At 34.6% G+C, this 72,089-nt stretch overlaps 1 protein-coding gene across 3 annotated transcripts; it reads right to left on the reverse strand.

The window, feature by feature from the left end:
- Positions 1-3,575: 3,575 nt before the first annotated feature.
- Positions 3,576-42,330, reverse strand: LOC149539513 (Acyl-CoA N-acyltransferases (NAT) superfamily protein). 3 transcript variants are annotated; one of them, XM_089800744.1, is made up of 4 exons: positions 41,823-42,330; positions 41,402-41,460; positions 36,865-36,921; positions 3,576-3,609 (listed from the first exon to the last, which is right to left on the reverse strand). In XM_089800744.1, exons 1-4 carry the CDS (start codon positions 42,297-42,299, stop codon positions 3,591-3,593), a joined length of 612 nt encoding a protein of 203 aa, XP_089656870.1. In that variant the 5' UTR covers positions 42,300-42,330; the 3' UTR covers positions 3,576-3,590. The 3 variants fall into 3 exon arrangements, with proteins under 3 accessions (XP_089656870.1, XP_089656869.1, XP_089656868.1); XM_089800743.1 differs by lacking the exon at positions 3,576-3,609 and adding an exon at positions 6,047-6,424; XM_089800742.1 differs by lacking the exon at positions 3,576-3,609 and adding an exon at positions 30,712-30,971.
- Positions 42,331-72,089: the final 29,759 nt, after the last annotated feature.

The raw sequence follows: 72,089 nt of genomic DNA on the forward strand, positions 1-72,089 counted from the left end.
TTTTGTGACTATCATCATAACACACCAATATTGCAACAATCATCTCTTCATCAATTTTTAGCAAGTTTTTCAAAGAATCATTGTCGCTTTCGCATGTATTTTTCTAATTGGTCACCCTTAACACCATCATCCTAAAATTATGTTTTTGATTGTTCCACTAAACCATTATTATGTATAAATGAGTTGTTGTCATAGAATATACATGACTTGTCAAGGATGTCATCAATGTCATCGTATGCTTCAAGCTCCATGTTTGAATGAGTTGTGTGCAACGACAAGATAGCTGTCATCTTATCATTTTCAGGCAAATTCTCATCATTTGACGTCTCTAACACACTCTTTCCTCCAATTAAACCATCTTCCTCAAGATGTTTGTTTATAATCAACTCCAAGTCACTAATGTAGAGAGTTCCATAATCCATACTTGTGTTGTTTTTTAGGGGAAAAGTTGTCAGATTTCTGACTTCTTCTTTACTGGCCTGGATTCCTTTGTTTTCCCTAACTTCATTAAGATAGCTGTCATCTTATCATTTTCAGGCAAATTCTCACCATTTGAAGTCTCTAACACACTCTTTCCTCCAATTAAACCATCTTCCTCAAGATGTTTGTTTATAATCAAATCCAAGTCACCAATGTAGAGAGTTCCATAATCCATACTTGTGTTGTTTTTTAGGGGAAAAGTTGTGAGATTTCTAACTTCTTCTTTACTGGCCTGGATTCCTTTGTTTTCCCTAACTTCATTGTGATCCTCACAAATGTGATAAGGTGTCCAAGCTTGCTAACATGTAAAACAAATTTGCTCTCCTCTCATTTGGTTTTTACTCATTTTCAAAGGTCCTTCAACCTATATACCTGCTGATGTTAACTCATCTTTAGACATAAACCCCTTGAACATGTCAAATTAGTTCCTTCACCAGCTCGTAAGCTATAGGTGAGATTATGTTATCCCTTCTCCACATACCCAACAAATCAGATTTTAATTGCTTCCATATGTCATCGTTCTCATCAAGGATTAGTGACATGTTTGTTTTTACACAAACTCTCACATTGTTGGAATGATGTTTCCTAAAAAAATTTAAGGAAATTTGAAATAATTGTCGAATCATCTCCTCACAACCAAGGTCCAACGTAAGAATGAGAAGTCTGGTTTTTACATTAGTTCTAGAATATCTGTCTTCTTTCCCCAAGTAGCGTGTTTCTCATCACGTAACGCCCGTAGGCTGTCCACAATCAGCTGTAATGGCCTCCTTAATATGTTTTCATTGTAGGGTGACACTGGTGCTCTGATTTTGATAATTTCACTTAGACAAGAGGTGACTTTTAAACTTACTCCTACACGTGGATGCTCCATGAACCCATGCTGGACCAAAGCAATCATCAAAGGTTGTAAAGCCCAATTAAGAAGCCTGCAATCTGTTTGGCCCATTTTGGACAAATATGTTTCTAATTCTTCTAGGTTGAAGAGAACACCATCTAGGATTAGCATGGACTTCAATTGTAAATCAACCATATACAACCAATTGTCTATTCACATTTCTTTTTGCAAATCTCAAAGTTGATCACCATTAAATGTGTTATTGAATTTTTTTTAGAAGATAACACTTTTCAGATCTTCCATTTTGCCCTTTCCACACTGCAGTTCCACCCCTTCAATAATGCAATTCCCCTAATTTGATTAAATGGCAATAAGATATAAGACCAAATCTGAATGATTTGATTGGCATATACAACCACACTTAGCTTAAAACATAGTTGTGAATCCTTCAGCACTTTCCTGACTGTAAAGATTTAAGTCGCACTCCTTGTGTGCCACTAACTTCACCCTTAACTATTACGACCAGTCACTGTAGGACTGTGCCTACGATGGCATACAATTACTATCATTGCACAACAGTACATGAAAGAGTGATGCCCACTCCACAACAAGTCATCAATCTTAGTTCCTTAGGACTCGTAAGTTTAAATGTATAATGCAGTTCCCCAGATAATGCAATCCACACAATAAATTGGACTGGCCAATATACGTTTTCTGGTAAACAGACAAATAGTACGTTGAGCTCCCTCACGTACTCACAATTAATCAAGCAGCTTGATTCTCCTAGGAATTATAGCAGGCAAGACCCAGAGCCATTGACGTTTTCATACCTCTATGCTAAAGATTCAAACCTCCTAGTTGTAAATCAACAAGAAAATAATTGTTTGTATAACTTTGGATTTCCAACTGTCAGTACATATCATCTGCACTAGAGTGGGTTCCTTGTGATTTATAAATTCCCTAACTGTGTTCCTCACGTATAGTCAAAAGCTTTCTCAACATTTTCAAGTAATATGAGCTGTGTATTCTGCAAATCTTCTAACCTCAAACAAGAAATTAAAACGACACACACCTTCAGATATATTTATTCATACTAAATAACTCCTTCCAAGTGCTATCCAACTGTACCAACGTTTCTATCTGCAAACAACTCCTTACTGGCAGTTTGCAGAAATACCAACGTCCATAGGGCTCAGGAAAAATTGAAGTGTTGATATTTATATCCTCTGCCAAAGAATTTAGTTGAGGTCCAACGCCCAAATAAATAATTATCAACGGACTTGAGCCAAAGTTGCAATTTAAGGGGTAGGTCCCAGCTTACTTTCCCAAAGCGTTACACTTAAATAATATTCTCTTATTGTTAAGCGACAAATGGCAGACTTTACTTTCTGCGACTCATAGATTTCAAGAGCCAAATGGACAATCATGTCTTAAAAATTTGTGCTGACTTCTGTTTTCAACTAATACAATCTTGGCAAAAACCAAATAGAAATATAATATCTTGCTCTGAATTATTTTCTGATGATAACAATTGGTGCTTTTACCAAACTATCAGTTCTACCCTGAACCAATGCAATTCCTGTTGCTTGGCGTTACAGTCTTTGCCGGTTGGAGTCGCACAATAGTCCTTTAGCATAGCCTGGAAGAATTCTCAGACAACTATTTGGTGTCCCTCTGAATGTGACAAAATTCCAAGTTTGCACAGTGCAGTGACTCTGTTTCCTCTCATAAAACAAGACCTGACTACAACTGCATCATCTGAAATACCATTCACAAGCTACATATATGTGTTGACATTGATGATACTTCCTTGTTTATTTATCCGATGCAGAGGAATTGTTATCATAGACCTTTGCTGATAATGCTAAATATTTTGTCTTACCATTATATTTTCAAATTGTTTCCCATTCCATATGATTTCTCATATAACTCTTTGCAGGTCAGGTCATTGATTCGATATTACTTTCTCCCTTTTACACATCGGGAATTTGAAGAGTTGCTAAATGCATCTGCACCATGAAGGGACACCATGGCTACTAAGACTTCAAGTTTGATATTGCTCAGGAAAATTCATGCATCACCCTTTGTTTGAACCCAGATTTTGCCGACCATGGACAGAAAGAAACAGCACAGCAATGCCCAAAACCTTCATTGCTATCAACAAATGAGACCTGACCAATCATAGAGACTATCGTGACTTGCTTAAGCAGTGTCGTCTGGACTTCCCACAATCTTTCACGGCCTGCACCTTCAATTTGGCCTTCAAATACAGTCTTCATACCACCAGAAATGCTCTGCAGAAATTTGAAAAGACTTAGCAAGAATATTTCCAATCCACGTTCAGCTCCATACAAGTTTGCGACAATCTCTCAAGCAATTGGAACACCTAGAGAAGCTTTAAGGCAAAATTCATAACAAGAGATGCTCCCATCTTCAACAATGCTTCTTTGAATAAACTGTTCCCAAGCTTAGGATGCTTACACTATACATACAAAAAAACTCCACTCTATAAATGCAAAGATTAGACATTGATAGACCTTGTAACATCTGACGGAGTATTTTCTTAATAAAATGGTCTCCAACAAGAAGTTACAACATTGGGAATTATCTCACAAATCCAGTCAATCTGATTAGAACAATATTTTCAAACAATAACATATAAATCGATACTCTGATAAAACATATATTATTGTATGTTTTCTCTAGCTGAAGGCTTAATTGCATTCTTATAGCAACGATACGGTATTGGAGGCCCAAATATAATATGCCTGAAGAATATTGGATTGAAACTTAGTTATCTCTACAAAAGATATTTAAGCTGAATAAAGTATTTCTAGTCCTCAACCCAGATAAAAACCTTCAATGTTAATCTTTCAGCCAAGTGCGATACACTGCAAATTTGTCTCCAAAAAAAACTGAAAAAAAAAATCTAATAATCCTTTCTGTAGAAATGATTCTAATGAATTCTCTTATTATACCACACAGGATGGCAGGTTCAATGCTCTGATACAACTATAATATCCCAGTAGGATAGTATATCCAATTTTTCTCACAAACGATTTTCAGAATGCAAATAGATAACACATGTAATAAACTTTAAAATTTAAACGACAAATGCTCATGGAGAAAAGTTCTGAAACTTCTGTTGTATTATGATTTTCAGCAATACAAAACAATAACCAGCAAATCCACAGACAAATTCCTCAGAAAGATGTTATTAGCAATGCAAATAATGAACATTGAATCCACTCTTAAAAACAGAAATACAGTCAGATTGGAAGTAAACAGTAAAAACTAAAAAGCACCCGTAGTCTCAAATGTGAATTCTAATTTGAATCCACCATGGATGATGAATTGGGGCTATGTCCAATCCACCTAGAAAATGGCCTGAAGGTTGGTGTCCTCGGGTCTGAAACAAGGGCAGCTTCCGAAAATTCTCCAAAGAGAAACCAACAAATCAATCTCAAATCCAAGCTTGCTGAAAATGGACTCCTCATCCTTCTTTTATGCTCAAAATGGTGACCCTTCAATTTCCTTCTCCTATCCCTTTGTCTTTTGCTTCTTGTCACCTTTAACCCACTTTATAATAATAACCTGACCCATTTAATTAATGGGCATTAAGCTCCCTTAAGCCAAAATTAATATTTTATGGAATTTGTCTTTAGAATTCCTAATGCCCCAAAACGGGGACATTACATTGGAAGCTTATCCAAGCAAAAACTCCCTATGGGATCTTATCTTAAATTCTTCTATCCTTCATCCTGCCCTTTTTGTGGTACGATCGAAACTTGCAAACATAGTTTCTAGTTCTGCCCTCGTGCTAGATTATTAAGGAAATCCCTTGCAACCATGCCCTATTTCGTTTCCCTTGGACACGTAAATCTTCTCTTCTAAGGTCCTCAAAGCTCACAATATGCTATCCCCCTCATGATGGTTTATTATAATATAAAAAAATTCAAAGATCTGTTACCAGGTTGTCTTGTCCCACTCTTCTTGCCACCTGAGATTGAAGTTCTTACTATCTGATTCTACTTGCCAATGATGTTTTTTTCCACCAGGTGAAATGCTTAAAGTCTCAACTTCAAGCCATGATCTTACCCAATGGGCAGCACAGCAACTTGACGACAATTTTGTTTGCTTGTAAAGAGGTAATGTGCATTACACTGCAAGGGAGGTGATTTTCAGAGCTATGAGGTCTTTGAAGGCTGCATACGAAAGGAAAAGAGTTTTCTTCCACCATTGATGTCAGAACAACTAATGATAACAGGAAGGAACACACAAAGACGGCAGGATTTAGGTATGAAATACACAACTTTTGTATTTCAGTTTTGAAGACAGTTTATTTGCTGTTATGTGGACAGTATGTCCTCTGTATCAGGAGTACAAGTTGTGTATTTGAGACTCTGATTTTTGTTTTATGGCTGTGTGCCCTTTATATTCCACTGCATGATCTGAGTGTAGTGTATTAGCTCCTCTTTGGGCAGTGACGATAGTCTTTCTTTGTTTCTGTCTGCATGTTGTTAGCCGATAGAACTGTATAGAGGAGCAGCGATAGCCTTTCTTTGCTGCTGCTTTGCTATTGTTAGCTGCTTGTTTCATCTGTGTTTACTCTTATTCCAGTAAAAATTAAACTAGTCCGTTTGTAATCTCATTGTTAATGGAATTAAAGAGTATTTGTATAACACTATTGAACTCCTTCCATGAATATACAAGTTCCATGTGAAAAGCAGGTAAAACACAAAAAAAGTGTATACTGTGAATACATTTCTCTGCTTTTCTATGAAAGCTAAAAAGTTCAACATAAATTCAAAGTTCAAAATCAGCTACACTTGCTCACTGTGTAGCATACGTAATCTCAGTTATTCTATTATGCAACTCTCACCTAGAAGACATTAATTTGTGAGCAAATAAAGATAATAGCTTATATAGGAAAATACACAATATTATCTCTTCAATGAAAATGGTTCCAAAGGTGCAGGAACCAACAAAGGCTTTTGACCAAAATATTTGATGCACTCGCCCTCTTTTAAATTGGTAGTACTGCAAGAATAAAACATTGTTGTGGAGCTTAAGACATCATCAGCAAATCCACAAGCCTCAAAAAATGGTCTGCATTAAGGAAAACATTCATTAGAATGCAGTAGTCATAGAAGTAGAAGAGTGAAGCATGGCTTCCTATAAGCATTCAAAGAGCACCAATAAACAATTATGAGCTTCCCAATCATTTCATTCCCTAGTCTTGCTACGTCTCTCACTACCTCTCCCAACCTTTACCCTAAACTCTTCACAAAAGAAAACTCACGATATTTACAATGACAGAGAACGAAAAATGCTAACACCATAATACTAAGCTTGAATAGTTAAAAGTTTTTGTATTGTCACTGTTACATGATTTCAGTAGTTCAAGCAAACATGTGACTAGTGACTATTTGTAATGAATGGTTAAGCATAATGTTTATTGTATACTAGATTAATACAAATCGAAGCCAATTTTCATCCTCTAACTGTATATATGAAAAGGCAATGCCTATTTAAGATCCTGTGTAGTATCCATTTGAGATCAAAACACCTTGTTTCTATATACCAATAAGCACTTGCATTTTTCACGTAGCTTAGCCTCCATCCTCAGTACTTACAACACTAATAATCGATATGCATGTGCATTTGCAATGTGTTTCAAACAATTACATATATGTGCATGCACCATGTCAATGTAGGATGAACAAGATGCAATAAACATAAGATGAGACATTCTACTGTCAATGTAGGATGAACAAGATGCAATAAACATAATATGAGACATTCTACTAAACAATAGAAAATGAGAAAAAAAGGCACGTGCATCACACATGCTCTTAAATAAAATGTTATTGAGGAATGTGAAAGTAAATTACCCAAGCCAAAGAGATATAAATGTTTCTTAAACAAACCATAATTACTCTAAATATAATTTAAAACATTCACCAGAACCATGAAAACAATTAGAGAAGCAACCAAACCTACAACTAAAGTCAATGAAGAGCAATGCACTTTGCCTAATGTCAGCAATTGCAAAGGAAAACAATACCAACTACTCATGGGAGTCGTTCAGTAGTTCAATATCCCCATTTTAAGAGTATATATTCACAAAAGAGAAATAAGCATAGTCAAGCCTTGTACTGTTTTCTTGATGAAAAACAAACATACAGAGATACTTATACCATGACACATATCAGTTGTGCAGGTGTACAGGATATAGAAAATATAATTTAGTGTAACGGCACAAAGAAATGTGTTTGTAGTTGTACCTATGTTACATGAAAACGTGTTTCCTATCCCTAGTGTACAGGCTTCTGTTTCCGAAATGTTTATGGGACAGTGGGACGAAAAGGAAATGTCCCCTCGCTATCCTCAATTTCAAAACAAAAGCAGGAAACTGTAGGAAACATCCCCTGACCGAAACACCTAGGGGACACTTGAAACGTCCCCAAACCAAAAAAGTGTCCCAAAATTATTCAGGTGATTTTTGGCATTAAAAATTAAATAAAAACACAAAACACATTCTTTTAATTCTTTTTGTCAAATTGAATTTTTGCTCACTAATGAAAAAAAATTGTGATTTAATATTCAACAATGATATTCATGATTAAATATGATATATTACATTATAAATATTTAAAATATATATAAATTATAAGTCTAATATTTAATTTATGTATTTCTATAGTCATCACAATAAAAATATGTTAAACAAATTAAATTACATAAAAATGTATTATAATTATAAATTTAATTTGATAGCTTTAAAATATTTAATTATTATTATAAGCAGTAGTATTATTAATTTATTATATATATTAGTCTTTAAGACCATTGACTTTAAAATGAAGCATTCATTGGATGATCCATTTCTAGGCTCTAGCAGAGGGAGATAGAGGCTCAAATTAATCCGAGCCTTTGGATATTTGATAGCCAGAATAAGGCTTGGTTTCTTAGGCTGTGCTTGTAGCCTGTTATAATTCGATGTTTGAGACTTTTGGATACATGTTTAAAACATTTTGATTTGGATATTTATATTGATAAACAACGGCCTGATATAAAACATTTACCCATTATTTGATAAAAACATTTTGGAAGAACAGATAATAAATGAATGAAAACTGAACTGAATCAAATCACTTTGATTGAATTCCAATCATTCATTATTTTTCAGGATAGAAAATTTCGAACAATATTTATCCACCCCAAGCATGTTCAGATCTCAATTGCTTATGGAATTGTTCTCAACTGGATAGTTATATTAAAGAAACTTATATTCGAGGAATATTAGTACTATTTTTCAATTATATCCTATCGCAATCATTTTCCTTTTTCTTAATAAAGTCCAGGGTTAGAAGCCCTGGACCTCAAAAACAGGAAAATGAGTCCCTCTATAAAAACATTTGATCCTGTTCCACCTGCAACAAGTAAAAATGAGTTATTGCTCTCCCTTGGGGTTACTAGCCCGTCTTTCGAAACCTTATTCTACTGTTGTGAACCCATTGATCTTTTGACTTTTCCATTTAATTTGGTTTCCTCCATGTCTGCTTCGACTTTCCTATTTTCTCTTCTGTTCATTGGGTGACAATACAAATCACCCAGACATACAAGCGGCTTAGTTTTTGAAAGTTTTTAAGATTTTACCGAAACATTCTCTAAAAGGGGGATTTGTCCCACATTTTTGGGCTTGTTCAGGAATTCCTGGTGACCCTGCTTGTTTTAATGTTCCCTTGCCGTCTCCAAAACTTCAGGGTATCCCCACAGAAAATGCATAAGAAAATCAAAAAGGAATTTTAAAGGGTGTGGCAATGGGCACCACCGAGGTGCTAATAATTTGCACACAATTATACGAATGAGGAAGGGAAGGGGGTCGATCGGTATAAGACAATTTTACTTATCTAAAACTTAACAGCCATAAGAACTAAAAACATATAAGCGAGAGCTTCTAGTTTTGATTGTGTGTGTATTTATAGCATTTTGGATCACACTCTGTGATCCATCATCAGGATGTAAGAGAGTCCAAGAGATGCAAAAAATAAAAAGTAAGAAGCAAACAATAACCAACTCAATAGATATATGGAGGGATAGGGAGAGGGGAGCACAAAAATCAAGAATGATAGACAATGCAACAAATTGAAATAAAAAGCCTCAACCAACAAAGAAATCAAGACAAGAACTCAAATGAACAAAACAAGAAAAAAAACAAAAAAAAATCAATTTAGATAATAAAATAATAAAAATGATAATAAGATTTGAATGGAACAAATAACAAGCAAATGAGGAAGAGTAAGCCAAAAGAACACAAGCCCTATAACCTGATATACCTACAAACTTACATAAAAGAAAATGCATAACAGCCTTTATGCACATATGTTAATACTAAATATACTTAAGAAAAGCAAGAAAAAATATGCCAATAACAAAAATTTATTATAAATACATGTGTATGAATATATATACACACAAACAAATGCACATATATATATAAAAATTATCTAAGTACACTATATATACAACCATCAAAATTAACCACCACCCCATCAATCTCAATCGTGAGAATGGGTGGTCCTTAAGCCTCTCTTGGCAGCCTTTATTATCCGCTCTTGATAATTGCCATTGTCCTTAGAGTTGGTTGATTTTTCCCTCTTGTTTCGTTTTCCTCCTCGTCCCACTCCTCAGCCTTTCCCACTCTTTTAGTTTGTTGTCCCTGGCTCTCCCCTCAGCTCCATCGGTGGTCCTAGCCTGCCTCCCCCATGACCGCCGTGACCCTTCCTTCCTGTTGCATCTTTGGGTGTGCTTTGAGGTTGCATACTTTTGCTGTGATTTCGGTATGGTTCTTGGTCGCTTTTGTGCTGATTTTTATTCCTTTTGCATTAATGTTTATCTTTTACTTCATGCTCCTTAGTCTCTTTGCTCTTCGTCTTAAGCTAGAGCTGTAGCAATTTCTTCTTTAGCTTTGTTCGCTTATATTTAGATATTTTTGCATATGTATCTACGTAAATGTGTGTATATGTGTGTGTGTGTATATCAAGAACCAATGCATTAATATGTATGAGTATAAAACTATATTAATTTACATATATACTCATGCATACATACTTATGTATATATTTATATATAAAAACACATAGCCATTAATTTGTGTGTGCATATGTGTGTGTGTGTGTGTCTAATACAAATTTTTGCTTTCGAATTATTTTTTCTTGCTTTTCTTAAGTATATTTACATATATGCATTAAGGTTGTTATGTGTTTGCCTTTACATAAGCTTGTAGGTATATTGGCTCATGGGGCTTGTGTTATTTTGGCCTGCTCTTCATTTTCTTGTTATTTGTTCCCTTTTATTCTTATTTTCATTTTTAATATTCTAATTGATTTTTTATTTTATCCTACTTTTTCCATATGTTTTTCAATTTTTGTCATTTCAATCCTTCTCTTTGTTTCCGTCTTGATCGAGGCTTTTTATTTCTTGACTTGTTGCAAGGCCTATCCTGCTCAATTTGTGTGCTCCCAACTTCCTCTCCCTCCATATATCTCTTGAGTTGGTCCTTGTCTGCTTCTTTATTCTTGCACCTCTTGCACTCTTTCACATCCTGATGACGGATAATGGAGTATGATCTGAAATGTTAATGCTAAAAATACACAATCAAAACTGGAAGCTCTTGTTTGTATTTAACGGATTGTGGAAATCTGATAACACTAACTAAAAAACATACAACATTCACATAAAAGAGAACACCAAATTCACATGGAAACTGTGTTTCGAGAGAAAACCCCAACTAGCATCACAAAAAGTGATATAATGATCTTACAATATTTGTAGGCAACAACCCACTACAGACATCAATCTCCACTTTTAATATTTGCAGTTACCAACCTACTAGAAACGCCAAACGACACAACTGAGTGCCAACTTAGCAAGACACACCAATCTCTTTTATTAGGAGGCACCAACCTCTTCTACGAGAAAACACCTTCCAATGAACAACTGAAATCTTCTCATAGCTCTGCTGTGATTCAGATTATATTCGTGTTTCTCTGTTTCACATTAGTGCTGCACTTACCCAGTCTAAAATTGCTTTTAATACATCTGCTTCCTTCTACTCTACTTCATATAATGGAACAGTTTGCACACTGCAAAGAACATACACAAACAATTGTCCCAACTGCCTGAAAACTGTCTTCATTTACAGGTTTTCATTTCATAAAGAAGTCAGCCTTCGATAGATTGAATTCATTGTATTAATGTGCAGCAAATTGGTCAAGAGAAATTAAGAAATCATCCATTAAACCCTCCAGTCAGCATTTCAATATCAGTCATTGACCTTGAATTTTGTAAGCAGAATCGATGGTAATATGAGCCTTGACCAGTTTTAAATATTTCAAGCTGAAGGGCATGCTTCATCAATAATAATCTGCCAATCAAGAATGGTCAAGCTTTACAACTCATCGATTATGGTCCCTATAGCAGTCGGCATCCTAATCCAAGTTGGAACTCACAGACACACGTCAGCTTATCCCTATATCGCAAACATGATTGGCCTCCTCTCCTCTCTCGCATACTCAAGCAAAGCTGACAAAAACAAACATCTTCCATTGTCACAATCCTTCTTTCCTCCACACTCACCCACAAAGGTGAAACGCGGCATCATCTCACATCACCACAATCCTCCTTTTTCTTCTTACAGTCACATATGGCATCATCTTGTGCCATTACAATCCTCCTTTTTGTCCCTACGGTCAAATGTCGCATCATCTCACACCATTGCAGTCATAGAGAATATAGAGATGATACAAAGAAAAACATGTAATATAGAGATGATACAGAGAAAAACATGTAACTGGTGATCTTTTAAATGGCACTCTGTAGGGTATTCAGCAAGGGGATCCTCTATCAACTTTTCTTCTTTGTCTTGATGGCTAAGGGGCTATATAGATCCATTCACGCAGAAAATTTCCAAAATCTTTGGAAGGGGATCCTTTTACTCATTGCCCATTTGCAGACAACACACGCCTGTTTGGTAGAGCTACTATAGAGACTAGAGTTATCAAACATATAGTGTCAAACTATTTGGCTGCCTCAGGTCAAGTAATCAACAAATATAAATAAAGAAATAATAGATCTAAAATATGCCTTCTTGTGTTTGGAAGAGAACTTAAATCTTTAGGGGGTTTTACTTCCAAACTATTAACCTTGCATCTTGGATTTCCTTTCTTCTTGGGAAAATTCATTTTGGGGAAACATCACCTCTGCAATCTCTAAAAAAAATCTTTCTTCGAAAAGAAAATGGTTAAATCTACAAGGAAAAATCACTATGCTTCAAAGTATTTGTTGTGAGGTTCTCACATCATCACCCCAACATTTTGGGGACCCCCTTTTTCGGGTGAGCCTTGGCAATTTTTAGGGATTTTTGGAATTTTTTCAATTGCCTTAGCAAGTTTTTCGGAGTTGTCCAAAAGTTTTCGATTTGAAAATTTTACACTTTGGACGCCTTCGGGCCAAGAGGGATGTGATTTGTCTTTCTCACCCAATGCGAGACTTGATTTTCCAGAGCAAGTACTTTTATCCTTAGGCCAAACAAATTTCAAAGACAATATTTTTTGATTGTTAGAACAATATTCGGCAGGATAAATTTGCAAAATTTTGGACTTACACGGATTTTGGAAATTGGAAATAATTGTATAGACTTGAGCATTTTCAAAATGACATTTTTTGGATTTAATTGTTTTGGAAAATCTTGAATTTTTCGGTGAAAAAGAAATTTTTTGATTGTGAAATAAAAAATTGGAAAATCAATTTTGGATGCTAGAAAAATGATTATTTTGGTTATAAATTAAAATTGCATTGGAAAATTAAAAATGGATTAAAATTGCAAAATTTCATTAAATATTGCCTAGAATATTTTTAAATGTTGAAAGAGGTTGGTAAATTAAAATTGAAAATCGATTTTGGCTTGCTAGAGTTGATTTTAATGATATTTTAACTACCAAATTGTTATTAAATGAAAATTTTAACATCTCCAAGGCTTTCTTAATTGTATTTTGCAATTTTTGATCACAACCGGCAATTAAATAAGCAAATTTCACTATGGGCAAAATTAATTTTAGCATGGCATTTAAAGTTGGGCCATTATTAAAACACTAATTTAATTTTTCTCTCCTATAGGTCTAGTCAGCCAGCTTGAGGGAGCAAGATGATTGTGGTATAAGAGAAGCTCCCCCCTCTTTCATTTCTCATTCCATCTCATCTCCTCCTCCATGTTGAGCGAATTTTCTAAAGAGGGGCAGCTTTTAGTGTTTAGGCGATTTTTCTTCTAAGGCAGATTTTTCTCCTTGCTTGGCGACTTTTCCTTCTTTCAATTTGGGCAATTTTGGAGTGTATCTAAAGTATCTACCCTAGGCGATTTTAGGACAGATCTGAAATTCTACTCAAGCATGGATGATTTTCTCTTGAAGAAGACCCAATTATTGGTAAAAGACAAAATTAAGGTAAAATTCTACTCATTCTAGAGGTGAAGATTGGTTTAAAGGCGGATTCCACTCCTTGCTCTCGCTTGGTTTCATTTCTCTTATGTTCTTCTTGCATTCATCATCCACCATTTCATCATCCTATTGATAGGTTGAAGTTTGGAGAGATAAGTGTAGATCTCATGATAAGACACTTGGTGAGGCAGAAATAAGTGGTAGTCCCATCCCTAGGTTGAAGGTTGGAGATTGATAAGTGTAGAGATAGGACTTGGCGAGGCAGAAATAAGCTAGATTTCATCAATAGAAAGAAGATTGGAGATCGATAAAGGTAGTCCATATCACTTAGAACGAAGGGGCAGAAATAAGTGTTTTAGAATGGTAGATGTTAGTGTAAGCAAGAACCCAAAGGGAATTGCATATTTGATATCCCATATCAAGTGTTCAATTGCTACATGTTATGTAGTGGTACAAAACTGACATCAACAGTATTCTCAGTGCCATCTATATTTATCTCATGTCAGTTCTCAAAACACCTAAAAATGAATTATCAGATCTGCAAAATATGTTATGGTCTTTTCTTTGATGGAAAACTTAAGAAGAAAAGGTAAGATCCCACTAGTTGCATGTCATAAATTTGAATCTGCAAAATAAAGCTTTGGGTGATGTTGTCACAAAAGTTTGTGCCTATGCTTGAGACATTACCCGCAAGCAACCTTGTGAAACATTGAATCAGCCTCCAAGTGTGGGACCTTGTGCATGTGAGATTGAATCTCTAGAGAAGGCCGGCTTTCCTTCTTTTCAGGGTGCACCTATTCTACATAAAATAACAACTTTCAGGGAAACTAGCGGAAAGATTGGAAACAAGTAAAGCGGTGATGTACCATATTGAAACACGGTTGCTCCCTGCCAACAGCTGCACATAGCATAAATAAGAACAACCTAACATACACACTTTCTAATCCTGTTCTATCCCAAGAACATAGATGAAGGTTAAAACTTAGCAGATGTTGCAAGGAAAGACATTCACAAGGCAACAACTACAAACAAATTAACACAGCATACAAGCTAAGGACACTGAAAAGAAGCATCCAACTTTTGGCAATGAGGATATGCACAAGATAGCTGAATGTAAGAAAAGGCAAAAACAGAGAGTTCATTGATATATGGCAAAAGCAAGATTATAATTGCAGAGCATAGCCACTGCAAGAGAACCAGAAGGAGAACCACTCAGAAATTATGCTAAAATTGTCTTTATAGATCAGGCATGACTCAGATTTTGCAACGAGTTCAAACCCCAACCAAACTGGAGTTTGGATACAAAAGTGACAAAAAAAAAGAATCAGATCAAATCTGATATCTGCATGTACAACTTGAGCCATGAATTTAACAGAATCGGGCCAAATAAGAATGTATCCAATAGATAGATGGGACAGCCCATACCCTGCAGTCAGTTTTGTAACACAGATATGGAGTGGTTTGTGCCCTTGTTAAAAAAGAACAGCACTTCTGCAAGTAGTAAATCAGCAGGGGGCAGCATTGGATGGCAGTTATAGGGCCAAAAGTAGTTCAGCATAGAATTTTCAGTCCTCGGCCACGTCAGTCATTAAAAGTTAAATTGGGTCGCTGGCAAAAGAAGACATCGATGCAAATTTGTTCTTATTTCCTGCAACGCATAAGGGAACATGTAAACCCTGTGGCAATGTTTCATTTGGTTTTCCCATAAGCCTGCACTGAAAACACATCCTTAGTGTGAATGCACCATTGGGACATGGGGTACCTACTTATCTGCACCTACCATCATCTTATCCCCAAACACTAACATGGAAAACATTAGGTAACACTGCAGGGGTGTTCGGCAACTACAAGGGGATATAACATAACATATTAGCAACAAAACTTTGGATAGCACGACGAGTTAGCAACAATTGCTGATAAACACATGTTGGCCTTTCCCGTATGACAGTTTTAGCCCATGATAGAAGTGTCTCAAATCAGTTATCTATGATGGGCTAATGGTGGCAAAAATAGCCAACAGGTGCTAATATGTTTTGTTCGATTTATGCAAATCCAGATGCATAATGGTCTAAGATCATGAAACACAAATACTTAGATTATGTTGCTAGGGAAAGAATCTTCACTCTGAACTTGCCTAAAGGATCTTTAAATAATAATTTGATTTCTTCTTGCAGACATGTTACTCTTCCCCACCTTTCTTGGGTTATTGCAAATTTGTGGGAAGATGCTTGGAATGGGCATAGGCATATTCATAATTTAGATTATTGGAGGTTTGTTTAGTTGATTCTTAAACACATTTGGGCATCTTAAGTTAAAGATATTTCAAATTTGATCATTAATCTTTTATGATTTTATCCATAAAGTCTATTGGAGATCTTTGGATTCTTTGCCACTTCCCAATCACATGAAAATATCATTTTTTGAGGAGTTAAATAAGAGAGATTTTTTATTCAAGTTCAGATAATGAAATCATTTGGACAAAATCCAAGTCAGTGCTTTTAATGTAAAGATGGTAAAGACCCTAATGACAGCGGGGGTGATAAACAATTGGCCTTCAGATTTTTGTTACTATTTAAATTGTCTCCCAGAAGCTGGAGCTTTTGCTTGGTAAGCCTTAAAGGATACGATTCTCATGTGGATTAGAACAGATAGATTGGAAATTACTCCTCTCTTTCCTTGTATCATGTGTGTAAAATATTTTAAGAGTACAGAACACCTACTTCTCCATTGCATTGGCTTCAAAGTAGACTATTTTGGTAGGGCTCTTTTCATTGCTCCTAACTAAAACAACTCCAGTGTTGGCCCTCTTGATACTTTTTCCGATCTTTGGACTTTGAGTCCATCCATTATCATATGGCACATCTGTCTTGATAAATAACAGAATTTTAAAGAAGAAGAAATCAAGTTTGCAGCAAGTTCAGATTAAGATTGTGCAATCCATCTTAGAGTTACCCATGTTATTAATAAAAAATCCAAACCATAAGAAAGTTTTCGCTTTATGGGACAGCCATATTTTGAAAACTCGGGGTCTCCTCAAGCCTCCACTAATGGGTCATTATCATTGTCTAAAAAGATTAATAGGAAAGAAGTTTGCTGGAACCCTCCACTATTGGAATGGGTGAAATTTAATTTTGATGAGGCTGTTAGGAATATTGCATCATAGGATGCATAAAATAAGTATAATCTACGTAATAGGATTCGTGTAATTGACCCGCAAATTGGATTCAGGTCCGGACCAGATTTGGATTCGCAAGCCGGTGCACCTATAGAATGGTAGGGCACCCTTTTGGTAACTGGTTCTCGTTTATGCGAAACAGGGTTTTCCCCTAAGGCTTGACAAGAATCTGACATTAGTGGGGAAATGGTTGGTACAATTCTATCTCTGGTACATCTTGGGTCCGCACAGGATCCAAATTTGACCGTGAGTCTGCTCGGATCCGCGTATCATGAATCCGAGTGGACCCACAATATCAAATCTGGACCCTACACAGATCCGGCCTGGACTGAACAACAATCCCCACAAACCCCCAAAACTTGGAAAAAGCTATTTTTTAATTGTTTAACTTTATTTTGCTCTAACCCTCAAACAACACATTTCAACTTATTTGGTCTTCACAACACATTTCATCCCTCATTTTCTCTCTCATTTTGGTCTCTCCATCTTGCAAGTTTGAGGTGGGTGATTAAATTCGAAGGAGATCGACTGTGGAGTGACAAATACCGTCCTAAAGGCAGATTGAGTGTTGAAGGTATGCATTTCAACTATATTCTTTAGTTTCTTTATGGATTTTTTTAAGTTCTTGAAAAGTTTCAAATTTTTTCCATGTTTTTGTAGGAGTTTTGAAGTATGTTTTTTTTTTTCATTTTTGTTATTGATTGCAACAATGAGTAGTCAAAGCTCAATGGGTGGGAGGGAACTCAACAATTTAAAATTGATAAAGGGTCTCCTTTCATGAGACACACTAAAAGAATTTCTCAATGTGTTGGAGGTGAGGAAGTTATTTGGAAATGTAATTCTTGCAATGTACAATATAGAAGCTCCTACTTCCGAGTCGAACTTCATTTTTTGGGCCCTGGGGATAGAGGGATTAATATGTGTGAGAGGCCAAATAAGAAGGTGCTGCCACGTAGGTAAATAGCAACATTTGTAAAAGAACAAGAACATGTTGACAACTTAATTACACAAGGGAAACAAAGTACTTATTCTGAGAAACAAAAACAACACCACCCACTCAACAAGCCTCTAGACATCCCTTCTTGCCTGTGCCTTCTAGAGACAACGATGAAGTAGAAGAACCACAAATGACCTGCAAGAGAGGCCCATTAGATAAGGCATTCCAAAATGAGTTGTAAGATATTGCTGATGAAAAAATTGGACGTTGCCTCCATGCAAATGGTGTTCCACAACTTTGTGAAATCACCTTAATGGAGGGAGATGGTGCAAGCAATAAAGAATGCACCTTCTAGTTACCAAGGCCCTAGATATGAAAAGGTGTGCACCACCTTATTGCATAATGAGAGGAAAAATGTAGAGAACCAGCTAAAACCAATAAGAGATTCTTGGGTTCAAAATAGGTGTGTCTATTGTCCCTAATGGATGGGTAGATTGCAAAAACTATCACTTGATCAATGTTATTATTGTGTCCCCCAAAGGGGCAATGTTTATAGGGGAAGTAAAAGATGGAGAGTTTATTGCCTGGATTCTCATTAATTCCATAGATGCGGTGGGTAGTGATAATGTTGTCCAAGTAATTACGAACAATGCACAAATTTGAAAGGTCGCAGGTGTTTTGATAGAGGCTAGATATGACCACATGTTTTGGGCACTGTGCACCATCCATTCCCTCAATTTGGTGATGCAAGCAATTGGCACCCAAATAGATTGGGTGAAGAAGAAATATGAGGGTGAGGAGATTCAAATGTTTGTGACAAACCACAATATGTCACAAGCAATTTTCATAACTTTATCCAAATTGGAATTATTGAAGGTAAATTTTAAAATTTAATTTATTTGATTTCATTTACTATGTATCATTTTATGTCATGTTTTACATAATTAAATGTGTTACTAACTTACTACTAACATGTTTTTTGATGGCTGAAATCCGATATGCATCACACACAATCGTCCTTAAACAACTTGTGAGGGTAAGAGATACATTGTCACAAATGTTTATTAGAAACCAATGGGACATTTGGAAGCAACCCAATATAGCAAGGGCCCAAAAGGTGAAGACAATGATATTGGATGATGATTGGTAGGCTCATGTGGATTACGTATTAGAATTCACAAGCCTATTATGTTTATGCTTTGGTTTGCCAACACTAATAAACTATGTTTGAGGAACATCTATGATGTCATGGACAACATGCTAGAGAAAGTAAAGTTGGTAAGATATAATACAATCCTTTATCCTTGTTAATTGAGAGATATCTAAGTTTTTTATTAACATAAATTACATCAAGATAACTTACATAAACATTATTTGATATTCCAAGTCATACAAAGGAGAGAGAATGGTCCTGAGGACACCTTATACAAAAGGTGGAAGCAATTGTTCTTCACCGCTAGAACAAGATGACTACACATTTTCATCTCCTCGCTTATGCTCTATCTCCCAAGTATTATAGCCAAAAGATACTTGCTATTCGAGGTAGCGTGGCACCATATAGAGATGTTGAGGTTGCTATTGGGTATAAGAGGGCATTTAGTAGGATCTTCAACGATCCAAAGGTGGGGGCAAAATTTGGATTATTTATCTCAGGAAAAGATGCAAACCCTATCATTTTGAATGACCAAAGAATAATGGATGGTATTACATGGTGGTACCTTCATGGCCAAGATTATATGTACCTCCTGCCTCCTGTAATTAAGTATTTTCCTTTTTTTTGGCCACTTGAAATGTACAATTTAACATTTAACACTCTTGAATTTATCTTGTATTTTAATTTTCTTTGTTCTCTCTAGGTTGTGAGCTCTTCTCTCATTGAGTGGAATTAAAGTACATACTCCTTTATCCACTCAGTGATGCATAATCAATCAGGTTCAAAAAAAAGCAAAAGACTTGATTTTTGTTCACAACAACTTGTGCATCCTAGCACACAAGGATCCAAAATACAATAAGGGGTTAGAGAAGCATTGGGATATGGTACCCGAGTCCGTTGACTTGGATATGAGTATTTAGGGTCTTGCTAGAGCCACTTTACTTGATGTGGATACAATTGAGGATGACATAACACCCTCTGGTGCTAGTGGAACTAGTTTTGGTTCCAATGATGATAATGATCTATTACTTGCAACTACTCAAGAACCCAATGATCCGCATTTTTTTGACAATACATTTGATGATTGATGAACACTTTCATAATTCATGAATATTGAATCATTTTCCAAACATTAATAAACTATAAGTATATTTTGAATTTTCATTTTGAAATTCAATAATTCAATGTGATGATTTTGTTCTGAATCAGAATGATAAAGTTTATCTTTGACATTTGGCATTGATCAATGATCAAGCATCATAGATTCATATTGTGAAATGATTTAGATTTATAATTATGTATATTTCTCTTGATTTTTTGAATATATAATGCATATATACACACACACGCATACACGAATCCTTACAAATGATGTAACAAATTTTTTTTATAACAAAAAAAAAGATAGTTTATAAAGAGATTTTCTCAACGTTCATTGCATAGATAACTAAATTCCTTTTCATATGACATAAACTGTTTTAACTATCAACGATTAACTAAAATAACCCTGTTCAACTGTGATAACCATATCAATAATCAACTGAAGAACCTAGATTAACGATTAACTGAAAATATCTCTATCAATGATCAACTAAAATAACTAGTTTAACGATTAACTGAAAATAACTGTATCTATGATCAATTGAAACAACTAGTTTAACAATTAACTGAAAATAATTGTATTTAACAATAACTATCATAACAATTAACTATCTTTTTCTATATACAAGTGAATGCTTATCATGGAAAGAAGAAGAGAAACATACAAGTATTATCTGGTGGGTCTTTAGCTAGTTGTGCAAACCTCGGCTTTCGGTAAGAGGAGAAGCATTGACTTACACTTAACCTCCCAACCTCGAACCATACTTATCTCCACACAATCTATTAAATTAGAAAAGCCCTCCCTACCCCAAGATCAGCTTGGGATACTCTTAGTCCAGCGACCTAAGCATTCTGATGTTTAGAATGTCCACACAGTTATGGACGAACATGTTTGCATAACTGGCACCACTAACATCAAGTAATCAATAGATGGCAAACATGCCTTTAAACTACCTTGGCCAAGGTTTTCTGATGGGTTCAATGACCCAATCACCACCGCTAGACTTATCAACAAGAAACATTAATAAGGACGAGCATGAGCTATTTAGTAAGATTATTTAATTTATTTAATCATATCTGATTCCACTTTCGTGTTCTTGCAAATTTCATCTCACCTTTACATGGCTATACAACCAGTGAGTCCCAGGTGCTTGAAAATTTTGAGCAATCTACTATGTTCATTAATTCTAAAAGGATTCATTGAATAATATATCTTATCACAAACTGTGACTTGAAAGAATATGTTCTTTAAGACTAGCTGAAATATTATTGAATTCTGATTTCCATATGGTATATTTAAATCAGGATTTATTGCATTTAAATATCTCTTTTCTCAAGAGGTTCTATCTGATAATATCTATGATGATTACATCTACAGTCTAGCTGTTATGGAAGTCGGAAAAATAGTAGCAACTGACATGAAAATATTCAGCAAAGCTTGGAACATGGTTGATTACATAACCTGAGACTATTCTGGAAAAGAGAAAAAGTTTGAGCCTAGCTGCCCCTATGATTCAGCCCCTCCACGAACGTTCTTCAGGTGCAAAAATCCAATGTATAAATGTATCACGTCTTCTGCAAACAAGACTATAAAAAAAAAAAATCTTGGAATGCTATGGGCGGCAATGATTTTCAAATGATATTTGCAAATTATCGACTTATGAATGAAAGTCGGAAATGAGAGAGAGTCGGTCTCTTGAGAAAGATAGTCGGTTGCTTGAAAAAGATATATCAGCCTCTCACTCTCGACTTCTATATTAAAAAAAATGTGACTCTTGGCTTCTATAACATAAAAAATTATCTTGGCTCTTTGAACGACAATTAAATGCCAAGTGTTAAATCGGTTTTTAAACAAAAGAAGAACAAAAGGATGGAAGAAGATTTGAAGGTTATAATTCGAAAAATATTATGGTTTATATTTATCTACGTACACATAGATATATTGGTTAGGTTGCATCATTTTATTATAAGAAAATAATATTATGGTGTCATTTCATTTTTATATCTATGTGTACGTACATAGGTATATATTATAATAATATGGTGAAAGATCATTTAAAATCCTTCGAGGTACGTATTATATTTTTATTTATTTATTTTATGTTTTAAATTGTTTATTTAATAGCTCATGCGGGTCCTACAGATGTATCCTGAAGTTCAAGTCGTTAGGTCCTTACCAAAGAAGTTTAAGGTCATACCTGTCAATTCTATTGACTAGACTAAGCTAGTATCTCATTACGTTGATCCCGTTTAGCAATGCTTCCCCCCTTCATCTTCTCCTGCAATCACCCGTGAAACACTTCCCACCATAATAACAAGTTTCATAATATTTTCCATATAAACATTTTAAGGACTTTAATTATTAACCATAATTCCAAAATCAAGCAACTGCTAAACATCATATAACAAATAATGGTTAACGACCATCTTCATTAACAGTTAATACAATGGATATAAATAACTACCTCCTTCACATGATTATGAAAGAAAAACCCGTTAAATCCAACAGCTATAAACAAATTTAAAATTAGGTCAAAATTTGGGATGTAATAAATGATAATGGACAAAAACTAGTTCCACGAATCGAATTCTTGAACCCGAATCGACAACTTAATGTATAATAGTATGTGTTATGTTATGACAAAAGTGAGTTATGGCAACAACTCACTCATTTATTCTAGGTGTCATAGTAATTGGTTGTTATTATCTAATGAGTTGCTAAAACAATTCAATATATTTAGATAAGTTTTTAGGGAGTTTACTATAATGTATAATCCAAAAGCTCTAATAAATGCATATTACATAAGGTGTGGAATAAGTGTAAGTCTCTGTCCATATTTCTAATATTATATCAGAGCTAAACCAATTTTGTGCCTATAATTTGTTGATAATGACATGAAAGGCCATACATTGAGCCATTAGACTAGGAAAGGATTTTGGCGATGTCAAATAGGAAAACTATGTATATTTTGCAAGTGTGGGGACAGTTAAGTGTAGAAGAAAATAGCTAGTGTTGGCACCAATGCTACAAATCTCTGTTGAATATTATTTGTAGCCCTTCAAAAGCACTAACTCTAACTCAAAGATTGTGTATGGCCTCTCATTTGCTCATCATTTGTTGAGTGAAGCTTCTCAACAACTTGACCCCGGCATCAATAAAAATAAAAGCAAAAGAAAAAGTTAAGGTCTTGTTACAAATTGTGGAATTTGGCAAATCTGAGCATGAAGTTTTAGAGTAGATTTTTTTGCAAAGGCATCGTGGATTGCAACATGGAGCAACAATCATCCCAGAATCCGTTAAAGGATCAATTAGAAGAGAATGGCACCTATATTAGAATTTCAACACCTAAATTTGATCCATGAGCATGGTATTGAGTTGCATAGGATCTGCATCGTGAAATCAGATTTGTATTGGCAACTTGTCTTGTATGTACAGTCCAAGTGTTTGTTTTGGCCGGTAAAAATGTAGGAACTCATTGAATAATACAATATAGCTAGCATTATTTACATTGCCAGTAGGGCAGCTCTATACACTACCCTTTTGGTCATATATTATCTTACATCGGGTATTGCGGACTATGTTGCAGCCTCCTTCTATGATTAACTTTAAGGAACAAACTGACAAAATAGAGCTCCGTGCCTAGGACCATACTAGCTTTCATTGGCTCCTTATAGTGCCTTTTGTAACGATATCAAATGTTATTTAGGGAAGCTTGGCTCCTATTTGCGAAGCAAAGCCAAAATCATCAAGTATTGAATGTTAATGTAGTTTCAGTTGGATAAAACTCGTTGAAGATATTTGTGTATATATATGAAATATTTACTTTATTGATTATATATATAAAAGTTATTATCACACTCTTAATTGTGACAATAAGCAAATGTTATTGATAACTAATGAAAGTTAAAAAGACATGTCTCATCGGAGACATGCGTAGAGACATGTCTCTACAAGGACATGCGTAGAGACATGCCTCTTTAAATCATATACATGTGCTTTGAGGAGGTAACTTGAAATACACATAAAACCTACAAGTCCAGTTATAAATTACAGCATATCCAAAACCTATGATCTTAAACATGGTATCAAAGCTAGGTTGGAAGAAATAATCAAAAGAATATAAGAACGAATTAGATACGAAAAGAGGCAGCGATTTTTTATGTCTGAATTGACGATATGCATCAATATGAAGTTGACAACTATCTCTGTAGATCATGAGGAGCATAGGGTAAGTGATTCAGTGAGAGATATAGAGTCGGCGGCAAGAAGTTGTCACCAATAGTAGGGGAGACACAAATAAGGTATACAAGAGCAACATTTAAGATATGGGGATATAGAGGAAAGCACATATCTAGATAGAGAACGCGCTCTTTGGCATCATTAATACCTACATCATCAAGTGACAATTGCTAGAGGAAACAAAAGCAAACAAAAGTATTGAATAGAAGGAAACTTCAAAGCGATTATCAAAGAAGCAAAATTAAAAGTGTAAGCCACGAAAGGAAAAGAATGAAGGTTAAATGCAAAACTCTGAGAATGACTCACAATGCTTTGTAATTACGAACCAGAGAGACCAATTATTCCAAGCACGTACTGGCTAAATCAATGTTAACATCGATTACCATATATGCAATGAAAGCGAGCACAGAAACACAAGTGGCATTAAAAGCAGCGTCAAGTCTAACCCTAGCAAAATACACGACACAGCGAAAAGAGAACAATGAACTTTCTTATCTTGGTCGCCAATCAATCTAACGGAGAAATAACAACGAAGATCAGTAAGTTAGAAAGAAATGCTTCTTACCATGATCATGGGTAAAGAATCACACGTAGGTTTGACTCATTGCTTAGTCACCCGATAAAATGAATAATTGTGTTCGAGGAGATCGCCACGAGGAATCAGATGAGAAAAAATTCTATCAGGTCATACCAAGAAAGAAGGGGTGTCGAAGACACGCCCCTCCATATCTGCCCCTGATCATAATACATATTTAGAAAATAGCACATGTTATTAGGTTTATTGTCAAAGTGATGTTGGAGAAATTCCATAGTCATGGTCAACTCAAGATATGAAGAATAGATTTTAAAAAGACTAATTTAAACAAGGGAAATAAAGTAAAATTGAAAGCGTAGAACCTCCACGATCAGTAGGTGGCCACGTTGGAAAGGTGGACCCATCATGATTGGTTAATAAGGAGATAATATACGTGGCTGAAAATGTCAAGTGGCTATAGAGAGTGCCTTCTCAACAGTCAAAATCATGAAGCACCAGGTGCGCGTAAATCCCCGATGCAGGTGTGCCACGCACCTGAGTACCCCCACTGGCTCAAAAAGCGTGGCCACACCGCACGAGCACCCGAGTGGGACACTGGGACGCAGGTGCATCCGAGTGCAGGGGTGCGCACAAGGTGCCGCCGGTACATTGACTAAAAAGTCAAAAAAAAATTATCTTTTTGCCATTTGTTTTTTGTTGTTTTTTTATGCAAGGGAATCCTAATTGGATGTGGGTCCCATGTGGTCTATTTCAAGACTTAATAAGGCCAATACACCTCAATTTCATTTCATTGTTTTGGAGCAGCAAGGAGCAAAGTGAGCAAAAGAGGTTGGAGGAGTTTGTGAAAGCTTAGTGGGTGACTTCGCAAGGGATTGTAAGATCAAGAGGAGTAAAAGGAGCAAGAAGATTTGATTTGGCAAGTGTCTCATCAAGTTCAAGGTAGATTTTTTTTATTTTACAACATTTTTTTTGTTTTAGAAATCAATTTATAATTTACTTTCAGCTTTGAATTTTCGAATGTTTCATTCTTGAATCTTGTTGATAGTAGATAGTTGATAGTTCTATGATTTTTATTAATTTTTTGTTTTTAAAATAGGCTGAAACGTATTTAGCTTCCTTTTTTTATATTTATAAATAGTAAAGTTTTAAACAGGCTAAAACTAGTTTGTTATAATGTTTTTTAAATAATTATCAATTACTTGGGCAGAAATGAATCATGATTCATAATCATTTTTATAATTTCATTTTGTAAAATGCAGTCTTATAAATGGCATCTAGATCCAGTCAAAGTGCAAAAGACATGGACATTAATGAGGGAAGCTCATTTGATTATGAGCTTGCGCCTGAAGGAAGTGATCATGGGGCTAATGTAGATGCCCAATCTGAAAAAGAGCCTCCTTATGTTGCACCAAAGGTGCCTTCTATTGATTGCCCTTCACAGATTTTGGCATAGTTTGCTAGGGATCCTTATGATCCAAAGTCCCCTCTAAAATAGTTTGCTATGAAAATTACACGCTCTACACCTACAGGTGGTGGCACAAATAAATGGAAGTGTAATATATGTGGCGGATAATGGTTTGGCACCATTCTGAGAGTTAATGCACACCTTTTTTTGGACTGGTTTTGGTGTGAGCTCATGCATATTCTTGGTAAATCCTAAAAATGTGAAATACAAAATTGAAGTGAACAAACTATGGGGCATTTCTAATGATATTGAAGTCCCAATGCCTAGATCTTTGGCTGCTAGGCAACAGGTACAAAGTATACAGCAATTACAGGGGCAGCAAGATACATCTACTAGTATCTTGCCTCAGAGAGCAGAGACTATGTTACCTACACCATCATTTTCCTCACCAACACACAATTCAACAAGGGATAGCAATAGGGGGAAACAGAAAGCAACTACAAGTCATAGTGGTAGTAACCCAATTGCTCATTTATTTAACATGCACGCAAGGGAGCGGTTAGATGATGTTGTTGGTGATTTCTTCTTTTCCAATGGCATCCCTACACACATGGCTCGATCTCCCTATTTTGTGAGGATGATGTCCATGGCAGTGAAAGAGAGAGCGCCATCATATGTGCCACCAAGTGCCCCCAAGTTGAGCACCATACTGTTGGATAGAGCCTATGACAAGGTTGGGATCTTGATGGAGCAGATGAAGGCATGTTGGATGGATTCAGGTTGCACCATTATCATGGATGGGTGAACGAACATTAGTCATCATCCACTCATCAACATTATGGTTACATGCACCGAGGGCCCATTCTTTTTGAAGGCAGTTGATTGTTCAAGGCATCGTAAAGATGTTGATTTTCAATTTCATGTGCTTAGGGAAGCCATTGAGGAGGTTGGGCCACAAAATGTGGTCCAAGTTGTGATAGATGCAGCACATGTGTGCAAAGCTGCAGGGAGGCTTGTTGAGGCAACCTATAGGCATATTTGATGGACTCCATGTTGTGTGCATGCCATAAACAATGCACTCAAAGGCATGGGGAAAATTGACTCAATTAGACAGGTGGTTAATGATGGGAGAGAGGTGCAGATGTTTATCTACAATCACCATACATCACATGCACTTTTCAAGAGCTTCGCAAAGAAGCAATTCCTGAAACCAGATGAGACCAGGTACGTATCATATTATATTCTCTTGGAGGGAATGATTGAGTTGCAAGAGCCATTGCAACTCATGGTTATGACACAAGAATGAAATGGATGGCCTGAGTCCAGAACAGAGCTGAGGAAGAGGGTAAAGGAGATAGTGAAGAGTGATCAGTTTTGAAGTGACACAAAATACATAATCTCCATCATTACTCCAGTCTTTCAAGGGATTAGATATGGAGATGCAGATTCACCTAGCCTTGGAGAGGTTTATGAGTGCATTGATTCCATTCTTGGGCAGATGAGGGTTGTTATGCGTGAGAGAGACCCAACTCTAGCATTCTATAAGGAGCACATTGAGCCTATCATTTACTACAGGTGGGAGACGTTGAACACTCCTTTGGACATGGTTGCTTATGCATTGAACCTGAAGTGGTACATAACTAGGCCTGGTAGAGACACACCACTTCAAGATGATGAGGTGAAGAATGGGTTCTTTCAATGCATTGCCAAGATGTATAATACTAAGACTGCTAGTGAGATTCGCACCAAGTGGTCCAAATTTGCTAGCCTTTCAGGTAATCCTTAAATCTTGATTCAAGCTCTAAACTCTTTATGATTATAAGTTCTTTTAATTGTTACTTATAACTTTATTTCAGTTATTTTAATATTATGTTGTAAACTTTTAACTTGTAGGATACTCGGATATTGCAAAGGTGGATCTCAAAACTAGGGCACAAAAGAATCCCATTTTGTGGTGGAAATGTCATGGGTCACAGAAGTCAAAGATCACCTCACTAGCCATCCAATTGCTTTCTTAGGTTCGTAATTCCACCCATTTATAATCTTAACTTTTAAAGTTTTAGTTTTCTGATTTATGATTCATTGATTCAATGATTTACCATTTATCATTTGTTACAAATTGTATGAACGTTTGTTTGTAAGTTGTAACTTTCAACTTTGTTATCTCAGGTGTCTAGCTCCTCAGTTGCAAAAAGGAATTGGTCCACCTATAGCTTCATCCACTCTGTTAAGAGGAACAAACTTAGCTCTAAGAGAGTGGAGAAGTTTGTTGTTGTACATGGTTTCCTGTGGCTCAAAGATCACAAGACACGTGAGTACAAGGAGAGCCCAGTAGCACGATGGAATGTGGAGCCAAAGGATCCAACTCAGATTTATGAGGATGACAATGCAACAGAAGCCAATGTAGGGTTAGATGGTGTTCCTTTGGAGGATCAAGATCTTACCCACGAGGAGTCTAGTAGTTCTAGTGATGAAGACTTCGGTATAGGGGATGATTAGAGAGCACATGGGATGATTCATTTCTCATTATTGACATTTTGTCATTTTGTTGACCGTACTCACTTTGATATGGCTATGATACATTATTTCATTTCACTGTTTCATGCTACTCGGCTCATTGTCATCATGAGCATCTTTATGATATTTGAACAATGAATTTTGAACCTTGCATCTTTGTCATTTGATAAATTGATAGTCAATGGTTGACTTACATCATACATGGTACTATGTATGGTTTATATTCTTCATTTATCATTATCATTATTATGTTTAAAAGTTTTAATATTTTACTAAATTCAATGGCCATTGGATGGTTATGAAGTTTCAAGTTTCAAGTTTGAACTTACAGTTTGTGAATCGCATTTCAATTTTCTATATTGAACTATATTTGGTATGTTAAATAATATATTGAAGTATCATTTCATAATTAGCATTTTTAGTCATATATATATACACTATGCAACACCCCCCCCCCCCCACACTGTCCCCAAATTGAAGCCCTTTTTTTCCCGCACCCCCATGCCAGTGTAACACTACTTCTCAATGAATGGGCATGGATGTTAAAATATATAAGAAGATACAACAAAGAAATAAAGAGTACTATTAAAATGACATACGATTTGTATAAAGGATTTGAAGCATCTTGCATTAAGGACGATGATGAAAAGGAAAATTGCTATTACATTCAGAGAGTCAAACACTTCATCAGAGGCAATAGTGGATGAGGAGCTCAGAAGAACAATATTTAAAAGGACTCCAAAAATCCATGAGTAACTACATGATTTTGATGGGTCTACCCCTGCTGCAGAGATATCAAAAACAACAAATTTCTTTGTAAAACCCTTGGTTTTCAAGCAAATTCAGACCTTCTATCAAAGATTTTATCATATCTCACACATCCTAGCATCTCAAGACTTCAAATCTGATTCATTTGAAAAATATTCCAACCCCCTAAACATTTATGAAGGATTCAAACCCTTATCCTTCCACACAAACACGTGACAAAGCTGGAAACAAGGGGAAAAAAATATGAAGAACAATACCCAGAATTTTAACCACTGTTCAGTAAATTTCAGTTTTCTCCCTCATACAGAAGAGTTAGAACCTCCAACCGGATTTGTTGGAAAGCTAATTCGAATATCTATCCAACCATATAAGTTTTAGACCTTAACCAGGTCACATAGACAAATGGGAAAACGTTTTTTCAAAAATCAGAAAATCTCTCTTGTTTCTATATCCAAACTTGTCAAAAAAACCCTTTTTCGCTGTTCATACATTTTCCCTATGATATAATTCGACCAACAAAGCATATACAAATGTGACTCTTGGCCTTTTGAGTTCTTGTGTATTTAAGAGACTCTTATACTTCTAAAAAATTTAGAATTTCCTAATTTTAAAAGTGCAACTTTGTATTATGCAAGCAATATTAAACTACCATGCATTTCTATTTGTGTGACCCCTATGAAACACTTAGATGATCCTAATATTGAATTAAATGAACTAATTACATGCTTATAGACTAGTTGACAACTTGAACATGATGGCTTATAGGTGTGCCAAATCATGTAAGTGCCTTACACAATAAGCCTTTATTATAACTAAATGCAATTAAAAGACTAGATGACATGAACACAACCTATCAAACCTAGATGATATGGGTTTGCCGAATTTTGAACCTGAAGCCAAAAATTCAGCAAACCCTGTGACTTAGCCTGGATCAAGATGGAGAAGAGGATTTTTGTAATAACCTCGACTGGGTATTATCTTAAAACTTTCAAGTGAAATCTCAGAAAATATTGAACAGCAATGCAGGGAACTGAATCTCACAATTTTCAACAAAAGAACCAGCAATTCATCCAATATAACAATTTCTATAACCTCAAATCTGTTATTGCATTATACATCAGCAACACAATAAATTATTATCACCATAATCCAACCTTAAATACCATATTACAGTCAGATTGGAAATACTAGACCAAATACAATATAAGTATGAGTGAGACACTTGAAATGACGCCTCCACCACGATGGGTTTTTGTCCACTGTCTTCCGGCTTGTGGGGTTTCATCCTCCAAGCGGGCTGAAACCGAAGCTTCCAATTGACTCTCCTACAGAGATCAATAATCAGATCAAAAACCAAGTTAATATCCAAGCATGCCTGCGAAAGAATGAAGCTCCCTCTTTTAAAGCTCAATTGTGACTCTTCATATTCCTATTTCGTCTTTCATCTTTCGTCTTATCTCCCTTTGTCACCTTTTCCCCTTCTTTAGTTAAAAGAGAGTTTTTAAATAGTTTTAATTGAACTCCAAAGTCACTTTTAATTGTCTTATAACTTGGATGTGTAATTTTCTAATGTCCGCAAAAAAGGGACATCACAATTTTAAGAACATGCAATGGCATTCCACTTGATGGTCATCCAAGCTTTTTCAAAACATATAAGCAACGGAACGTTTTCATGAAAGGGACTTTAAAATGATGTGTTGCAACATGTAAAAGAGTGTATGGAATGTCAGCAAAATAAGGTAGAGCATGTGTTCCCAGTTCATTAATTGCAGACTTTACCTATCCCAAATCAAAAATGGGAAAGTATATCCATGGACTTTATCAAAAGGAATGTTTACATGTGATTGTCAATCGGCTTACAAAATATGCACACTTTCATATCATATTTTCAGAATTTAAATCTCCTCAAGTGGCCAACTTGTTCTTTAGGTTAACCTTCAGACTTAATGTGTTGCAAAAGAATATTGTAAGTGACAAGGACAGCATGTTTCTTAGTTTAGTTTCGCAAAAACTCTTCCATTTGACAGGTACCGAATTGGCATCAAGCGCTAGCTACCATCCACAAACTAATGGACAAACGGAGATAGTGAACAAAAGGATAGAAGACTACTTAAGAAACTGTCACAGGACAGCAATCATCATGGGTCAAGTGGTTGCACCTAGGACAACACAACTTATCATATGTCCATTAATATGGCTCCTTTAAAAGAACTTTATGGCTTGATGCTACTTCTTTTATGGATTTGATTTTGATTGACAGAAGCTAATTGTAACACAACAATATAGGGATTAGTTTAAATCCTCACATTGAAAAGATTTGGTCAGAACCATTATTGCTTGAGGACAAGCAATCTCAGGAAGGGGGGACGATCATGTCCCCCTTCCATTAATGCATTATATATAGTGAAACGTATAAGATAAATAAATATTTAGTCAAGGGGCCAACCTGAAAGGTCAATGAAAATAAGTTTAAATAATCAAATATTTGGTCAAAGGGGCTGACCTGAAAGGGTAATAAAAATAAGTTTAAAACAGATTAATAATCAGTGGTTGAGCTCCCTTCATAAATGTGCCACTTTGGTGACAAAAAAAAAAAAGAATAATTAACTCCCCTTAATAATAGCTGATTTCTTTGTGAGTGGTGGCCGACATTGGGTGAAAAGGCACGTGATAAGATATTTAAGAAGAATTGAATGTGAATCAGAAGGGGAACATAATGCAAAAGGATATAAGTGCAAATGCATATTTAAGCATACAATATGAAGAGAATGGCAGATTTGGAAATTAGGCAGTGAGTATCCAAAATAAGAAGCAGTTGAAGATATATGACAGCGATCATAGTTTTTAAAGTACAACAATTTATGTAAGCGTTGATGAGACTGCAATGAGCAGCAATTATTAATAACTGTGACTCATACAAAGCACTAAAATTGTCTTAAGAAAAGACTTCATGATATTCTGAATGTGAGATCAGGCATGGCAATAAGAACAGTAATTACTATAGCTTAAACAGGTAGCAGAAAAGGCTTGGGCTGTGGGTTTGCTCCCCATGCATCACGGATTCAACTCTGAGGCCCAGGCCTCCACAATGTGCCTGGCATGTGGGTTGCATGGTACATCTCCATGGACTAGTCTTGCCTTAGCTCACCCCAAAAATGGGTGCTGGACTAGGTTGGAGGGATACCCTAGGTGATCCAAAAAAGAAAAAAAGAACAGCAATTACAATGAGTAATTAGCAATGATTGCGCCAACAAGTGGTTATAGAAAATAAAGTGGTTTATGTTAACAGCAGTTCCCATGAATAATAAACAGAAGTTAACAAGATAATAAAAGCGGTATGTGCGACTTTATGAAGGAACATTTCTCATCCAAGGGGTTGCAACCATCCAGCCATTGAAGTGTATAAGAGGCACTACCTAGGCAAAAGAAAAAGGCATTGAAGATATGAAAGGGAGGAAAGAATAAAATACAGAGCAGTCAACGCTTACAGAGATCTGAAAACACACACAGTAGCACCAGCAGAAACATATATTCAGCAAAAGGCGCCAATCAAGATATCAGTGAACTGAAAGTGGGACTGAACAGAGGCAATATAAAAGAAACACAAACCAAGTTGTACCTATAGCAAACCGGGAGTATACGGCAGTATCAAGAGGATATAAGACAATCTATATTCTCTGGCACTCAGTAAGGGGTACTCAAACAGAAACACTATCAGAAAACATCTGCAGATGAATAATATTCAGCAAGAGGTTACACAGCAGAACTTCATGAACTTATAATTATATCTATTGTGATCACTCATCATGCCTATTAGATAAACATATGCTATCCATATGTCTAAATATATATAATGATTAATGCTACAACTACGTGACTACCATTATGGATGACACAATTGCTTATGATAAAGATCATGTGAATATACGCAACTCTTTGAATCCCATCTTGAAAAAGAAAAGGCCTGAGGTGTAAGAAAAGGGGCTTGCCAAGGGTACATAGTAGGCTGTCATAGAATGGACCAGAGGGTCTTTATGTCAAAGAACCAGGGGACCCACTTACAACCTCTACCCAACTCCACAAGATGGTGTATGTTTTCTAGAACATGAGGTGGGATGGAAAAAGCGGTACAAGAACCCCACCAGGTAGGATAACCTGGGTGGATGTCCATCTTCCCTGCCACTGGAACCAAGAGGGCCAAAGTTCCGCTCTTGGACTTAGTGTGGGATGACATTGGGCGGACCCATGATGTCTATCCATCCCAACTCTAACATGTTTGTGGAATATTTTTGATAATCTATGAATATAACGTGATGCCCAACTCTAATTGTATATATGTCTGTGTGTGTATATGTGGAAAATTGTATATATATTGTTTTTACTTGCGGGATGAAGTCTCAAGGTGCATTATCATAAGGATATTTGATTGGTGAGATGCAACCCTAAACCTAATTTGTTGCAATTGTGGTTTTAAGGCAAATTATAGGGAAAGTTAGGAAGGGGAGACCACATTGAACAACAATTTAATCAAAGGCCAACCTAGACCTATAGGTGAATTGAAAAAATGTAAAATCATATGTCTAAAAAGGCCAACCTCTTATGGAAAAGGCAAACAGAAATATCTGGTTTTAGACAACAAACTATCTTTCAATTTTTCATATAAACTTCTTTATAATATAGTATAAACTATATATACTGATCAAAGATTCAAAAGGGAAATTTTCAGGCTCCAACTAGAGAATTTGTGGCAAATATCTTTAATGCATACAACAGACATATGAATACACAACACTGGAAGTAGAATGTGCATATCAAAGCAGAATAATTCAAGCATTCAATCAAGTAAATTGATCTGTCAAATATTGAAGTCAAGAAGAACAGCAACAGTGTTTGACCTATTCAAGGAAAAGAGGTATCGAGGAACATAAGGACAGATTGCAGTATATAGGACAGAAAAGAGAAGAATAGAACAGAAGATCAAAGCAGAATAATGATTTGATCAAAACAATAGACTTACAGTATTGCAAGTAACAAACTATACAGCAGTTTACATATTGTTCAAGTAGTTGACGGTAAATCAGGACATTAAGTTGGCGATTTAAAGTTCAAGGTATACTGCATGCCTTATTTGGGAATTTAGAGCAAATTATCATAAAGCCCCAAAGTGGACATTACATCTTGTTATGTATTTTCTCTCACTTATCAAATTTATTTCATAACTATGACATTACCAAAGAGTGACTACAATAATAGTGTTGATGATTAAATTTTAAATTGTAGGTCCCAAATGCCTAAGGCCGGATATCCCAAGTACCATGGGTGACAAGCCTGAGAAGAATACCACAAAGCCTAGGCTTAAGTTGGCTACTTGAGAACCAATTGTTGAAGTGCATATGATCTTCTCCACTTCTGACTCTGCTGAACCAAAGGGGGCTTCCCCAATGTGTTGAAATAGATATTATCGCAGAAACTAAACATTTGTCCTTAAAACTTAGCCAATGCATAGTGCAACCCTATTTCAATTTTCATTTTGTGCATATATTCTAGTATAAAAAACTCAAAGTTGAGGACCTAATTAATGGAGATAATCATACATATGAGTGTCTGAGAATATGTTTCATAATAAACCCTTATGTTATTATATGCATGCAGACATGGTAGTAAGAACACAATAAACTAAATTACACTGATATATATTTATATTGAGTAGTTGCGAGTGTTAAAATGGTGGGAAAATAAAACCAACTGCCAGCAGTTCCTCTGATACCATAGTAGAGCCCAAGAGGTGAATGTATTGTTTACTTGAAAGAGTTTTAAATACATGAGAGATATCAATTATGATCAACTAACTTATTCAACAAACAACCGATGATTGGTGATTCTACAGTTAACAATGATATGATTAGCTTTATTATTGTTGTTCATACTAAAGTATATTATAATCTGATGCGAGATAAATTCCAACAAGAAAAACTCCAGCAGATGAATTCACTAAACAATGATACTATTAGCTTTATTATTGTTGTTCATATTAAAGTATATTATAATCTGATGTGTTATAAATTCTAACAAGAAAAACTCCAGCAAATGAATTCACAACTAAAAAATCAGTTTGTACAAACTTTCTGCATTCTTGAGCCTCCTAGGCATTCACTCACGCCTAATACTCAACTCCAATGTAGCTGTCTGCAATCACACAATCCTCAAAAGACATGACGATGGTCCCCTAACTTCAACACGATCTCTCAAGAGAATTCTACTACATAATCTTTCTTGTCTTAACAAAAAGGAAGAGGCCTCTCTATAAGGAGAAAACTCCTTAAAAAGAACTTTCTAGTATGTAAACCAATTTCTGTGTATACTATACTAGAGAATACGAGTTTAGTTGATCAAGAGGAAATGTATCATACGTCACACATTGATAAGAAGAATCATTTTGAGCCCTCCAATGACCTTTATGTTCTGTTGTTTTGTCCTGTATGGGACAAGCTTAGCACTTGTCAAGCACATTGCACAAAGAGGATATGAGTTGACCATGAGGAAATGTATCATACATCAAACATTGACAAGAAGAATCATTTCGAGCCCTCCGAGGACCTTTATGTTCTGTTGTTTTGTCCTTTGTGGGACAAGCTTAGCCACAGTCAAGCACATTGCACTAGTTTGATGCGGTTGAAATTGTACCTGCAGAAACCTCTTCCCAGTTTTCCTTCTTTCCTGACCCGATCTCTTGTGTCATCTTACACAGCATGTTGAATCTCTTGACAAACTGTCCTCAAGAGATTATCTGAAAATTTCCATATCAACATATCATGCTTAAGATATCACCATAACTTCTCAAAAGATTCCTACAATCGCTGAACTGCAGGCTTAAGATATCACCACAAGTTCTCAAAAGAGTCCTAGTTACTGTCTGACATATTAATTTTGTTTCAACAAAGGTTCTAATTCAAATATTCTTCAAATTATTATGCTTTTGTTCCTTATTTATAAATAGGTTCAGATCTTCAGAAATTCCAAATTCAATTTTAACATTTCCATATTTCACATATTATATGCTAGCTGTAGATGTTCTAGTTATGATAGCATATTCCAATTTGGGAACATAAAATGTTGATCGGATATAGAAATCAAGAAGTACCAATATAAAAAGTTAATAGGTAGGAAAGGAAATCAAGAGATAAAATCTTCTAAAAGACAAAAGGAGCTAACCAATACCTTTGTTTTTGTGAGCACATGGCCGCAATATCATCTATGCCTCGACTTGTAAGAATTCTGCAGATCAGAACAGAGCATTTAGCTTGGCCAGTTGATGATATGTACTCTCCTTGCAACTACAAGCTAGCAATAAAAAGTGATTGGAATTGGGCATAATCCTTTGCATATAAAGAGGCAAGCATAAATTAATGTGATATCTGCATAAATTAGTATCTCAGTTATGCAATGCTAGCAGAAGTTTACATGTGATGACTGTAAATAAGCTATCTGAAGAATTATTTTCTTATCTCTTGATATTCAAGATTTGGCCATGACTCTATAAAATTGACTTCATGTTTCTTCAATGTGGCCAGGATCCAGAGGATATTAGAAGTCCTCAGCTCATGAATATGTAAAATCAACTCCATTTTGCTAACCAACCAGAGTAAAGGGTATAGCAGAAGTCTTCAAAAAAAGTGAGAAAATGCCAAGAACTTCTTCTTTTGTCATTATACATGAATCAACAGTCAACCACATGGGATTTATTTAAATAAGAATATATGTGCCATATTCTGCAGATAACAGAAATGCAAAAGATCATGTTACTTCAAAGTTCGAACTAAACCTAAATATAACTGTATGGAGTTATTGTACACATAAGACTTGAGGCTATTCAAATTTTCCTGGTACTTGATTGCAATCTTGGTCATAGGGAAATCTTGTCAACAACCAATGCTTTGGACATAAACACTAATACATGGGGTGATGTTTGACACCACAGCCTCACCAGCTCAAATCAAAATCGACAATAGAACTAAAATCTGTTGTAATTGATCAATGATTTTGATAGATATTTTTTATACAAATGCACATCCACATAGAAGACCTCATAACCTGTAATGTCCCCATTTTTGTACCTCCCTTAGTGTCAGTACCAGCTAGCAGGATTGGCCTATAAGCGGAGTCTGGTATGTGAGTGTGATGGACAGGGAACCCTTTTCACAGGGCATGGCGACATTTTGGGCTTGGAGAGCCAGTTGGATCAGTTTTGGCAGTCTCCTAGATTTTAGGAGAAACCCCTATTTTCTAGGTATGGAGTGGGAGTCAGCAGCAATACACAAGGACAAAGAAGGCATTAATGATGGTTTGAAGTAGGTCTAAAGGTGATTTAGTGAAGAAGAAGTAATATAGAAGGTTTGCAGAAATACAATGAGGAAGGTGTGTGAAAATGGGATGTGGAACAAGATAAGGGAACCAAACATTACAGATATATCTAGATGCAGCATGAAAATTCATGAGTGAGTGAAGGAATGGATGAAACCTTAGTTGCCACAGGATACGAATTCGATTCGAGCACATGAATCGGATTCGTGGATTCAGGATTTTTTATTTTTCCCATTAGGATTCGTAAGGCTTCATGAGTATATATATCTGTGTGTGTGTAATTTATAAATATAGATATATATTCAATATATATATATACACACACACACACACATTATATATATTTATTCCAAGTTTGGACTGTGAGTCCTTGGGGATTCGTGACGGATTCATGTGGATTAGTGATGGATTCGTGTTGGATTCATGAGGATCTGCTTGGACTCATGACGGATTCATGCAGGATCCTTGTCTTGAACTATGGATTTGTCCAGATTCACGGTCCGCAGATCTAGACGGATCCACAGTCCAAAACAAGGATCCTGCCCAGATTCGGACGAATCCTGGCAAGAATCTGACCTCCCAAGTACGAATCCGGTTACTAGGGATCATGAAACGCATGCAAGAAGAACCAAGAGAAGCTTTCAAGGAGGTTAGTCCAAAAGAGGAGCAAATATCTTGAAGTCAAGTCAAGGTCTGCAAAGGGAGAAGTAAAGGCAAAAAGGCTACAGAGAGCTTTGTGGAATGACATATGATGTGAATGAGATGAGAGGGAAAAGGATATCCAGATCGAATTCAAAAGTCTGCAAAGACTAGGCTAAAAGAGATTTGTGAAGAATTATGGGGATATCCAAATATAGGATAAGGCAGGGGAAGTCTGGACCAACGACAAGACTACACAAGAGGAAAATCGAAGGAAAGGAGTGGAGTAGAGGACCTTGTGTTTTTCCTGTGGAAATAGAACTGGTTCCTGGATACTAGACATGAAGGAAATGTCCGATGGTGCAAGAGAAGTCTGCAACCAGCAAAAAATGATGGAAAGACCCTCCCAGGCTTCAATTTTTTTGGCTTTTTTGCGACTTCCAATAATTATCTTGGACATGATAAATGAAGAATTATAGCTCTTAAGCAAATCTTGACGATACAAGATTGAAACCCAATACCCTGGCTAACTGACTGTAATGATTGTGAGCTTTATATGTTTTAAATTTTGAGGTCTTTTCAATAAATTATATTAGGTATATGATTCTGGAAAATCTGCATTGACATTTTAGAGTTTATGATCTTGTTAGAAAGATACATAATGTTGAAGTTGTTGAAGTTAGCGTTGGGAGGCTAATGAATTGCCGAGACAATAATTATCATATCTAATAAACAATAATTGATCCTCCAGATGACATGAACAACCAGAACACCACAATCTGCTAATTATGAAGTCAACAAAACATGCAGCAAATATAATTTGTTAGTATGAACTAATCAATAACTTATTGTTATTGATCAAAGGGATGTGAGTTGCTGTTAATGGATGTGCCTCTTGACTTCATTTGAATATAAGAGGTCATTGTATTGTCTTCTATAATAAAGCAACAAGGTCATAAATAACATTGAAGATTGATATGGCAATCAGATATAACATAGTCTATAAATATAAATACATACGAAGATATATATCAAATTGTCGAGACTCGGACAAATACCTAAAACACTCATTAATATTTATACTGGTAACAATCTGATATACATTCTGTGATCTCAGTTACTTACAGTGATATTCAGACAGTTCGATATATATTCTTGAAGATCAATCTCAACATATATAGTCAATTGAATATATATTTCAGAGGTATACTTGTGTTGAATACATAAAATGAAAATTGCTATTAGTCTGATATAAAATTTAACACAAGTTATGTCACTGCTAGAGAGATCAATTCCTGTGATTGTCTGCACTATGTTTATTACACTCCCCTCATCGTGAGTTATTGGTATTTCAAGATTGTTCGTGCTGGCAGTGTTAGTTGGCTTCAATTGCATCTGTTGAAGAAGGGATTGCGCCGGAGTCTGTTCCCTTCTACACCTTCTCCATTAGTCTTCTTTGTATTTGATGTGTCATTAATGACTTGTTTTCATTGCTTCATTTTGTCTATCATTGTTCCTTATTGTGGAGGATGTGATAGGTCTTCTTGGATAGTTTGGCAGTGATGAGCAACAGCAGTCATTATGGCTTTCGTATGTGTCTCTTCAGTGACTTTGAAGAATCCATTTCAACACAGAAAATGCATACATTTTGGGTGTACAGTTGGTGGTTTCCTTCAGTGCTTATGGTTTATCTCATATGTGAAAGCTGCCTGCCTGGGTGTGTATCGGGAGCTGCTAGTGTTTGTGGGCAGTGAGAGCTGCCTGCCTGTAAGAGTATTGGGAGCTGACTGTGTGTATGGATACCAAGTTTTGATGATTCTGTATTTGTCAAGCTGTGCATGATCAATACTGTTGAGGATCATTATTCTTGTGTTAGTAGCATATGTGAGATGCTTAAAGCATTATATATGTTGTGCATACAGATAATGATTATAGCAGGTGTATTGGGACTGTGAACAAAGGCATCTATTGATTGACCATCAATCATATGCCTGAAATCATTTATTTGTTTTCTGATCATTCAATAAAGGATTGTGCTTTTGCATGTAGCTGGGTTTTTTGTCCCAGGGTAAATAACCGTGTCATCTGTTCATATACTTTTCTGGTTTTGTGTATATTGCATTTATAGTATTCTGGTTCCGAATTATTAACATTTATATTACTATAATATTGGTAGAAAGATATATAAGACCAAGGGATCGTCGTGTAATGTTAATGGTAGTGACTTCTAAGAGCATGGCCAATATAGAAAACCCTACAACACAATAAGACATCCCACAACTCCACATGTCGAGAAATTATGGTGTAGCAATTACGGGGTACATATGAGCATGACCCATGCTTACAAATCTTAACAATCCATGTCATCTGTTCATATGCTTTTCTGGCTTTCTGTATATTGCATTTATATTATTCTGGTTCGAAATCATTAACATTTATATTATTATAATATTGTTAGAAAGATATATAAGACCAAGGAATCGTTAATGGTAGTGACTTGTAAGAGCGTGGCCAATATAGGAAACCCTACAACACAATAAGGCATCCCACAACTCCACATGTAGAGAAATTATGGTGTAGCAATTACCGGGTACATTTGAGCATGACCCATGCTTAAAAATCTTAACGATATTGTCTACGTTACCCTGTACGGCATTAACTACATACCATAATCTTACTGAATATTAACTAGGCAATAAAATATTTAAGCAGATATCTGCACAGAAACAGATTGATGAAGCAATTACATTTCTACCTGATTATTCTTTCTAAAATTTTCCTCCCAATACCGAGTCCCTGCAATGCGGGATCAACCTGCCAAAAACAGACCCCAAATATAAGAATTGATTTGCCAACCTAAGCTAATTAGCGGGGATACAAATTAAAATGAATATGAGTTTCAGAATTTGATCCATCCATTTTATTAGATTGAAATCCACTAACAACCTAACCTATGTGCAGGCATACAACTCAGAACAGAATTGAGAGCTAATTCTTTGAAATTTTGAACGATATATTTTCCGTGGCAATTGAAACGGATAGTTTTTAAGATTAAGGATCTACTATTTAAGGTATGGACTAAAGATTTAGGGATCAAGATTTTCTCAAATTCTGAGCTAAGATGCTTTCTAAGATCAAGTAAATGAACTAAACTTGAAAAAAAACTCAAATCTTACCGCTAAGTCGTGGATAGATGCTGTCAAACTGGAATCGGAAGTAGCCCTGCCAAAACCCACCAAGAATTCCTGAGGCTTTTTCCCATGCAATAAATTTCCTACCCATTCATGAGGATTTAATCCTCCCGTATGAACTGACACGACGACAGTGCTATTCAGCAATGCAACTTTGAGCTTTCTGGGATCCACGGGCTTGACGGACCCATCATTTAATACCTCAGGAAATTGATCGCAATTTTGGTGAGTGTCTGTCAACAAATTTCTGAGCTCATCTACATTGATGCGCAGGGGATCTGTGTTCATATAGAAGCGAGGTGGCCTCTTTTTGGTTTTTTTCGGAGTTGATTTTATGCTCTGGGGATTGATTTTGGGTGACTTAAAGCTTTGGGTGCGTAGGAAATTGGAATTTTTAAAAAGATTGGGCGTCTTTAGAGGAAAATTTTGGGGAATTACATTGACCAAAACGCTTGTTTCCATCTCGTACGGTCACTTCCATTCTGTGCACCTCCCCTCTTCCCTGTTATAAATAATGATAATAAAGATAGATTGTCTCGAGGTCGTGAATGCATCGTGATCGTGATCAGGTAGATGATTGTCTGTATGACTAATATATCTAAAAAATTAATTCAAGTTTTTTTTTTAAATACGCTGAGAGATATCTAATTTTCAAAAGAATTAAATATTGTATTCAAACACAAAAAATTTCATCAATAAACTATTGTATTTGTTTTTATATTTACTATATCTTGATATTTCAGCAAATCAAATTTAAACAATGATTTATTTCACCGTGTACAAATTTTTAAAAAATCATATTTCATAAAGATGATAGTAATAAAAAAATGCATATTTCTTTTTTGTTTTTCTCACATGTAAATGAACATCAATTTTTTTTCAAAATGAAAAATGTTTACATTAAAAATTGCTACCACTGTAGAAACCCTCTCGGCTTAACTAGACATTCATTTGTGAGGTGGAAGATAAAAATGATAATTTTATTAAAAAGTTAATCCACTTGTCACAAATGTAGAATATTTACGATATATTATGATGATTATTATTTCCGTCTTTGGTAGGAAACTAATGGAATCATTAGATTCTATATTAGTTACATAAATTGAAGATATACTATTGTTTGCAAAGGCTATATTAATTTGCATATTGTTTTAAAAATGAAAAGTATAATTTTTTGAAAATTGTATTGGTCCAAAAAAGGCAATGAAAAAAATTCAATTTTTTCTAATAAAAATACAAATATTTTCTAACAATTCTATTAATGAATACATTAATTACAACTTTATCTTTTCCACATTTGTGATAAGTGGATTAAATTTTTTAATAAAACTATAATGATTCCATTAGTTACTAATAGTAATAAATATATAAATTTAAAGATATACTAATGTTTGCAAAAGCTATATTAATTTATTGTAATTTATAAAATATTTTTTAAAAAAAATTACACTATATTTTACTAGCTATCGTACCAAGTCCAAATATAGAGTTAAATAATTTTTATTTCTTATTTTATATATATTTCTTATTAGTTTTACATTGATGTTTATTTTTTACAATTGTAAAATGTAATTTTTTTTAAGTTTACACTATGTTTTACTAGTTACTATTTTACAATTTTGCTCAATTTTTTTTTATACCATTCATACTACCCCTTAAACTTACTACATGTTTTGGTACTTTGATTTAAGAAATCAACAATTTTTTTTAATTTAAGTAGCTAAAAAATTTTATCGTCAACAAGTTTTTGCTAAAAATTGTAACTAATTTAATTTCCCCTTCATGCAATACTACTTCAGCCAACCATAAAAACATGAAGGCAGGAACTTTGGCGCATGCGCCGCTTGTTAGTTTTTGCTTATGGTAGGTAGTATTGTTTTTATTTGGTTCAATTTTCTTTTAAATGCATCAACCAGATTTCAAAATTTGTTAAGTTTAAATAATTTTATTATAGTTTTAAAATGTAAATATAACTATTTATTTACAATTGTATTGGGTGTCAACAAAAAGATAATGAGGTTTCTCTTTATTGTTGATATATTGTAAGAAGTTTGACTTCTTCCTGTTCTTCTTTTAGGCCAGTTGCCCTATTTTAACTACTTTAATATCAAAAACAAAAACAAAACAAAAAATGAAAAAAATAGTTTTTGTATAAAAGAATTAATAAAATGATAGAATATATATATATGACAAATATCAATGAGTCAATAAAATTATAAAGTACATATGACAATTGCATATTTGAATGTCAAGATCAATATCAATCAATTGTCTGAAATACTCATTATGGGAAAATTTTATTTAGTTCTCTAGTGAGGTTTTCTTCTCCATTATTCTCTTTGACTTTAACACATTTGTTTGAATTCCTTTGTGTTGGGTACTTTGTTCGGGCATATTAATCTAGTGTTGGGCTTAGTTTGTTTAAAGAACATCTAGTATTGTGGGTATACTTAGTACTTTTGAATGCGTAAAAAGGTGATTAGTCATTTGGTTTTCCCCTTTAGTGATCTATGTAATTCCTCTATGTTGGGTACTTTGTTCAGGCATATTAATCTAGTCTTGGGCTTAGTTTGTTTGAGGAACATCTAGTATTGTGGGTATACTTAGTACTTTTGAATGTGAAAAAAGGTAATTAGTCATTTGGTTTTCCCCTTTAGTGATCTATGTGTTTTCTTTTGGAAACCAAAAATCTCAAATCCTTGCTTGCTTTGGTCCTTTATTTATTTAGGTTTTCATAATGTTGTAGTATTTTTCATAGTGAGATTTTGAAGAAGACTCGCCTAAAATCAAAGATTTTGGGTTTTTTTCTATAGTTGAGTCTATCGAAATCGTTTTGTCTTTGTAAAATATACGATTTGTATTGTTGTCAATATCATGTTAGAGGTAGCATTAGATTTTTTTTGTCTTTTTTTTTTTTCAATAAGATTTTAAAAATTAGGCCTTGACTCCATTATGAATTTGTTCTTTTTACATCTAAAGTTGGTGGCCATATATGTTGCAATCTTTTGTACTTGAAAAATGGTGGCATGGGTGGAAAATCAACTAATAATTATGGATGCAAAAAAAAACCCACAAAAACTACAAGAAAAAAAGGCATAGAAAAAGGTAGTCATGGGCCTTCTTGTGCATTGTCCAAATATCATTGCCACCACAAAATCTAGAAGCTTAGGCCTTCTGAAACTTTTTTGGCCACTACTAGAAAGCTCTTGCACTATTTTAAAAATTACAAGCATTAATTCATGTCATTGTATGGTGGATTGCATAGGCACGTTCCTGTTTTAATTCTTATTTTGAAAATCCCTCTTTCATAATCAAATACAATGCATTTCTAGCATAATTGTAGATTTGGTGGAGAAAAGGTACAAAAATTGAATTTAAATTACTTTTGATTTTCCCACAAACGAAAAATGGGCACGTCTAGTTCCAAAAAAATTCACCATTTCCAGTATTATCAATGCCTCCCTTTAGAATTAGGTATTTTCGATAAAGTGTTGAGTGAAGGGGCTTTATCAATGTTTGGAAAACTTTTAGTAGACATGTTTGTAAAATGTGGAAATAGTAACTAAGATCATGAGGGCTAAATCCATGATATGATAAAACCAATTTGTAGAAAATTATTCATTAAAGAACTCCAAAGAAAATGCAAGTGACAAGTTTGAGGGTGTTTGGATAAAGTGTAAACCAAGTACACAAACTTTAATTTACACTAAAAGCATTGTAATTAATGAAATGTATTAATTCTATGATACACTAGGATATTTTGTTAACCAAGGATTTTAGAACATTGTAATTTATGAGTGACTAAGAATAAAGGGTACAAGAGATGTTTGTCAAATGCTATAGTCGGTAACGTTCTAGTAGATATGTTTGCAAATCGAAGCAAAGACCAGATTTGCAACCATTTTCTTGTGTATCATCACAGGCGTGGGATTAAGATAAGCTTAAAGTATTTGAAGGTTCCTATATAGGGCAGACATAGCCATAAATTGTTGGGGATGTAAGGCTTTTCATTTTTGTGTGTATGTGCACTACCAGATCTATGGGCACATTTTGTACTTTTTCATTCTTACAAAGCACCCGCCTAAGCATCACACTACAGGTTTTCTATAAAAGGATACTATGTAGTTTTATTTGCATAGGAATTATTGTGGTCATCATTGTAAATCATGGAAGCACAGTAAATCAATTTGGGTAAGAGGGATCAACATGTCCTTTAATAAAACAAATTGTGTTATTGCAATTGGCCATAGAAGGGGCTACTCCCATAGTCTCTTTTTGTGTCATTGCAACAACATGTTTTATGGGGTCTATTGTGAATTCCTTAAATTATACAAATGTATCATTAATGGTTCTTGAAAAATATGGATAGAGATTTTGGGCATATAAGGCATGATGTGTTGGCATAATTGTCAAAAGTCTAAGGGATTGGGTCAATGAAGGTACTGGCATGACCAATTATGATTGAGTTTTCATTGATGTCAAGGTGAAGATAGAACATTGACCAATGTAAAGGCATGATTGGTGAAGCGTTGTGAGCACATGAGTGTGGCTCCAATTTACAAGCATGAACGAAGAAGTAAGAAGGACAAGCCAAGTTGAGGTAGTGAAAATAGGAATCTCGCTTAGATGAAATTGTGCTAAGTACATATGGACATAAAGGAAGTTTGTCAAGCAATAGGAATAGTTGTTATGACAGACCACCACGAACAAAGAATGAGGCACATTAGCAGGATGGTTATGTAAAGGCAAGATACCTGTGACTGCAACATCATGAAGCAGGTGGATCACACTTGATGTTGCCTATAATGGCAATGGTGATGGTGCTATCACATCAATGGCAGATGAAATAACTAAAATTTGAATTATTTCTAGTAGAGAAAGCTATTGAATTCATAAAACATCCATGACTTCCATTTGTACAAGGTACATCTAAAATGAGTAGCATGAGATAGAGACAAGAGTACGAGCTAGACATAGATTGGACAACTCAAATTAGGGTATTACAATTGAGCACATGAAGATGATATAAAAGACTATCATTTTAAAAGAACAACTCAGATTGCAAAGTGTAAGAGCAAGAAGCCACAAAGATGAGCTAATTGTAATCTCGCAAGGAGAATATTTACTAGAAGGTGTCAAGAACAATGTGTGAGCAGAAAGGGTGTTAAGGAGAGCCAATGTGTCGGTCAACATAGTAAAAGAGTGTGCTATAGCTAGTAGAGCAAAGAATATATTGATCATGTCTAAGTTGTAGAGCCAAGGGAAGGAAGAGAAAGGTATAGAAAGGTTCAAGAGCATCGAGGTGGTCTATATCTAGCTAAATATAGTAGCTACTCGTTTTATATCAAAACCTCTATTGTTTTCTAATCACTACAAAAAGTCCCTTTAAGGATGAACTTTAACAAGTTCTTTTTAGGAAAACCCCTTGACACGAGGACACATTTATTTGTATTCTAAATTCCTTTAACTAGGTTGCTCTTGACAGGGTAAGACTGTCACCAGTCTTATGATAGTGTCCTTGTAATCTTCTAACAGAGATAAGCTCTTGATTTAGTGCACTTCAAGACAGTGCAAATTTGGTGAGGATCGTCTCACATGTAATGCCTCTCATGTTTGTAGTTTGTACCTTGTTATATTTTTTATTCGAGAGATATTGGGTACTCATGTTATTATTTCTACATTTGAGATGACCTAAGGGTCACATTTTAAACTTTGATTTTAGTATCATAGATGCTTGGTTCAGTTTATCATATTTGAATGTTGATGCCATTTTGAGATGACAGTAGGTCTATGATGATATTTGGTTATCTGGCATTTTGGACATATCTTTGATTTGGTTATATGTGGATTTATGCTATGGTGATTTACTTCATTCTTGTTTCATTATGCTTTATGTGAACGTGAGTGATGTAAATGGATTATTTCAATATAATTGAGTAAATGGTTAAATTAGGTATTTAATGCATTTATTGCTTCGGCTATGTTATTATATGCAATTGCACTTGATCGTGTCTTTTAGTGTGTAGGATTTATATCCCTGGCAGTGGCACATGGAGTTAGTGATTTAGTTGTTCATTATTACCAATGTCGTCCCTATATAGTCAATGTATCTTATTTTAAGGTTTAATTAAACCCTCCGATGATTTGTTAAATTTGGACTCATTTGCATAATGTGTTTAGACCAGTAAGCATGTCCATGCATTTAGAGTTTCACATTGTCATTAAGTTGTTAAGGCCTTCTATGATTTTGGATTCACAATTTTTGAGCTTTATTTATTCGATTTTTAATTTATGGTAGCTTTGCCATAAACGAATTCCTATTACTAGGAATAACTTGTTTTTGTTTGGGTTGATTTGGAGTCTAGCTAGTCTAACTAGCTATTTACCCTAATTGATTATTCACTTGAAAAGTGAATAAGTATTGAAAGAGGAATTTAATTCCTCACTTCTCACTTTTGCAATTTGGAAATTTGAGAGCTTTTTCCTAAAATATTTTTTTGAAGGATTGGTTTTATGTTCATTGTGAGAGCTACGAGTGTGGGATCTTCGCAAGGATGAACTCATTGGATCTAGCCACTAGTACATTTGAGGTGATTTTGCGACCATTTATTAAAATGTTTTAGATTGGTCGCAATATGGAAGGAAAAATCTCTTCTTTTTTTAAATCCATGCTCGTGTTGGTCGAAATTTCGACCAACACTTAGCATTGGTTGAAATTTTGACGAACACTTAGTTGAACATGTCAAAATGAAAAAGAGTTGTGCCCGCCCATTTCATTGTTTTGTTAAATAAGGGTTTGGCTGCCCGTTTCATTGCATTTTGTTAAATTGAGAGGAGATTAGCGCAGAGGGTGGGAGGTATATCGCTCGTAGGGCATCTCAATTTGGATGTGAATACGCTTGGGATACGGATGTGAACACCATCTTTCTCGTCTTTGCTAGTTTGGAATATTCTACGAAGCACGCGCGAGGGAGCTGCACAAGCAATTTAGGAGAAGAGGCAAGGAATCAAGGTGCTTATCACATTTTTCTTTCATTTTTTGCTCAATCTTAGCCATGTAATATATGCCAAAAACAGATGAAGATGCCCATAATCATGAGTAAAATATAAAAGAAAGGCGGCCTTTGCAGTTTATTTTTGTGATGATAATGATGTTCAAATTTGTACTGTAATCCCCTTAGGAAGAAGTCGACTCTGTAACTCCCAAAGAAGCTATCAAAGAGTTCTAAATTTCATCTGGCTTTTATTCCTTCCCACTAACATTTAAAGGATAATCTGACTTCAATATTGATATAAGACAAATAGGGGAAATAAATTTTGCATCCTGATTTATGCTGCAAGCTTGAATGTCGTCACATCTATGTTCTATTGAAAGGTCATTTTCAGTACGTGTCTGGTTGAATGGGTTGAGGCTCCCATCATAGAAACCAAGGGAACTAATTTCTTCATTATGGTCCACTACTTTTCTTCCCTTTCTGAAAGAAGACTCTTTTAAAGATGAGGAATTCATAGAACTCTCAAACCTGTCATGCCCACCATTAATGTCATCATTAACTTGGCTTAGCAAGCTTTCCCTCTGTAGCATTTATCCCAGATATGTCAATGATATTTTGAGTGTCATTAAACTTGATTGTATCATGATGTGAGGCCTTCCTAATCTAAAAACCCATATGCACATAGTGGTCTTGCATTCTTGTCCTAAAATAATCACATGAAAGGAGCATATCTAACCACTATGACCCCTTTTAAACCAATATTTTTGTGGACATGAAGATCCTAAGAATCCTTAATTACTCATTACTTACTCAATACACACCTTTTTAAAAAATAATTCCAGCATGTTAGCGTCATTTTAAGGCCACCAAATATAAACGTTTTAATCGCAAAATGTTAAGCATCATTAACCACTAAACCTTTCTTGACTTAGTACTAGCTTAAAATTGAAAATAATGTATGTGATATATTTTGATCATTACCTTGATTTATATTTGAAGTGTCATAGGTGATTGCCTTGTTATTGAAATATATGATTATTCGTAGAAGACGTGTCCTCCAACTTTTTCTAGATCTAAGGAGCAACCATGATGACATGGGAAATGACCAAATTTTTTTTGCCACAATGTGAAAGATAATGCATAATTCTTTCATGGTAATTTTTATTTATGATTATTTTTACCAATGTCGAAAGCTTTCGTGCTAGTATGCTTTCCAACTAAGGAGATTACTTTTGTACAAAAAATTTCATTGGACATTTAAAAAAAATTCTTTATAAGTAAAATCTTAGGTTATGAACATCAAATCAAGCAATGTCAATATTAATCTATCATTAAAAAAAACTATATAGACCCATGCTTGAACATTTGCATTTATTGCTACTACATTATTACCTTAAAGATTCCAATTGCATGTCATGCCTTTAATCCTTATACACCAACAAAGATTTTTAATCTATAAGATAACTTGAAGTTCTATTCTTTTCATATCAGTAAAAAGAAGATCCAATTATTACTTTCAACAATGATTTTATTTTGGAAACTAGGCAAGTGTGAAGAAAAAGTTAAATTAACATCGACTAAATTCATTTTAATGATAAGTAAATAAAAGGTAAAAAGTAATAGTCATGACCTAGTCTAAAGAATATCCTTATTCACAAGGCATGTTTACGTAATTGCACACCTACATGTTGCTCATAGGAAACTAAAATGATTTATAAATTGAAGTCTCTAATAATTTTTTTTATCAAATTCAATGTTCATTTCATCTCTTATTTAACTTTAATTCTATTTCTTATTAATCATTATATTATTGTTGAATTTTAATAAAATATATTTTGCTTTTCCGCATAGAAATTACTATATCAGTAAAAAAAATTGAAATAAATTTCTAAAAATAATCGACTTATAAATATATATTATCTTTTATTTATTATACAATCATTTTCTTATTACTATAATAAATTTTAGAAAAATAAATAAATAAATACAATCCAAACCTATATATATATATAATTAATTAAAATAATATTTCATTAATAAAATATAAACGAAAAAATATGGTAATCCTACACCAAACTCTAGAAAATAGAAGAAACCATTAAGGGAGAAACTTGTGAGAAAAAAACTCATCTCGTAGTTGGAAAGCCCACTTTCCATTAACATAATTGTAATGGATGAAATAGGTCACACCTCTAAAGTCCAAACATCACAACAAAAAATTGTAATGCTTAAACCATTCTCACCAACTTTGACTAGTTGCACTTGTGCCTAACATGTCCAAGGGTTAGTCAATTATTGAGACCACATTCTTTTAGCTTAATACAATAATTAATTTTTTTAAAGTTTAAAATCAAGCCAATGAGGACACTAAACCCTAAGATAATAAGCCAAACAATGTGTACCAGTAAAAGGGTTTGTTCAAAGAGAAGATTGTTTCCTCCATTGCCCACTTTGCAAAATACAATCTTCACAACCTGAAAACCTGCACACTAAAGGCAACCAAACCAATATGTGATTCCATTAGTCCCTCACATTGGATCTTCCCTTAAACAACTCAGAGGACATGAAATAGAGTCACACTATTTTCCATTGCACGTCGTGATTATTTTCACAACTTGTGAATTGGGTAAGGCAATAATGATGTTCTCATTTTCAACTTCCAAGACAAGCATTAAACAGAGGAATGAAAGTAAGACTCCAACTAGGTGGATATGCAAAAAATTTCACCTAATTTCCATGTCTCTTCTCAACATCATTTCATATCCCCTTTGTTTATCTTTAGAAATAATTATCTAAATAAAAGAATAAAATAATTTTCCAATCAACTAGAATGTTAAAAACTTTCAGCAAATCCAATCTAATTGGATAAAATGACTCACCTCTGGATTTTTGAAGCAATGTTAGAATAGAGCAATGCCACCACCACCCATGACACCCATTCAAAATGCAATTCGAACCTGCCACAATTGTAAACCTTACAGAAAATCTAATGCAAATGGATATTGGGTCCACCCCTGAACCTCATTTGAAGCTCAATTTTACGAGGAAGAAAAGAAACTATACATACCCCAATTCTCTCCCTTTATACCTACATAATCAAAATACAAATTAAAACAAAACATTAAGATCAAGATTCAAGGATATGGAAGTCAAATCACAAAAAAAGCATTTATAATAAAACCTGGCACTATAATCTTCTCTAATTTGAATATGTATCTACCAAACGATTTAGTCCACAACATAGCTTTTTTGCTTTATAAACTACTATCAAACCAAAACTACTCTCGTAAGGAAGATAGGGCTCAACCTTTTAGACCAATAATGACATGGAAATGTATGTGAAATGTCTGATCCTATAACCCACTTCAATTTCCTGATCATTTTTTTTTGTTCTCTCTCATAAGATTTGGTAAACATTTGTTGGTTTTGTGTCTGGATGAACTAATTTTAGAAGTTTACATTACAATATTTGTGAAATTATCCTTCCAAAATTGAGAAGGAATTCCATTTACAGGAGAGATTCTTGGGTGAATCTATCCACTTATTTACAGTAGCTATCTTTATCTAAAGGAATTTGGCAACAAAGAAAACTTGAGGAAATATCACCCTTGTACAAATGCCTTTATGTCTTTGATATGTTGATTTGATTGTACAAAAAGCTAAGTTATCAGTTTGGCACTCATAGTCCCTGGATCTGGGTCTGATATAAAGGTTATTTGAGATCCAGTTCGGTGTAGTAATGCCTATGGGTTAAACCCAAAAAACTCAAAATGAACTGAGTTGGCCCCTCTCTGGAAGAATGCCTTTATATATCATCTTAAAATGAAAGGATGTTGATTTGTTTACCTAGAAAATCTTCTTTAACTCTCTGCTCATGCTTTTGTATAGACTGTTTGTAAGGCATTCTTCCTTGGCTAGGTAGGAGCTAATAAAGCCCTACTGTATTCAGTTGTCTACTGTCAGAGAGTCTTCCCCAAATCAGGCCTTTTTCTGCCGTGTGTCATCCAATTATTTTCATTGTCATTATTTTTGTTTTTATATTTCAATATGTGCGGATGGAATATATATAGACATGATGCAACATAAAGTACTGCAAGCAAGATCTTGGTGGGCATCAATATAGTAGGGTGTCAAATAGTGCCTGACAGGTTGTCATGTGTGCTGGAGAGTTAGAAAGTGCTTAAAACACTTTATGACCTCTTGAACTTCTCAATCAAACCAAGAGCAGCTTTTTCAAAATCAGACCATTGAAAATAGGTAAATACAATGGAAGTTTGTATGAACCAATTTTAATTATATTTAAGATTATGAAACAGACAACAAATGGTTGTGGGCGTCATTTCTTAACCTTGTTATTAAAGTAGCAATAATAGAGTTTTGTATCTTCCACTCACCATCAGGCTTTTAACTATCCAAGGGAAAATAGGCAAGAGAAGCCATTGATAAGGCATTGAAAGAGATCATTCAAAAGCCTTGTAGCATGGAAGGAGTAGATTGTGAAGACTTCTAGCAATTCTATTGGCTTACCAAATGGCATACGTTGTTACTATCAGACATACTTTTCTTCAGTGGATGAGAAGTAGAAATCCTTAGGACATATCCTAAAGTTGGATCTCATCCGCTAGATCCAATATGGATGAGAAAAAAGAGTCGACTTCCCTTAGTAATGGCAATCCTCTCATCACTTTCCCATATTCCCCTTGAGTTTTTTTTTCAAAGTGTTGGTTCTTAATAATTAGTAGGTAATTTTTCATGTTTTGATGGGAATTGTGCCATTTAACTAACAGTTCCCACATGGAGCAGTGCCTGCCAAACTGCATGTAGGCTTTTTATTTTCATCTTTTGAAGTTTTACCTATATGGGTGCATGTGTAGTTTTTAATGTGCATGAGAGTCCCTCATAGAAGACCTCAAGGGGATCATTTTTAAGTTTTTCAAGTTAGTAACTCTGAACTTTTGATCCTCTTTCTTCTCCTTATTATGTGACCATCTTATTCCATCAACTTGTGTGTTGGTCTAGGTCACAAAAGCCTCAGGCTTATCATCAAAGTAGTATTCTAAATCTCAGATGAGGATTTTTTGTATTATAATCTGGTATTATAAACTAGTATAGGAGTAGTTATGCATATAATTTCATACATCTGCACTATAATTTTATTTTTATGCATGGTTAGAAAACTAGCTATAGTTTCTTAGTTTAGGAATTGAAGCATTATATAAACAAGTATGTACAATGTAAAAAATATTGACAATTTTTTGGCAATAAAGCTTTATGCAATTGTTGCTTCACTCATGGTGTGAGAATGCTTATATCTATGTCATTTGATTTTTTTCCACATCTTCTTCAAAACATATAATGCAATCTCATCTATGAAGCGTATTAAAAGCTAAGGGTTTGGAGTGACTCGTATACAATTCATTTTTTGTCATTTCATTATATAGTTTGAACAAGTGTGGAAAAAAATCAAATTTTTATTACGAATTTTCTGTTCACCAATCTATGTTAAACTAATCAGCAAGGTCACTTTCCTAATACTTTATGAACTGGATGCTATTCGCAAGGTCAGTTTCTTAATACTCACTATATTACTTGCTATTTAATTGAGATAGACACGGCTCATTAGTTTGTTTGTATTCTCTTTGGATTTTGTTAAAGAAGACAGCTGAATGCTATATGAACTAAAATTTTTGTGGTGTCAACAGGCTTGTGCATCTCTTGAGCCAAATTACCAGCCCCAGTGACATTTGTTGTTGTTCAAAAGCGGCACCATACTAGACTATTTGCAAACAACCATGCAAATAGGCATTCTATAGATAGAATTGGGAACATCTTGCCAAGTCTTCAGTACATAATAAAGCAACTGAATTTCATAAATTGTTTTTTGATAGTTGATTTGTTTAAATATTGCCCATCAAAAATTACTTAGTACATCTCATCTTTTTTCTGCACAGGAGCTTGCAGTTCTGAAGAATCTGATAGCGAAGAATTTGAAGAAGATATTGTAGCAAAGATATATTTGGTGTTCTTTTTAAAGTGAAAATGTGATTGGAAATTTTGTATGTTGTCATATTTCACTTGCAGAAAGGTCAAATTGTAAATAGAGGTGAAGTTGTCTGGATTTAAGTTTCTTCTTCATTATTTATAATGCTCTCGATTCCTCCTTTGTAGCTGTAAAAATACTTGTTTATTTCCACCTTTCCAGATACCCTTTACCAGGTTCTTCAAGATTCCAAAATATCTTGGGTTGACCCCACTCCAGTATGTCCTAACTCCTAATTGGTTCAGAGACCTAACTCCTTTTTATACGTGTCTTCCTCTTACTACTCCATCTGCAGGTTGCAAACAAATTATCCTTCTTCCACCAACGAGTCATTCCATTCAAGAAAGACCATGTCTGACGATATCAACGCACAAAGAAATAGGGATACAATTGCTAGACTATGGTCTAACTTAAAAAGAAAAGGTGATGGAAAATGTTATTGTCCTTGCAAAATGTGTAAGGGCTTAAAGACTCGAAGATATCTAATCACAACAACTGAGCAACATTGTAGGCAACATGGTCACATTGAAGGGGGAAACAAGTATCACCCATTGGTATGTATTTTAATAGTTTATAAATTACATAAGACATGATTTGATGATGACATCGTGGTCATGGCTAATATAAGGTCATCATTTTCATATAGGTCAACATCCTTAAGTTTCATGTTATGGACCATGACAATTTAGAGAATGCGAATTTCCAAACGAGGGAACATGGAGGTGTGAATATTGAAGTAGAAGGTAATGATACCATGGAAGAAGACCAGGATGATGAAGATCACGATGATCAAGATGATGATGATGATGATGATGATGATGATGACGATGATGCAGAGCTTGATGTACCTTTACTTGAGAAGGCACAATAGTCCTTATATGAAGGCTCCAAAACAACTCTTCTTGTCGCTGTATTGCTATTGGTGAACTTGAAGGTTATGAATAGTTTATCCAACATAGCAATGACACATATGTTAAGGTATGCCATCGTCTTTCATTATTTTAGTTGTAGTTCCCTTACAATTAACATTGGGTTAGTGTAGCAATTGATATTCTTTAAATTAAGAAATTGTTTTTTTGGTCGTAGGTTGATAGGTGAATGTTTGTTACCACCATCAAACATTCTACCTCACTCATACTGAGAATTATCTGTCATTATGAAAGATATTGGAATGGAGTATCAAACAATACATGCATGTCTGAACGATCATATTATATATCATAAACAACATGAATTTGCAACACAATGCCCTACTTGTCATATTAGTAGATATCAATCAGATCGATTAACAAAAAAGGTGCCTCGCAAGGTTCTTTGGCATATTCCCATTATTCCACGTCTGCAACGATTATTCAAGTGCAATAGCTTGGCACAATTTATGGATTACCATGCACGCAATAGAAGTCAAGATGACATTATGCGAATGCCTACAGATGGTTTGACATTTAAAGAAATAGAGAAAAAATGGCCACACTTTAAAGAAGAACCTTGTAATCTCAAGCTTTCATTGGCAGCAGACTATGTCAATCCTTATGGAGGGATAAGATCTACTTACTCGATCTGGCCTATTTTTGTTATCAACAGTAACATACCTCCTTGGTTGTCCATAAAGAGAGAGCACATAATGCTGACACTGATTGTTCCAGGTATTTTTTTGTTTAGTGGTCATCTAAATTAATTTATTATTACTAATCCATCAAATGGTCAAAATAATTATGTAATGTTTTTGCTCATTCAAATAGGCAAGTACCAAGTTAAAGATATCAATGTATATATTGAACCCCTTATCAACGAGTTGGTGGTGTTATGGAATGGGGTTACTATGTATGACATTTGTAGACCAATAGGACAAACACAATTTCAATTTCATGCAATGCTTGTATGGACAATACATGATGCCCCTGGGCTAACACATTTTTGTGGTATGTTCTCTTCTTGACACCTCTTTTTTGGTATGTCAAAGTTAACACATTTAATCCAATTATACACGATCTTGTATGTCTTCGGACAAAGGGTAAATTTGCATATCCAGTTTGTGGTCCAAAGATGAAATCTCGTCATTCAAAAAGTTTAAGAAAGCAGGTGTTTGATGAGAATAGGCACTTTCTGCACAAAAATCATAAGTACCGAATTACAGAAAAACATCTTTTCAATGGTCTAGAAGAGACTACGTCAAAGCCATAGAGAATGACACCTCGCCTATGGAAGTTGGCATACAATAAAATAAATCGTCGAGGTAATGTCATTCCATTTGATGGTTTTTGTTTCAAATTTATATTTCGATATTGTGTTTTGTTTACTAATGATGTGATTGATGCTTGTGAAGGTCGTCAAGACATCAATGACCAACTTCCAAAAGGACTAAAAATTTATCCTACATAATTTACTAGGTTGCTGTACTACGAGCAACTCCCAATTGTGCATTTTTTTGATCCTATGCATATTGGAAAGAATGTAGCAGAGACATTATGGAAAATCTTTGATGGAAGGCGTGACAAAGATCAAATTGTCAAAACTTGTAGTGACATTGAAGAATCCAACAATGCAATGAAAAATGGCATTCAATCAAATAACAATGGAGACCAGATTGATACAAGTGCCCTTCGTTGGTTATTGTCAAAGCAGTAGAGCAATTCTATAAAAGAAGTCATAAAAAAAATACGATTTCCCACAGGATTTGCTGTGAACATAAACAATGTCATATCAAATAAAAGTGAATTTGGGCCAGGGTTGAAAACACACGATTGGCATACATTTATTAAGGTAATTCATGTTATTTTGTAGTCACTATATATTTATATACTGCATGTAGTTTCAATTGCATTCTTTTATAAAATATTGACAAGATCATTTTACAAATATTGCAATACGTTCTACCTCTATCTCTCCCACGCCACTTTGCCAACAATGTCAAACAGGTTATATATGATCTTGGAAAATACATGAGGTGGTTGTCATCTAAAGAAATTAATAAAGAAGATATAAAATATTGGAAGAGAAAAATTCCTCTTCTTATGTGTGAAATGCAAAAGTGTCTACCTCCAAGTTTTTTCAATGCACAAGAACACTACCTCATAGATCAAGTTGAGGAGATTGAATTGTGTGGACCTGTACCAACCAGGTCAATGTGGATGGTTGAGAGGCACTTGAAATTTTTGAAAGGCTTGGTTCGATAGAGAGCACATCCCGAGGGTTCTATGGTGGAGGGATATATGGTATACTAGACCATGGTGTACATTAGTGAATATCTTCCTAAGTTTGCAGCAAAGATCCATGTAGATCGTATTTGGGATCCCAACTCAATTAACAAATTCAAAGGGGAGTACTTGATGGGCAAAGGTAGACCGAGGAAAGTGAGAGGTAAATCTAAGATGTTATTGTAGTTAATTAATTCTTATAAATCTTCAATATAAGTTATTTTTAATTGGTGTATTTTTTTGAAACAGGTGGTCGAGAGTGGGATGCAATACATTTGTATATTGCAAACAATCTTGATGACCATGGTCACAGATTTCACATAAAAAGGTTGGATGACACAAAGAAAACTTGTGATTTTGGGATAACTGCAGTTTTCGAGGTCACCAATATATCATCTAGAAACGACATACATCCTCAACAATCTAAAAATCAATACTATGCCATCTTGGATGATATAATTGAGTGTGAATTTAACACCTTCAAAGTAGTTATATTCGTCGTCAAATGGTACAGGTTACAATTAAATCAAAATGATCCAAATAGAATGGTTATTCAACATGATAATGGATTTACAATGATCAATACAAGGTTGTTTGAGCTAGTTGGAGATGAGCCCTATGTTCTTCCAAGTCAATGTGAGCAAGTGTTTTACTCAGAGGTTCCACATAAATAGGGCTGGTCATTTTTTGTTAGATATGATTCAAGAGGAAGGCCGATAAAGTATAATGTTATGGAAGAAGAAGATATTGAAGATGATGAAGAAGCAGATGATGAAGATCAAGATGATGATGATGATAATGATGGTGATGGTGATGATGATGATGATGATGATGGTGATGATGATGATGATGATGATGATGGCGATGATGATGGTGATGATGGCGATGATGATGGCGATGATGATGGTGATGATGGCGATGATGATGATGATGAAGAAGAAGAAGAAGAAGAAGATAAACAATGACTACAAACGTCGTCACCCCTTCTATTGATGATCTTGCATTCCATATATAAGGTAAATTTGTTCATGTTTACGATGTTGCATATTGTTCATGTTGTCTTCTAAGTTATTTGTAGCATACACGTATCATGTAATTTTTAGCTAACTTAAGATAAATGATTAACATATGCAAAAAATTTGATTACATATTTATTGTGTTCATTTCTAATGATTACAACATATGTTATTTATAGTTACCAATGTTTATGTTGTGTCTGATTATGACCCTTTTTGCAAACAGTCAATTGACTACAGGTACATCGTCACCCCTTCTGTTGATGATCTTGCATTCCATATACAAGGGAAATTTGTTCATGTTTGCAATGTTGCCTATTGTTCGTGTTGTCTTCTAAGTTATTTGTAGCAAATGTGTATCATGTAATTTTTAGTTAACTTAAAGTAAATGATTAACATATTTAGGAAATTTGATTACATATTTATTGTGTTCATTTCTAATGATTAAAACATATGTTATTTATAATTACCAATGTTAATATTGTGTCTGTTTGTCACCCTTTTTGCAAACAGTCAATTGACTACAGGAAATTTGACCCGTTTGGCATGGATTGTGCACAGTGACATGGATCAGTAGGTATAAGTCAATAAATAGAAATAATTTTCTTATATTCTTCTTGTTTATCATTGAGCACGTATGTTATAAATAGACATATTATATAATCATATAATGTATATATAGACAAAGAAGGTCCGTATAGAAATATAATTGTATAATCACTTTCAACTTACTACATTTTATATTTGTCACTTTCACTTTCCATTTGATGGGTTGCAAGACCCACCAAATAGGTACTTGTCGGATCTATCTACATCGAATGAGGGAAATGAGGAACTGGTAGATGAAAGCTCTACATGTAGTACGACTAAAATAGGGAGATCAACTAGAGGTCAAAAGAATAGAAAAAAATTTGATAAACGCATGTAATTTTTCCTTGCTAATGGGGGGTCATGTTCTTATGATGATGAGACCAAAGGTGACATCAAGGTGCCCTTTTGGTACTCACACATTGAGAAAGAATGGGTACCTAATGAGCTACCTCCAATTAACACAGATTTTTGTGTTAATGAGAGGATATATCGCATTGCTCCATCCTCATTACATGGTTTGAGCCTATTTTCCATGGATGGGATAAAGGTAGGTTACAACAAAGTTGTCGAATTGTTCAAGTATGTCGGTCCATGTTACAATTACAATGATTGGATGCGGATTGTTCGGTATAAAAAAAGTATGCGTAGGTATGGGGTATCAACTAATTATATACAACGGAAAGAAAATGATCAAAGTAAAAGATTTTCTATGTACATTGATGGGAGACCAAAAGCAATAGGAAATATTGCAGGTTTTATAAATAGTACGCGACCTTCTTCAACTAGTAAGCAACCCAATTGCATATTTGAGGCATGTGAGGGGAATGAAGTTTTTGTTTGTGCAATAAAATCAATAAGTGCAAGGGAAGAACTGCTAATCGATTACCATTTAAATCGCATAGATACAAACAAAGTTACTATCATGAGGGCTGTAAGTACTATTTGCCATTTTGTTAATAAGTTTTTTTTTGGCTGTCTATTGCTTTCAGTTAGCTGATTTTTTTATGTTTAATCTTTGTGACAGGACGATATGGATCTGACAAATGATAGAGGTCACTGGGACGCTACTCCCACCCCTTCTTCAGCGAGGGTAAACCTTTTTGAAATTGTACAAATTAGATAGTTGAAAAATGTTATATTATTACGTTATTTTATTTACGGTGTAAGTACTAGTTACCATTTTGTTAATAAGTTTTTTTTTTGCTGTCTATTGCTTTCAGTTAGCTGAATTTTTTATGTTTAATCTTTGTGACAGGACAATATGGATCCGACAGATGATAGAGGTCATCAGGATGCTACTCCCACCCCTTCTTCAATGAGGGTAAACCTTTTTGAAATTGTACAAATTAGATAGTTGAAAAATGTTATATTATTACATTATTTTATTTACGATTTTTTAGTTTTTATGATAGTTTTACTGATATTCCTCTCGCAATTTGATGTTCAGGATAAGGGTAAAGCAGCATCAGTAAGTGCCGAGCCACTAGCTACGCCTTCTAATGAGGATATTGTTGAAACTCTCGATTTCATAAAAATGTTGAAGAAATTTTTTTTAAAAATAATTTAGAAGCAATGAAAATTTTGGATGAGGCAAATATGGAATCCGAGGAGATGATGAAGAGGCTATCAGATTTGAGAGCGCAAGCTTGTCGTTATGAAGTAAGCTCCAATGAATATTTAGTTATAAGAAAAGTTTAATAAAGATTTATATTTTATAATCTTTTATGTTGTGAAGTAAAATATGTAATATTGGCAAAAATACTTTATTGATGCAATTTTTTTAAAGAGTTTTAAGAAACTTTAACTACTAAATTCTTGTTATACAGGAATTTTTGGCAACTGATCCACAACTTGGTCAAGGACAATGCGGTGAGGCCAGTAGTAGCAAAGCTCCGACTGCCATTGGTAAAATAACCTTTTAGTTGACAAGTTAGAAGGAATTTTTTATTTCAAACATTCAAAACTTCTTAACTTCTTAACTCTTACTTTTATTATTTCATAATGTCTTTGCTAACAATGTATTGTTCAAGTCATCCAGTGCAGGAGACTCCTAAGAGGTTGATGGACGCCCGTACGAGATTGCCGACTGCAATGTTGGCAACAAGGGGATGTCTAGCTGGTAACTCCTTATTTTGCTATATTTGGTTTTGTGTTAATTATGAGTTGATAATATGTACTTTAATCTTGGGTGCATCACATAGTGTATTGTTTTTTTGTGGTAAGAGATGCACCATCTGGTATGTTGCCAAATGCAGATCATAGTGCATGTATTGGTGATAATTCACTGTTATTTCCTGAAGCTACCCGTATTTCTAGCACGGGAGCTATGCAGACATCGTTGTTGATTGACGATGATGAATCAATGCCTTTGAAATGTCCTAAGATTCCAGGTACTTTAAATAATATTGTTTTATATTGTAATAAGGATTTTCTTGCAAGACGTAAACATGATAGGAAGTGGTTTGGTAGGATCATCTAAATTATCAATGACCTTTTGTCTATACCAGTAATTCTCTAGTTTAGTAATTCGATGCATTGCAATTTCATGCTTTCAATAGAAGATACTAACCAATTTTTCTATAGAGAACCAATGTTCATCTTTCAATGATTTCCCACATCATTGCTATTGCCTGTTAGAGTTTTAGAGTGCTCACTTTCAGCTTCACTGTCTATTTTAGCAATATTTGTTTTCCATAATATCCCAGGTATGATCAGTGACAACATCAATTAAGAATGACAAAAAATGAAGCTCATGGCAAGTTATATGTATTATGCACTATATTTTTTTTTCAAGGTATGCTAATTAATATAGTCACAGTACATTTTTTAGTTTCAGAACATCAGCAATAGAACCCTGGTAGAGTTTGACTGGTTTTAGACATTTTAATTTTTTTTCCAAACTTCTTTTTTGGTCAATTTTGGTCAAGTTGATCCTCCAACCCTGAAATAGATCACTAAAAAGATGAAATGTATCTCATTTTATGTATTTGTTATTCACTATAAAAAGTAGTCTTTGCATGATTCATTTTAATGGTTCTTACTATTAATTATCCCATGACATTTTTTGCAGGAAACGATACAATTTATAGGAGGCTTTATGACCTCACGCTGCGAAGATTTGGGCCCACCATACGTAAAAGGTGGAACATCATAACTGAACTAATTTTATCCCACTATTTTTTTTCATATCATTAATTGGTGCAACATTTTTCCTTTCATTCGGGTCTTTTCTTATACTAGCTATATCTAACAATTTTGTGTTTTTTCTTAAAAGGTGGAACTACCAAGATAAAAAATTAAAAGATGAGCTCATCAAAGATATAGAGAATGAGTTTGGTAGTAATATTTTTGATCATAAGAAATTGTTACAAAAAGCTTCCAGACATCTTAAGGTTGTGAGGGACACATATAGAAAGAGCCTCGTCCTAAACCCGAAGTACGAGCGTCCTCCCTTTGTTTCAGTGAGGGACTGATATGAGTTCATTTTGGATGCAAAGGAGAAAAGGGAACACCCAAAAGAAAGTACACTAGCAGATCCAAAAGAAAGTACACTAGCAAATTCGAAAAGGTATGAAATAGTATTAACTACTAGTACATTAATGAGCAAATTTAGGGTTCAACTTCAGTATCAACAATTTCAAATAGCTTAATTTAATCTATCTATTGATGAAAGGTATGTAATTCATATGCTAACACAATTGCTTATAAATCTCAATCTCAATGCTAACACAACTGTATATATCTCAATCTGGGCATAAATCCTACATAAGATATAAATAGTGTGCTTATAACTTCACATATAGCTATATTATGTCTTGAAAATATAGTAATGCTCAACTACATGTACCATAGTTGTATGTGTTAGCAGTATAGGTGATAAATGATATTCAGTAATTGTAATGACAAGTACAATTTTTTTGAAAAACTTTGTAAGAATTTTACTAATGGTCAATCTCCTAAAAGTAATAAGCATCACGTTCAATGCCAAAAACACAAGTTAATGACAACAATCACGTTCCTATCTTTGAGGACTGACAACAACCCTTGTAGATTTATATTTATTGGTATTGTGGAGAGATGATCCAGCCTACACTAGGTAAGACAAACTATTTGAGACTTCATTTGGATGACATGATGTATGTTACCTATAGACCATGGCTAGGCATAGAGCCATAAGATGATGTCTTCTCCTAGCTAGGATTCATGTTGGTATCTTAGCCACTGAATGGCCATTCTTCATTGAAGATAGAGAGATTTCCACTAACCCATGTCTAGAGACAGTTCAACTATCAATATAGTATATCACAAGAGTACTGTAGTTACACCTGCTTCACCAAGGAGGTAAAGAAAGGTTGTTCTCCTAGATTGGATCCAATTAGATGTATGGAAGATGTTAGTGGCCTTACCATTTATAGGTGAGACTACTTTCAAGATGTAGTGAATGATGGTGTCACTCCCTAGTACATAGAGCATTTGGCCACACATTCATTTCCTCATATAACTAATCCTATAGGGGTAGTTAGTCAGGCACCACACCCTGATGTTCAACAACCACAAGAACATCCTTTGAGGGAGGAGAGACCATTATAATGGCCACTGGTAGTTCTTGTTACAATTCCTTCTTATACTATTAGATTGGATCTTAGATCGAGCAACAATGAATAGGCACATAGTCCTACTCATGTGAGAACTCACAGAGAGATGAACACCATGGGTGTAGTAGGAGGTGATGCCATGAGACATAGGGTAGAGGAGCCACCACAATAGGATGTGGGTGGAGGAGGGGATGATGACATGCCAAATTAGCCTCCACGGGTTTCACCCATAGGAGATGTATTAGCATAGACTCAAGATTCTCTATGACATGTGAGGGAGAGATTGAGGACTTCTCAGAGGTAGGTGGGCAAGTTACAGGTGCAAGTTATAGTTAGAGATGCATGACTAGCTAGAAGAGGGGAACTGTGAGATAGTAGATATATGGTCTGAGATCATAGAGCTAAAGAGATAGATAGAGTTAGAGCGATATGAGACCTGTCATCATACCTCTCAGGCTGCTCATGTCAATGATATATATGACACTGGATGTGAATTGTCAATGATATATAACTTCACATATAACTAGATTATGTCTTGAAAATATAGTAATACTCAACTACATGTACCATAGTTGTATGTGTTAGCAGTATAGGTGATAAATGATTTTCAGTAATTATAATATACAATGATATATAATAATTGTAATATAATATAGTAATCATACCTGAGACCTGTAGTTAGAGCGAGATGAGACCTGTCATCATACCTCTCGGGTTGTTCATTATTATGTAGTATATGAAAATGCAGTACCTCTAGCTCAACATGTCTCGAGGTTCTTTGATTATGCTTGAGCTTTTGATGGTGTAGTGCCTCTTGTACGTGCAGATGTTACTCCTCCTCCTCCTCCTAGTGATGAGGGGGAAGGCTATAGTTAGGTCCATGCTATCTTTTGTTCGTTTTTGTATCTTTGTATTGATCACGAGATTCATTGTATATTTGATGTATCATTTTGAGACTTGAGATATTGATAGTGCTCTGATTAGCACTTAGTTTTGATCTTTTGATTGTATCACCCCTCCGACATGTCAATGATATATATATGACACTGGATGTGAATTGTCCACTCTTAGAAAGCATTAGAATTATTGATTGCAGTTTGCCCAGTAAGATAATGGTGAGCTTCTGTTTACCTAAATGTATCTATTTGGAAATTGACACTCAACTTCTAGAACATTTTGCAAAAGTGAAATCGATCAGGAAAATCACCTGTTCTAATGATGAAGATTTTGCTAATGTCAAAGTTCTACAATGCTTTCCTTATTTGGAGGAGTTGTGCGTGCATTCTCCATTATTGGCCGTGTCCCCTACAAGTGTAAGCATTTATGTTATTTTAATCTGCATGAAAGCATTTGTTTGCAAGCATTTAAAGTTATGAATTTTTTTTTGGAAAACTCTAACCCAAATTTCATTCTTATAAATAATGCTGATAATTTTTGCTATTTCTTTCCACTCTATGAAATTTACTGTTTCTTAAACTCTTATACCTTATTTATAGGATCAAAATTATGTGGCATTATTAAAGCGAATGGTTTAAACATGATCACATACTAATTTTCTTAATTTCTACAGTAAAAGTGTTAAAGTTGACTTTTTTATTTTTTTCTATCCTTAATTCTTCTTTTACTGTGTGACTTTTAAGAATAGTTGAAGCTTATCTAAACAATTTTATATCCAAGTGTCAGCTTTGAAATCATTTGTTGTGGATGTAGACTATACGAAACATCCTCCAAACTATGATGTAACGTTTCTGATCTTCTCAAACATTCTGAATGGTGCTCCACTGCTAGAAGCAATCAAAATAAACATAGATTAAGACAAGTCTTAAGTCATGAGTCTTTTGCTGGAACAATGCTAGGTAGTTCCTGTTAGTTGCTAGTTATCTTAGCAAATCAGTGGGGATTTTGTTTCAGTTACAACCACCATTTATAAAATCAGTTCCATGTAGTGTGGAGGCTAAAGAAGCACTTGATGCACAAAGGTGATGTCTTTTAAATTGAAAACAAAAAAATACTTACTTTTCAGCTACAGGTAAAAAGGAATGCTACTAAAACAATATGAAATCTGACATTCGCCCTCAAGTTTATACCTGTTGCAGCCTTGGGGATAAAAACACTTTGAGTGTGGAACCTAGGGATTAAAATTTAATCTATAAAATCTACTAGTTGTTTCAACTTTTAGCTTATCATTTACTTTGTATGACAATGGATAATATAGACTATCGAAATTGATGTGTAATTTTATGGAGAGGCATGTCAAAATATGGATAAATACTTAGCATGTACTCCATGGACATTATAATTTCTTCCCTTTTTTCATATTTTTGGTGAAACATGCTACTTTATGCTAAAACCTTCATACCGTATAATAATCCACTATTTAGTATTGATCTTTATATCTATATCATCTAACATATTTCAAACTTTTCATAGGTTGCAAGACACATCAAAGGCAACAAAGGTGAGGCTGGAAAAGGTTGGGCAGCACAAACTTGGCTCTAGGGGATATTCAAAAATCAAAGCACACATTGTAAGTAGCAATAAACGAATTGCAAAGAAAAATGATTTATAAAATGCAAATAATTTTGTTAATTAATAAAAAAATGTAGGGCGCTGATTTTAATCTGGAGGCCACAGAAAAACACAAAAAAATTGCCTTCAAGCAAGGCTATGCAGCGATGGCTAAATGCCTATGGCAAACTTCCATTGCCCCAACCGAACAGTCTCCTACATCATGTGCACAGGTAAATATGCCAACATATATATTAGAAATTGAATACTTGAGCAACAATTTATTTGATAATAATGTGCATGACATTGCAATGCAGCCTGTTAATCGTGACACAAATCATACATAGCATCATGAAGCCCCTGATGTACATTGTACTATTGATGGAGGTGCTCATTTGTTATTTAAAACTAATTATATAATTATTAATACAATTTAACATCTTTAATTGAACTTGGTGTAACCTTTTTGTGTTGAGGATATAGAATCATGTCGTGCTGAATGAGTGTCGGAGGATGTTCATACTGATCAACAGGTAGATCATGTCACACATTCAGGTAAAGAAAATCTATGTTTTGTTCTTTTAAATTAATTTTTTGATTTATAGTTCTTTTACTTAAATAAAAACTCATAATTCACTAATATAAAATGTTGCAAATTTAACTCGTGGAGTACTTTTTATTGCAGCGGACCCCCCTTTGGTGCAACGGCCTCATGATGTTCTTGAACGGATGAGGAGAAGACGTGTTAGAACCAGTAGAAGAGGGGGATGACGGGGACATTGATATTCCTCTTAGAAATTTTATGAAAAAAAGAAACGGCAAGAGAGCAAAAAAGAAATGATTATTCGTGAATGACTTACTCTTGAATATTGTTAATGAATATTGTGTTAATGAATATTATTCATTAATGTTGGGTGTTAATGAATTATTTAGGAATGACTTACTCTTGAATGTTGCGTGTTAATGAATTATTCACGAATGTTGTGTGTTTATGAATTTTATGTGTTAATGAATGTTATCATGTGATTATAATGATTGAATGTTATATTTCAAAAATGGATGAATTGAATGTTATTAAATGTTAATGGGGATGACAAGGACATTGATATTCCTCTTGGAAATTTTATGAAAAAAAGAAACGGCAAGAACACAAAAAGATATGATTATTCATGAATGACTTACTCTTGAATATTGTTAATGAATATTGTGTTAATGAATATTATTCATTAATATTGGGTGTTAATGAATATTGTGTTAATGAATTATTCATGAATGACTTACTTTTGAATTATTCATGAATGTTGTGTGTTTATGAATTTTACATGTTAATGAATGTTATCATGTGATTATAATGATTGAATGTTATATTTCAAAAATGGATGAATTGAATGTTATTAAATGTTAATAGGGAATTTAGAGTGATGTTGGGGGGGGGGGGGTGTGGGGGGAGGGGCCAAATGAGCTTCCACCTTAACTATTCTCGAAACCAAGTGAAGCTCAAACTTCAAAGATAAGCTTATAGTTAATAGTGACAACCAATTAGTAAGTCAAAATGAAGTTCTTCATTATAGGTACCCTTTTAGTTTTTAAAGCACAATATCATGTTTTAATATTGTGTAGTTTTTTTTCTTAAGTTAAAGTATTCTTTTACTCTAACAACATAATTTATGACCATTTTAGTAACTATTCTAACATCACTTTATGAAAAATCCTATTTTGGCAAAGATGGCGATACGTGGTGCTGTCTATTCCTTGGGAGATTGGATTGCATAGGTCTATATCTCAACATCAACATGGCAAATGGTGTGAAATTACACTTTCCTTAGTCGTGGTTGCATAGCTACTGCACTCTTTTGTTTGAAAAATGAATAGAAATACCATATCTAGTAGCTTCTCTATGTTGTATTCATTTATTGGTAATGATTCAATGTCATGCCATTTGATGGTAGCTTCTAGAGTTTCATTTAGTTGTAAGGTGTTTCTTATCTTTTCAAGTTTGTATACTCCATTTGGTAGTTTGGTATTAATTGATGATGTTTGGGATCTTCTACCTTCACTATAGTCTTCATCATCATCCAACTTGTTCTTTGGTATTTTCCATGTTATCCTCTATTTCCATGGTCTTCAACATGGTTGTGTATTTTATCTATCTAGTTCAAAGACTCTATGTGCCTAAGGTGGAAGCCATTTAGAACTAACAGTTGGAGAGATCATGTTTCCCCCCGTAAAACTAGAAAATGTCATGAGTTTAAGGTTAAGAAGGAAGAAGTTGTAAGATTTTGAGTAGCACAATATGCTTAAAATTACATATTTAGTTGATTCTTTAGTGAAGTTTCTTATTTCAATTCAATTGATTTTGGTTGTCAACCAAATTCCTAACTCCAATGTATATTGTATTTCAGTGCTACATTTTCATAGGGATCTAAGTAAAATGACAATTGACTATTATTTATATTTGAGAATTTGTATTGTGCCTTACTATGATCCTCTGATAATAGAGGACAAATCAATCTGAATTTGTTTCTCATGTCCCATGTTCGATGCTTCTTCTTGTGTAACTAACCACTTTTGATGTGGGTTATGAACTCTGATGCTAGTATGCTATTACACTGCCATTTATTATAGAGTAGATATAATAAGTATCTCTGAATATACTGTAAGGGTCTCTAAACATGAGTAAAGCAGTATTACATAACATAAATCTAAACTCAAAATTCATGATGTTTTCCACTCAGGAGAAAGAGAGGAACTTAATATACTCATAACACACCCCATCAGAAGAGATCCATTGGATGGTTTTTGTTGGGGTTTGACTCTTCTGGTGTAGCGCTAAGCTAGGCTTCTAGGTGCTAGGATATTTGCTCTTGTTGGTGGTTTTAGACCCGCTGAATGCTCTAGATAATTGTCAGTTAAATTTTGGTTGAAGGAGCTATTCTTGGGTTGTCAAGTCTTATGCAAAGTTTGTCCTATTTTGTGGTGATAACATGGACTTTTATCAGTGCAAAAGTATGGTCTATAAATTCTTAGAGTCTCTAGTGCCTCTAAGATTTACACCGTTGGGTGACTAATTCTTTGAAGTCCCTAATGTTTGGTGACATTGAGCTATACCTATGTGAGTTATGTTTGGGTTTTCCTTCCTCATCTTCATTTCACTTTTGTGAGTTGTTTTGCCCGAGGCCATTGGAAATTCCCTTTGCTAGTTCCTAACATTGGATGGATCTAGTACAATTTTGGGCTATTCTATGTTTGTATTCTAGTTGAAATAGAGATCTTTCCACTTCAATCATGGTTGATGAGAGGCCATGGGTGAAGCATTGAATATGAGGGTTTTCCATTTTGTTGTAGAGATTGCATCTCTATAGGATACATGCCTAATGATTGCCATTTTGTGTTGGATAGGTGCTGTCACTTGATGGAGAGCCGTGAAAAATGACCATTTGACAATTAGATCTTCTGATTCTATGTTAGATTTTCCTTTTGAGGACTTTTTTTCTAATGAAGAAGAAACTTTTTTGATTATATTGATGCTTCTCATGCTGTTGGTCTGAGCTAGACTTCTATCGCTTCCATTCTTGTCACAATTTTGGATGTTAGACCGTATTTCAGGTGCGATGCCTGCTAGCCTTGTGGCCTATGTTGTTGAAGTTACTGCTCCCACTTCTGTTTTGAACAAAATTCTACTAATAATGCTAACTCTTAAATAATCACTCTTGGGCCTTGTTGACAAGTTGTAGTGGGATTTCCTTTGTTGCAATCCTAACAATAGCGTTTCTTAGACTTTTGTCCAAGTGCATAGGAAAAGGTTTATTTTGTTGTGTTGTTGATGCCCTATGTTTATGCTTTTATCCCTTGTTTGTGTAAAGGTTAACAACCCCTTGTTTTGGTTGTTATAGAAAAACAACATATCAATATCATCCTTTCAGATTGAACAATACTAGACGAGTAATGATACTATCTTGAAAAATACAAGAAGCCAAGACTACAATATACACTCGTTTGATGAAGCAAATAAAATCCTTCCAACAATAATCAGTCAGAACTATCAAAGTGAATTTTTAGGATTGTATAAACACAATTGGAAAATGGATCAAGAAGATTTCATGTCTTTCTCATGGAAACTTTGGTTATTATGTGTAAAATTGGCCTCATTCTTTTAACAATTATTTTCATGTTATCCGTAGAATTTATTTTTTATCATTTAAGTTTCTTGTTCTTGCAAGATGAACTACGAGATGCAGTGTTACTGGTGTTTGCAAATAAGTAGGATATTCCCAATGCAATGAATGCTGCAGAGATCATGATAAACTTGGGTTGCATTCTCTTAGGTAGCGACACTTGTGAGTATTACATTCTTTATAATTTTCAGTATTAAAAATTGTAGATACTAATCATCTATTATGTTGCACTATTTCTACTTTGGCGTCGCTTATATGGCACCGGCGAAGAAATGTAAATTACTTTCGTCGCAATTTTGACGCAAAATTAAGAAAGTTTATGTCAAAATTTCAACGAGCATCGCTCGCAAATGAGGAAATGCCAGTTCAGCTTGGACCAAGGAAATCGACGAAATTTGCATCAGTAAGTTCCCCTTTATGTAGTCAAAATTTTGACGTAGAATGTATGTGGCAAAAAATCAACCAAAAAAGATCAACAATAAGCTTGGTCGTCTTATCGACCTACTCTTGTCAAAATTTTGACCTTTTTGCGTCAAAATTTAAGCCTAAATTTACTAGTGAACTTAGAGAGGTCTTGCTTTTCCATAATTTTCAATAGTATTTGCGGATTATTTATTTTACTTGGTTGTTTTCCAGTATAACCCTTTTGGTTGTCTAGTAGGGCTCTTTCGTTTTCATGTTTCAGCTCCATTTTTAGTTTTGTTTCTGATAGTTGTTGTTTGGAGGCTGAGAACTAGTGTTTCCCTCTATTTCTATTTTTTGGTCTGCCTGGTTGGTCGAGTATGAATGTTTTCACAGTTTTTGGGATGGGGTTTGGGGTTTCGTATTGTTATGCCAGTCATTTTTTGTGTACATTGTCTAGACCCAAATTTTATTGGATTTTCGAGGCTTTTGCACACAAAGACCAAATGGGTTTTCATTTTGAAGTTTTTCGATTTTGGGGATTTTTACCTCATTTTGTTTGCCACCTTATTTTCTCAAGTGTTCTTGGCATGATATTGGTCGTGGACCTAGATCATCCATTTCGATGTCAGTTAAACCATTGTTGCACTCTTGTTGTTGCATTAGGATGCCTGTCACATCTGTCCTCTTGAATTATTTTCGTTTGAGTGATATTTTGCTTGTGTTCTCATCC

The sequence above is a fragment of the Cupressus sempervirens genome, chromosome 9 (assembly GCF_028749045.1).
Source record: "Cupressus sempervirens isolate cs-2001-9-10 chromosome 9, ASM2874904v1, whole genome shotgun sequence".
Lineage (NCBI taxonomy): Eukaryota > Viridiplantae > Streptophyta > Pinopsida > Cupressales > Cupressaceae > Cupressus > Cupressus sempervirens.

What these genes read in the sequence shown, in the direction of transcription:
- LOC149539513 (XM_089800742.1), bottom strand. Translation starts at nt 42,299, where the DNA reads ATGGAAACAAGCGTTTTGGTCAATGTAATTCCCCAAAATTTTCCTCTA. An exon ending in ATTTTAGAAAGAATAATCAG is followed by an intron (nt 36,922 to 41,401) that starts GTAGAAATGTAA and finishes TCTGATCTGCAG; the next exon opens with AATTCTTACAAGTCGAGGCA. An exon ending in ATGTGCTCACAAAAACAAAG is followed by an intron (nt 30,972 to 36,864) that starts GTATTGGTTAGC and finishes TGATCTCTGTAG; the next exon opens with GAGAGTCAATTGGAAGCTTC.